Here is a 72,089-nt window from a genome sequence, read left to right as displayed (position 1 = left end):
AAATTGAAGCTTCTAAGTAAGCTAAACTCTGTAAAAATGGCAATTTTGGTCACTGTGAGGGTTTAAAAGGTGGTTATTCTACTTGAGGCACGATCCAATTGACATTTTGAATAATTTTTGGTACTGTCCAAAAAATCAATTTTCTGATGAAAAACGATGACCCCCGACGTGTCGAATATTCCCAAAATTGTCATTATTGATTAAATTTAAAACATTTAATCTTTTGACTGTAAATGACTGTTGTATGTGAATTATTAATTTTTCAACTAAAATAAGTGTGTTGAAAGTCATTTCTGTGCCTGAAATTGGTCTAAATTGAAGCTTCGGAGTAAGCAAAACCCTGTAAAAATTTCAATTTTGGTCACTCTGAGGGTTTAAAAAGTGGGTATTCAACATGAGGCACTAACCAGTTGACATTTTGAATCATTTTTGGTACAGTCCAAAAAATCTATTTTCTGATGAAAAACGATGACCGCGGATGTGTTGAACGTTCCCAAAATGGTCATTATTGATTAAATTAAAAAGATTTAATCTTTTGACTGTAAATGACTGTTTTATGTGAATTATTGATTTTTCAACTAAAATAAGTGTGTTTAAAGTCATTTCTGTACCTGAAATTGGTCAAAATTGAAGCTTCTGAGTAAGCAAAACTCTGTAAAAAAGGCAATTTTGGCCACTGTGAGGGTTTGAAAAGTTGTTTTTCAACATGAGGCAGGATCTAATTGACATTTTGAATCATTTTTGGTACAGTCCAAAAAATCTATTTTCTGATGAAAAACGATGACCCCGGACCTCTCGAACGTTCCCAAAATGGTCAATGTTGATGAAATTTTAACATTTAATCTTTTGACTCTAAATGACTGTTGGAGATGAATTGACACATTTTCAAATAAAATAAGTGTGTTTAAAGTAATTTCTGTGCCTGAAATTGGTCTAAATTGAAGCTTTGGAGTAAGCAAAACTGTAAAATTGGCAATTTTGGTCCCTGTGAGGGTTTAACACCTTGGCTGCTAAGGCTTTTCCCGTCCTGTGCTGACTGATTGATAATCCCATTATACCTGACGAGTTCACCTTGTCATGAGCACAGCTCCAGAGTGCCTCATGACGAGCTGACCTTGTCATTAGCATAGAAGGGGTTAAAAAGTGATCATTCAACATGAGGCACAATCCAATTGACATTTTGAATCATTTTTGGTAGTCCAAAAAATCTATTTTCTGATGAAAAACGATGACCCCGGACCTGTCGAACGTTCCCAAAATGGTCAATGTTGATAACATTTTAACATTTAATCTTTTGCCTCTAAATGACTGTTGGAGATGAATTGTTACATTTTCAAATAAAATAAGTGTGTTTAAAGTAATTTCTGTGCCTGAAATTGGTCTGAATTGAAGCTTTGGAGTAAGCAAAACTCTGTAAAAATGTCAATTTTGGTCACTGTGAGGGTTTAAAAAGTGGTTATTCAACATGAGGCACGATCCAATTGACATTTTGAATAATTATTGGTACAGTCGAAAAAATAAGTTTTCTGATGAAAAACGATGACCCCGGACGTGTCGAATATTCCCAAAATGGTCATTATTGATGAAATTTAAAACATTTAGGGGCAGATTTATGAAGGACTTGCGCCACAGGTGCGTCACTTTTTCCCATGTTAAAAGTGACGCACCGGCGGCGCAAGTCCTTCAGAAATCTGCCCCTTAATCTTTTGACTGTAAATGACTGTTGTATGTGAATTATTAATTTTTCAACTAAAATAAGTGTGTTTAAAGTCATTTCTGTGCCTGAAATTGGTCATAATTGAAGCTTCTAAGTAAGCAAAACTCTGTAAAAATGGCAATTTTGGTCACTGTGAGGGTTTAAAAAGTGGTTATTCTACTTGAGGCACGATCCAATTGACATTTTGAATAATTTTTGGTACTGTCCAAAAAATCAATTTTCTGATGAAAAACGATGACCCCGGACGTGTCGAACGTTCCCAAAATGGTCAGTATTGATAACATTTTAACATTTAATCTTTTGACTCTAAATGACTGTTGGAGATGAATTGTTAATTTTTCAACTAAAATAAGTGTGTTGAAAGTCATTTCTGTGCCTGAAATTGGTCAAAATTGAAGCTTTGGAGTAAGCAAAACTGTAAAATTGGCAATTTTGGTCTCTGTGAGGGTTTAAAATGTGGTTATTCAACATGAGGCACAATCCAATTGACATTTTGAATCATTTTTGGTACAGTCCCAAAAATCAATTTTCTGATGAAAAACGATGACCCGGACCTGTCGAACGTTCCCAAAATGGTCAGTATTGATAACATTTTAACATTTAATCTTTTGACTCTAAATGACTGTTGGAGATGGATTGTTACATTTTCAAATAAAATAAGTGTGTTTAAAGTAATTTCTGTGCCTGAAATTGGTCTAAATTAAAGCTTCGGAGTAAGCAAAACTCTGTAAAAATGTCAATTTTGATCACTGTGAGGGTTTAAAAAGTGGGTATGTAACATGAGGCACAATCCAATTGACATTTCGAATCATTTTTTGTACAGTCCAAAAAATCTATTTTCTGATGAAAAACGATGACCACGGACCTGTCGACCGTTCGCAAAATGGTCAATGTTGATGAAATTTTAACATTTAATCTTTTGACACTGAATGACAGTTGGAGATGAATTATTACTTTTTCAAATAAAATAAGTTTGGTTAAAGTAATTTCTGTGCCTGGAATTGGTCAAAATTGAAGCTTCTAAGTAGGCAAAACTCTGTAAAAATTGCAATTTTGGTCACTGTGAGGGTTTAAAAAGTGGTTATTCTACTTGAGGCACGATCCAATTGACATTTTGAATAATTTTTGGTACTGTCCAAAAAAATCAATTTTCTGATGAAAAACGATGACCCCGGACGTGTCGAATATTCCCAAAATTGTCATTGTTGATGAAATTTAAAACATTTAATCTTTTGACTGTAAATGACTGTTGTATGTGAATTATTAATTTTTCAACTAAAATAAGTGTGTTGAAAGTCATTTCTGTGCCTGAAATTGGTCAAAATTGAAGCTTTGGAGTAAGCAAAACTGTAAAATTGGCAATTTTGGTCTCTGTGAGGGTTTAAAAAGTGGTTATTCAACATGAGGCACAATCCAATTGACATTTTGAATCATTTTTGGTACAGTCTAAAAAATCAATTTTCTGACGAAAAACGATGACCCCGGACCTGTCGAACGTTTCCAAAATGGTCAGTATTGATAACATTTTAACATTTAATCTTTTGACTCTAAATGACTGTTGGAGATGAATTGTTACATTTTCAAATAAAATAAGTGTGTTTAAAGTAATTTCTGTGCCTGAAATTGGTCTAAATTGAAGCTTCGGAGTAAGCAAAACTCTGTAAAAATTTCAATTTTGGTCACTCTGAGGGTTTAAAAAGTGGGTATTCAACATGAGGCACTAACCAATTGACATTTTGAATCATTTTTGGTACAGTCCAAAAAATCTATTTTCTGATGAAAAACGATGACCCCGGATGTGTTGAACGTTCCCAAAATGGTCATTATTGATTAAATTAAAAAGATTTAATCTTTTGACTGTAAATGACTGTTTTATGTGAATTATTAATTTTTCAACTAAAATAAGTGTGTTTAAAGTCATTTCTGTACCTGAAATTGGTCAAAATTGAAGCTTCTGAGTAAGCAAAACTCTGTAAAAAAGGCAATTTTGGTCACTGTGAGGGTTTGAAAAGTTGTTTTTCAACATGAGGCAGGATCTAATTGACATTTTGAATCATTTTTGGTACAGTCCAAAAAATCTATTTTCTGATGAAAAACGATGACCCCGGACCTGTCGAACGTTCCCAAAATGGTCAATGTTGATAACATTTTAACATTTAATCTTTTGCCTCTAAATGACTGTTGGAGATGAATTGTTACATTTTCAAATAAAATAAGTGTGTTTAAAGTAATTTCTGTGCCTGAAATTGGTCTGAATTGAAGCTTTGGAGTAAGCAAAACTCTGTAAAAATGTCAATTTTGGTCACTGTGAGGGTTTAAAAAGTGGTTATTCAACATGAGGCACGATCCAATTGACATTTTGAATAATTATTGGTACAGTCGAAAAAATAAGTTTTCTGATGAAAAACGATGACCCCGGACGTGTCGAATATTCCCAAAATGGTCATTATTGATGAAATTTAAAACATTTAGGGGCAGATTTATGAAGGACTTGCGCCGCAGGTGCGTCACTTTTTCCCATGTTAAAAGTGACGCACCGGCGGCGCAAGTCCTTCAGAAATCTGCCCCTTAATCTTTTGACTGTAAATGACTGTTGTATGTGAATTATTAATTTTTCAACTAAAATAAGTGTGTTTAAAGTCATTTCTGTGCCTGAAATTGGTCAAAATTGAAGCTTCTAAGTAAGCAAAACTCTGTAAAAATGGCAATTTTGGTCACTGTGAGGGTTTAAAAAGTGGTTATTCTACTTGAGGCACGATCCAATTGACATTTTGAATAATTTTTGGTACTGTCCAAAAAATCAATTTTCTGATGAAAAACGATGACCCCGGACGTGTCGAACGTTCCCAAAATGGTCAGTATTGATAACATTTTAACATTTAATCTTTTGACTCTAAATGACTGTTGGAGATGAATTGTTAATTTTTCAACTAAAATAAGTGTGTTGAAAGTCATTTCTGTGCCTGAAATTGGTCAAAATTGAAGCTTTGGAGTAAGCAAAACTGTAAAATTGGCAATTTTGGTCTCTGTGAGGGTTTAAAATGTGGTTATTCAACATGAGGCACAATCCAATTGACATTTTGAATCATTTTTGGTACAGTCCCAAAAATCAATTTTCTGATGAAAAACGATGACCCGGACCTGTCGAACGTTCCCAAAATGGTCAGTATTGATAACATTTTAACATTTAATCTTTTGACTCTAAATGACTGTTGGAGATGGATTGTTACATTTTCAAATAAAATAAGTGTGTTTAAAGTAATTTCTGTGCCTGAAATTGGTCTAAATTAAAGCTTCGGAGTAAGCAAAACTCTGTAAAAATGTCAATTTTGGTCACTGTGAGGGTTTAAAAAGTGGGTATGTAACATGAGGCACAATCCAATTGACATTTCGAATCATTTTTTGTACAGTCCAAAAAATCTATTTTCTGATGAAAAACGATGACCACGGACCTGTCGACCGTTCGCAAAATGGTCAATGTTGATGAAATTTTAACATTTAATCTTTTGACACTGAATGACAGTTGGAGATGAATTATTACTTTTTCAAATAAAATAAGTTTGGTTAAAGTAATTTCTGTGCCTGGAATTGGTCAAAATTGAAGCTTCTAAGTAGGCAAAACTCTGTAAAAATTGCAATTTTGGTCACTGTGAGGGTTTAAAAAGTGGTTATTCTACTTGAGGCACGATCCAATTGACATTTTGAATAATTTTTGGTACTGTCCAAAAAAATCAATTTTCTGATGAAAAACGATGACCCCGGATGTGTTGAACGTTCCCAAAATGGTCATTATTGATTAAATTAAAAAGATTTAATCTTTTGACTGTAAATGACTGTTTTATGTGAATTATTAATTTTTCAACTAAAATAAGTGTGTTTAAAGTCATTTCTGTACCTGAAATTGGTCAAAATTGAAGCTTCTGAGTAGCAAAACTCTGTAAAAAAGGCAATTTTGGTCACTGTGAGGGTTTGAAAAGTTGTTTTTCAACATGAGGCAGGATCTAATTGACATTTTGAATCATTTTTGGTACAGTCCAAAAAATCTATTTTCTGATGAAAAACGATGACCCCGGACCTGTCGAACGTTCCCAAAATGGTCAATGTTGATAACATTTTAACATTTAATCTTTTGCCTCTAAATGACTGTTGGAGATGAATTGTTACATTTTCAAATAAAATAAGTGTGTTTAAAGTAATTTCTGTGCCTGAAATTGGTCTGAATTGAAGCTTTGGAGTAAGCAAAACTCTGTAAAAATGTCAATTTTGGTCACTGTGAGGGTTTAAAAAGTGGTTATTCAACATGAGGCACGATCCAATTGACATTTTGAATAATTATTGGTACAGTCGAAAAAATAAGTTTTCTGATGAAAAACGATGACCCCGGACGTGTCGAATATTCCCAAAATGGTCATTATTGATGAAATTTAAAACATTTAGGGGCAGATTTATGAAGGACTTGCGCCACAGGTGCGTCACTTTTTCCCATGTTAAAAGTGACGCACCGGCGGCGCAAGTCCTTCAGAAATCTGCCCCTTGATCTTTTGACTGTAATGACTGTTGTATGTGAATTATTAATTTTTCAACTAAAATAAGTGTGTTTAAAGTCATTTCTGTGCCTGAAATTGGTCATAATTGAAGCTTCTAAGTAAGCAAAACTCTGTAAAAATGGCAATTTTGGTCACTGTGAGGGTTTAAAAAGTGGTTATTCTACTTGAGGCACGATCCAATTGACATTTTGAATAATTTTTGGTACTGTCCAAAAAATCAATTTTCTGATGAAAAACGATGACCCCGGACGTGTCGAACGTTCCCAAAATGGTCAGTATTGATAACATTTTAACATTTAATCTTTTGACTCTAAATGACTGTTGGAGATGAATTGTTAATTTTTCAACTAAAATAAGTGTGTTGGAAGTCATTTCTGTGCCTGAAATTGGTCAAAATTGAAGCTTTGGAGTAAGCAAAACTGTAAAATTGGCAATTTTGGTCTCTGTGAGGGTTTAAAATGTGGTTATTCAACATGAGGCACAATCCAATTGACATTTTGAATCATTTTTGGTACAGTCCCAAAAATCAATTTTCTGATGAAAAACGATGACCCGGACCTGTCGAACGTTCCCAAAATGGTCAGTATTGATAACATTTTAACATTTAATCTTTTGACTCTAAATGACTGTTGGAGATGGATTGTTACATTTTCAAATAAAATAAGTGTGTTTAAAGTAATTTCTGTGCCTGAAATTGGTCTAAATTAAAGCTTCGGAGTAAGCAAAACTCTGTAAAAATGTCAATTTTGGTCACTGTGAGGGTTTAAAAAGTGGGTATGTAACATGAGGCACAATCCAATTGACATTTCGAATCATTTTTTGTACAGTCCCAAAAATCTATTTTATGATGAAAAACGATGACCACGGACCTGTCGACCGTTCGCAAAATGGTCAATGTTGATGAAATTTTAACATTTAATCTTTTGACACTGAATGACAGTTGGAGATGAATTATTACTTTTTCAAATAAAATAAGTTTGGTTAAAGTAATTTCTGTGCCTGGAATTGGTCAAAATTGAAGCTTCTAAGTAGGCAAAACTCTGTAAAAATTGCAATTTTGGTCACTGTGAGGGTTTAAAAAGTGGTTATTCTACTTGAGGCACGATCCAATTGACATTTTGAATAATTTTTGGTACTGTCCAAAAAAATCAATTTTCTGATGAAAAACGATGACCCCGGACGTGTCGAATATTCCCAAAATTGTCATTATTGATGAAATTTAAAACATTTAATCTTTTGACTGTAAATGACTGTTGTATGTGAATTATTAATTTTTCAACTAAAATAAGTGTGTTGAAAGTCATTTCTGTGCCTGAAATTGGTCTAAATTGAAGCTTCGGAGTAAGCAAAACTCTGTAAAAATTTCAATTTTGGTCACTCTGAGGGTTTAAAAAGTGGGTATTCAACATGAGGCACTAACCAATTGACATTTTGAATCATTTTTGGTACAGTCCAAAAAATCTATTTTCTGATGAAAAACGATGACCCCGGATGTGTTGAACGTTCCCAAAATGGTCATTATTGATTAAATTAAAAAGATTTAATCTTTTGACTGTAAATGACTGTTTTATGTGAATTATTAATTTTTCAACTAAAATAAGTGTGTTTAAAGTCATTTCTGTACCTGAAATTGGTCAAAATTGAAGCTTCTGAGTAAGCAAAACTCTGTAAAAAAGGCAATTTTGGTCACTGTGAGGGTTTGAAAAGTTGTTTTTCAACATGAGGCAGGATCTAATTGACATTTTGAATCATTTTTGGTACAGTCCAAAAAATCTATTTTCTGATGAAAAACGATGACCCCGGACCTGTCGAACGTTCCCAAAATGGTCAATGTTGATAACATTTTAACATTTAATCTTTTGCCTCTAAATGACTGTTGGAGATGAATTGTTACATTTTCAAATAAAATAAGTGTGTTTAAAGTAATTTCTGTGCCTGAAATTGGTCTGAATTGAAGCTTTGGAGTAAGCAAAGCTCTGTAAAAATGTCAATTTTGGTCACTGTGAGGGTTTAAAAAGTGGTTATTCAACATGAGGCACGATCCAATTGACATTTTGAATAATTATTGGTACAGTCGAAAAAATAAGTTTTCTGATGAAAAACGATGACCCCGGACGTGTCGAATATTCCCAAAATGGTCATTATTGATGAAATTTAAAACATTTAGGGGCAGATTTATGAAGGACTTGCGCCGCAGGTGCGTCACTTTTTCCCATGTTAAAAGTGACGCACCGGCTGCGCAAGTCCTTCAGAAATCTGCCCCTTAATCTTTTGACTGTAAATGACTGTTGTATGTGAATTATTAATTTTTCAACTAAAATAAGTGTGTTTAAAGTCATTTCTGTGCCTGAAATTGGTCAAAATTGAAGCTTCTAAGTAAGCAAAACTCTGTAAAAATGGCAATTTTGGTCACTGTGAGGGTTTAAAAAGTGGTTATTCTACTTGAGGCACGATCCAATTGACATTTTGAATAATTTTTGGTACTGTCCAAAAAATCAATTTTCTGATGAAAAACGATGACCCCGGACGTGTCGAACGTTCCCAAAATGGTCAGTATTGATAACATTTTAACATTTAATCTTTTGACTCTAAATGACTGTTGGAGATGAATTGTTAATTTTTCAACTAAAATAAGTGTGTTGAAAGTCATTTCTGTGCCTGAAATTGGTCAAAATTGAAGCTTTGGAGTAAGCAAAACTGTAAAATTGGCAATTTTGGTCTCTGTGAGGGTTTGAAAAGTTGTTTTTCAACATGAGGCACAATCCAATTGACATTTTGAATCATTTTTGGTACAGTCCCAAAAATCAATTTTCTGATGAAAAACGATGACCCCGGACCTGTCGAACGTTCCCAAAATGGTCAATGTTGATAACATTTTAACATTTAATCTTTTGCCTCTAAATGACTGTTGGAGATGAATTGTTACATTTTCAAATAAAATAAGTGTGTTTAAAGTAATTTCTGTGCCTGAAATTGGTCTGAATTGAAGCTTTGGAGTAAGCAAAGCTCTGTAAAAATGTCAATTTTGGTCACTGTGAGGGTTTAAAAAGTGGTTATTCAACATGAGGCACGATCCAATTGACATTTTGAATAATTATTGGTACAGTCGAAAAAATAAGTTTTCTGATGAAAAACGATGACCCCGGACGTGTCGAATATTCCCAAAATGGTCATTATTGATGAAATTTAAAACATTTAGGGGCAGATTTATGAAGGACTTGCGCCGCAGGTGCGTCACTTTTTCCCATGTTAAAAGTGACGCACCGGCTGCGCAAGTCCTTCAGAAATCTGCCCCTTAATCTTTTGACTGTAAATGACTGTTGTATGTGAATTATTAATTTTTCAACTAAAATAAGTGTGTTTAAAGTCATTTCTGTGCCTGAAATTGGTCAAAATTGAAGCTTCTAAGTAAGCAAAACTCTGTAAAAATGGCAATTTTGGTCACTGTGAGGGTTTAAAAAGTGGTTATTCTACTTGAGGCACGATCCAATTGACATTTTGAATAATTTTTGGTACTGTCCAAAAAATCAATTTTCTGATGAAAAACGATGACCCCGGACGTGTCGAACGTTCCCAAAATGGTCAGTATTGATAACATTTTAACATTTAATCTTTTGACTCTAAATGACTGTTGGAGATGAATTGTTAATTTTTCAACTAAAATAAGTGTGTTGAAAGTCATTTCTGTGCCTGAAATTGGTCAAAATTGAAGCTTTGGAGTAAGCAAAACTGTAAAATTGGCAATTTTGGTCTCTGTGAGGGTTTAAAATGTGGTTATTCAACATGAGGCACAATCCAATTGACATTTTGAATCATTTTTGGTACAGTCCCAAAAATCAATTTTCTGATGAAAAACGATGACCCGGACCTGTCGAACGTTCCCAAAATGGTCAGTATTGATAACATTTTAACATTTAATCTTTTGACTCTAAATGACTGTTGGAGATGAATTGTTACATTTTCAAATAAAATAAGTGTGTTTAAAGTAATTTCTGTGCCTGAAATTGGTCTGAATTGAAGCTTTGGAGTAAGCAAAACTCTGTAAAAATGTCAATTTTGGTCACTGTGAGGGTTTAAAAAGTGGTTATTCAACATGAGGCACGATCCAATTGACATTTTGAATAATTATTGGTACAGTCGAAAAAATAAGTTTTCTGATGAAAAACGATGACCCCGGACGTGTCGAATATTCCCAAAATGGTCATTATTGATGAAATTTAAAACATTTAGGGGCAGATTTATGAAGGACTTGCGCCGCAGGTGCGTCACTTTTTCCCATGTTAAAAGTGACGCACCGGCGGCGCAAGTCCTTCAGAAATCTGCCCCTTAATCTTTTGACTGTAAATGACTGTTGTATGTGAATTATTAATTTTTCAACTAAAATAAGTGTGTTTAAAGTCATTTCTGTGCCTGAAATTGGTCAAAATTGAAGCTTCTAAGTAAGCAAAACTCTGTAAAAATGGCAATTTTGGTCACTGTGAGGGTTTAAAAAGTGGTTATTCTACTTGAGGCACGATCCAATTGACATTTTGAATAATTTTTGGTACTGTCCAAAAAATCAATTTTCTGATGAAAAACGATGACCCCGGACGTGTCGAACGTTCCCAAAATGGTCAGTATTGATAACATTTTAACATTTAATCTTTTGACTCTAAATGACTGTTGGAGATGAATTGTTAATTTTTCAACTAAAATAAGTGTGTTGAAAGTCATTTCTGTGCCTGAAATTGGTCAAAATTGAAGCTTTGGAGTAAGCAAAACTGTAAAATTGGCAATTTTGGTCTCTGTGAGGGTTTAAAATGTGGTTATTCAACATGAGGCACAATCCAATTGACATTTTGAATCATTTTTGGTACAGTCCCAAAAATCAATTTTCTGATGAAAAACGATGACCCGGACCTGTCGAACGTTCCCAAAATGGTCAGTATTGATAACATTTTAACATTTAATCTTTTGACTCTAAATGACTGTTGGAGATGGATTGTTACATTTTCAAATAAAATAAGTGTGTTTAAAGTAATTTCTGTGCCTGAAATTGGTCTAAATTAAAGCTTCGGAGTAAGCAAAACTCTGTAAAAATGTCAATTTTGGTCACTGTGAGGGTTTAAAAAGTGGGTATGTAACATGAGGCACAATCCAATTGACATTTCGAATCATTTTTTGTACAGTCCAAAAAAATCTATTTTCTGATGAAAAACGATGACCACGGACCTGTCGACCGTTCGCAAAATGGTCAATGTTGATGAAATTTTAACATTTAATCTTTTGACACTGAATGACAGTTGGAGATGAATTATTACTTTTTCAAATAAAATAAGTTTGGTTAAAGTAATTTCTGTGCCTGGAATTGGTCAAAATTGAAGCTTCTAAGTAGGCAAAACTCTGTAAAAATTGCAATTTTGGTCACTGTGAGGGTTTAAAAAGTGGTTATTCCACTTGAGGCACGATCCAATTGACATTTTGAATAATTTTTGGTACTGTCCAAAAAAATCAATTTTCTGATGAAAAACGATGACCCCGGACGTGTCGAATATTCCCAAAATTGTCATTATTGATGAAATTTAAAACATTTAATCTTTTGACTGTAAATGACTGTTGTATGTGAATTATTAATTTTTCAACTAAAATAAGTGTGTTGAAAGTCATTTCTGTGCCTGAAATTGGTCAAAATTGAAGCTTTGGAGTAAGCAAAACTGTAAAATTGGCAATTTTGGTCTCTGTGAGGGTTTAAAAAGTGGTTATTCAACATGAGGCACAATCCAATTGACATTTTGAAACATTTTTGGTACAGTCCAAAAAATCAATTTTCTGACGAAAAACGATGACCCCGGACCTGTCGAACGTTTCCAAAATGGTCAGTATTGATAACATTTTAACATTTAATCTTTTGACTCTAAATGACTGTTGGAGATGAATTGTTACATTTTCAAATAAAATAAGTGTGTTTAAAGTAATTTCTGTGCCTGAAATTGGTCTAAATTGAAGCTTCGGAGTAAGCAAAACTCTGTAAAAATTTCAATTTTGGTCACTCTGAGGGTTTAAAAAGTGGGTATTCAACATGAGGCACTAACCAATTGACATTTTGAATCATTTTTGGTACAGTCCAAAAAATCTATTTTCTGATGAAAAACGATGACCCCGGATGTGTTGAACGTTCCCAAAATGGTCATTATTGATTAAATTAAAAAGATTTAATCTTTTGACTGTAAATGACTGTTTTATGTGAATTATTAATTTTTCAACTAAAATAAGTGTGTTTAAAATCATTTCTGTACCTGAAATTGGTCAAAATTGAAGCTTCTGAGTAAGCAAAACTCTGTAAAAAAGGCAATTTTGGTCACTGTGAGGGTTTGAAAAGTTGTTTTTCAACATGAGGCAGGATCTAATTGACATTTTGAATCATTTTTGGTACAGTCCAAAAAATCTATTTTCTGATGAAAAACGATGACCCCGGACCTGTCGAACGTTCCCAAAATGGTCAATGTTGATGAAATTTTAACATTTAATCTTTTGACTCTAAATGACTGTTGGAGATGAATTTACACATTTTCAAATAAAATAAGTGTGTTTAAAGTAATTTCTGTGCCTGAAATTGGTCTAAATTGAAGCTTTGGAGTAAGCAAAACTGTAAAATTGGCAATTTTGGTCTCTGTGAGGGTTTAACACCTTGGCTGCTAAGGCTTTTCCCGTCCTGTGCTGACTGATTGATAATCCCATTATACCTGACGAGTTCACCTTGTCATGAGCACAGCTCCAGAGTGCCTCATGACGAGCTGACCTTGTCATTAGCATAGAAGGGGTTAAAAAGTGATCATTCAACATGAGGCACAATCCAATTGACATTTTGAATCATTTTTGGTAGTCCAAAAAATCAATTTTCTGATGAAAAACGATGACCCCGGACCTGTCGAACGTTCCCAAAATGGTCAATGTTGATAACATTTTAACATTTAATCTTTTGCCTCTAAATGACTGTTGGAGATGAATTGTTACATTTTCAAATAAAATAAGTGTGTTTAAAGTAATTTCTGTGCCTGAAATTGGTCTGAATTGAAGCTTTGGAGTAAGCAAAACTCTGTAAAAATGTCAATTTTGGTCACTGTGAGGGTTTAAAAAGTGGTTATTCAACATGAGGCACGATCCAATTGACATTTTGAATAATTATTGGTACAGTCCAAAAAATAAGTTTTCTGATGAAAAACGATGACCCCGGACGTGTCGAATATTCCCAAAATGGTCATTATTGATGAAATTTAAAACATTTAGGGGCAGATTTATGAAGGACTTGCGCCGCAGGTGCGTCACTTTTTCCCATGTTAAAAGTGACGCACCCGCGGCGCAAGTCCTTCAGAAATCTGCCCCTTAATCTTTTGACTGTAAATGACTGTTGTATGTGAATTATTAATTTTTCAACTAAAATAAGTGTTTTTAAAGTCATTTCTGTGCCTGAAATTGGTCAAAATTGAAGCTTCTAAGTAAGCTAAACTCTGTAAAAATCGCAATTTTGGTCACTGTGAGGGTTTAAAAGGTGGTTATTCTACTTGAGGCACGATCCAATTGACATTTTGAATAATTTTTGGTACTGTCCAAAAAATCAATTTTCTGATGAAAAACGATGACCCCCGACGTGTCGAATATTCCCAAAATTGTCATTATTGATGAAATTTAAAACATTTAATCTTTTGACTGTAAATGACTGTTGTATGTGAATTATTAATTTTTCAACTAAAATAAGTGTGTTGAAAGTCATTTCTGTGCCTGAAATTGGTCAAAATTGAAGCTTTGGAGTAAGCAAAACTGTAAAATTGGCAATTTTGGTCTCTGTGAGGGTTTAAAAAGTGGTTATTCAACATGAGGCACAATCCAATTGACATTTTGAATCATTTTTGGTACAGTCCAAAAAATCAATTTTCTGACGAAAAACGATGACCCCGGACCTGTCGAACGTTCCCAAAATGGTCAGTATTGATAACATTTTAACACTTAATCTTTTGACTCTAAATGACTGTTGGAGATGAATTGTTACATTTTCAAATACAATAAGTGTGTTTAAAGTAATTTCTGTGCCTGAAATTGGTCTAAATTGAAGCTTCGGAGTAAGCAAAACCCTGTAAAAATTTCAATTTTGGTCACTCTGAGGGTTTAAAAAGTGGGTATTCAACATGAGGCACTAACCAGTTGACATTTTGAATCATTTTTGGTACAGTCCAAAAAATCTATTTTCTGATGAAAAACGATGACCCCGGATGTGTTGAACGTTCCCAAAATGGTCATTATTGATTAAATTAAAAAGATTTAATCTTTTGACTGTAAATGACTGTTTTATGTGAATTATTGATTTTTCAACTAAAATAAGTGTGTTTAAAGTCATTTCTGTACCTGAAATTGGTCAAAATTGAAGCTTCTGAGTAAGCAAAACTCTGTAAAAAAGGCAATTTTGGTCACTGTGAGGGTTTGAAAAGTTGTTTTTCAACATGAGGCAGGATCTAATTGACATTTTGAATCATTTTTGGTACAGTCCAAAAAATCTATTTTCTGATGAAAAACGATGACCCCGGACCTGTCGAACGTTCCCAAAATGGTCAATGTTGATGAAATTTTAACATTTAATCTTTTGACTCTAAATGACTGTTGGAGATGAATTGACACATTTTCAAATAAAATAAGTGTGTTTAAAGTAATTTCTGTGCCTGAAATTGGTCTAAATGGAAGCTTTGGAGTAAGCAAAACTGTAAAATTGGCAATTTTGGTCTCTGTGAGGGTTTAACACCTTGGCTGCTAAGGCTTTTCCCGTCCTGTGCTGACTGATTGATAATCCCATTATACCTGACGAGTTCACCTTGTCATGAGCACAGCTCCAGAGTGCCTCATGACGAGCTGACCTTGTCATTAGCATAGAAGGGGTTAAAAAGTGATCATTCAACATGAGGCACAATCCAATTGACATTTTGAATCATTTTTGGTAGTCCAAAAAATCAATTTTCTGATGAAAAACGATGACCCCGGACCTGTCGAACGTTCCCAAAATGGTCAATGTTGATAACATTTTAACATTTAATCTTTTGCCTCTAAATGACTGTTGGAGATGAATTGTTACATTTTCAAATAAAATAAGTGTGTTTAAAGTAATTTCTGTGCCTGAAATTGGTCTGAATTGAAGCTTTGGAGTAAGCAAAACTCTGTAAAAATGTCAATTTTGGTCACTGTGAGGGTTTAAAAAGTGGTTATTCAACATGAGGCACGATCCAATTGACATTTTGAATAATTATTGGTACAGTCATGTAAATGTAAATGTAAATGTAGTATACTTGTAAAGCGCACAGCTGCCCCAGCAACGGGGCGTCCCGGCGCTGTATAACTCTGGGGAACCCGTCCTGGCTTTCCCTGTGGGATGGTCCCTTGCTGGGAGTCCCCAAGGTGGAGCCAGGCATCCCCGGAATTGGTGGGGCCGTTGTGGAGATTAGGCAAGCTAATGCCCAGAGTTGCCAAGTGGAACCCCTGATTAGAGTAAGCACCGAAGCGAGAATTATCGAGTCCGCTGACCAAGGTCCACGACCCTGCCGCGTCGGGAATTGAACCCTGGTCCCAGGCTGACTTCTGCTCTCAGGCCTGCCGCCTCTAACCAGTGAGCCACACTACTCCACGAAAAAATAAGTTTTCTGATGAAAAACGATGACCCCGGACGTGTCGAATATTCCCAAAATGGTAATTATTGATGAAATTTAAAACATTTAGGGGCAGATTTATGAAGGACTTGCGCCACAGGTGCGTCACTTTTTCCCATGTTAAAAGTGACGCACCGGCGGCGCAAGTCCTTCAGAAATCTGCCCCTTAATCTTTTGACTGTAAATGACTGTTGTATGTGAATTATTAATTTTTCAACTAAAATAAGTGTGTTTAAAGTCATTTCTGTGCCTGAAATTGGTCATAATTGAAGCTTCTAAGTAAGCAAAACTCTGTAAAAATGGCAATTTTGGTCACTGTGAGGGTTTAAAAAGTGGTTATTCTACTTGAGGCACGATCCAATTGACATTTTGAATAATTTTTGGTACTGTCCAAAAAATCAATTTTCTGATGAAAAACGATGACCCCGGACGTGTCGAACGTTCCCAAAATGGTCAGTATTGATAACATTTTAACATTTAATCTTTTGACTCTAAATGACTGTTGGAGATGAATTGTTAATTTTTCAACTAAAATAAGTGTGTTGAAAGTCATTTCTGTGCCTGAAATTGGTCAAAATTGAAGCTTTGGAGTAAGCAAAACTGTAAAATTGGCAATTTTGGTCTCTGTGAGGGTTTAAAATGTGGTTATTCAACATGAGGCACAATCCAATTGACATTTTGAATCATTTTTGGTACAGTCCCAAAAATCAATTTTCTGATGAAAAACGATGACCCGGACCTGTCGAACGTTCCCAAAATGGTCAGTATTGATAACATTTTAACATTTAATCTTTTGACTCTAAATGACTGTTGGAGATGGATTGTTACATTTTCAAATAAAATAAGTGTGTTTAAAGTAATTTCTGTGCCTGAAATTGGTCTAAATTAAAGCTTCGGAGTAAGCAAAACTCTGTAAAAATGTCAATTTTGGTCACTGTGAGGGTTTAAAAAGTGGGTATGTAACATGAGGCACAATCCAATTGACATTTCGAATCATTTTTTGTACAGTCCAAAAAATCTATTTTCTGATGAAAAACGATGACCACGGACCTGTCGACCGTTCGCAAAATGGTCAATGTTGATGAAATTTTAACATTTAATCTTTTGACACTGAATGACAGTTGGAGATGAATTATTACTTTTTCAAATAAAATAAGTTTGGTTAAAGTAATTTCTGTGCCTGGAATTGGTCAAAATTGAAGCTTCTAAGTAGGCAAAACTCTGTAAAAATTGCAATTTTGGTCACTGTGAGGGTTTAAAAAGTGGTTATTCTACTTGAGGCACGATCCAATTGACATTTTGAATAATTTTTGGTACTGTCCAAAAAAATCAATTTTCTGATGAAAAACGATGACCCCGGACGTGTCGAATATTCCCAAAATTGTCATTATTGATGAAATTTAAAACATTTAATCTTTTGACTGTAAATGACTGTTGTATGTGAATTATTAATTTTTCAACTAAAATAAGTGTGTTGAAAGTCATTTCTGTGCCTGAAATTGGTCAAAATTGAAGCTTTGGAGTAAGCAAAACTGTAAAATTGGCAATTTTGGTCTCTGTGAGGGTTTAAAAAGTGGTTATTCAACATGAGGCACAATCCAATTGACATTTTGAATCATTTTTGGTACAGTCCAAAAAATCAATTTTCTGACGAAAAACGATGACCCCGGACCTGTCGAACGTTTCCAAAATGGTCAGTATTGATAACATTTTAACATTTAATCTTTTGACTCTAAATGACTGTTGGAGATGAATTGTTACATTTTCAAATAAAATAAGTGTGTTTAAAGTAATTTCTGTGCCTGAAATTGGTCAAAATTGAAGCTTTGGAGTAAGCAAAACTGTAAAATTGGCAATTTTGGTCTCTGTGAGGGTTTAAAATGTGGTTATTCAACATGAGGCACAATCCAATTGACATTTTGAATCATTTTTGGTACAGTCCCAAAAATCAATTTTCTGATGAAAAACGATGACCCGGACCTGTCGAACGTTCCCAAAATGGTCAGTATTGATAACATTTTAACATTTAATCTTTTGACTCTAAATGACTGTTGGAGATGGATTGTTACATTTTCAAATAAAATAAGTGTGTTTAAAGTAATTTCTGTGCCTGAAATTGGTCTAAATTAAAGCTTCGGAGTAAGCAAAACTCTGTAAAAATGTCAATTTTGGTCACTGTGAGGGTTTAAAAAGTGGGTATGTAACATGAGGCACAATCCAATTGACATTTCGAATCATTTTTTGTACAGTCCAAAAAATCTATTTTCTGATGAAAAACGATGACCACGGACCTGTCGACCGTTCGCAAAATGGTCAATGTTGATGAAATTTTAACATTTAATCTTTTGACACTGAATGACAGTTGGAGATGAATTATTACTTTTTCAAATAAAATAAGTTTGGTTAAAGTAATTTCTGTGCCTGGAATTGGTCAAAATTGAAGCTTCTAAGTAGGCAAAACTCTGTAAAAATTGCAATTTTGGTCACTGTGAGGGTTTAAAAAGTGGTTATTCTACTTGAGGCACGATCCAATTGACATTTTGAATAATTTTTGGTACTGTCCAAAAAAATCAATTTTCTGATGAAAAACGATGACCCCGGACGTGTCGAATATTCCCAAAATTGTCATTATTGATGAAATTTAAAACATTTAATCTTTTGACTGTAAATGACTGTTGTATGTGAATTATTAATTTTTCAACTAAAATAAGTGTGTTGAAAGTCATTTCTGTGCCTGAAATTGGTCAAAATTGAAGCTTTGGAGTAAGCAAAACTGTAAAATTGGCAATTTTGGTCTCTGTGAGGGTTTAAAAAGTGGTTATTCAACATGAGGCACAATCCAATTGACATTTTGAATCATTTTTGGTACAGTCCAAAAAATCAATTTTCTGACGAAAAACGATGACCCCGGACCTGTCGAACGTTTCCAAAATGGTCAGTATTGATAACATTTTAACATTTAATCTTTTGACTCTAAATGACTGTTGGAGATGAATTGTTACATTTTCAAATAAAATAAGTGTGTTTAAAGTAATTTCTGTGCCTGAAATTGGTCTAAATTGAAGCTTCGGAGTAAGCAAAACTCTGTAAAAATTTCAATTTTGGTCACTCTGAGGGTTTAAAAAGTGGGTATTCAACATGAGGCACTAACCAATTGACATTTTGAATCATTTTTGGTACAGTCCAAAAAATCTATTTTCTGATGAAAAACGATGACCCCGGATGTGTTGAACGTTCCCAAAATGGTCATTATTGATTAAATTAAAAAGATTTAATCTTTTGACTGTAAATGACTGTTTTATGTGAATTATTAATTTTTCAACTAAAATAAGTGTGTTTAAAGTCATTTCTGTACCTGAAATTGGTCAAAATTGAAGCTTCTGAGTAAGCAAAACTCTGTAAAAAAGGCAATTTTGGTCACTGTGAGGGTTTGAAAAGTTGTTTTTCAACATGAGGCAGGATCTAATTGACATTTTGAATCATTTTTGGTACAGTCCAAAAAATCTATTTTCTGATGAAAAACGATGACCCCGGACCTGTCGAACGTTCCCAAAATGGTCAATGTTGATAACATTTTAACATTTAATCTTTTGCCTCTAAATGACTGTTGGAGATGAATTGTTACATTTTCAAATAAAATAAGTGTGTTTAAAGTAATTTCTGTGCCTGAAATTGGTCTGAATTGAAGCTTTGGAGTAAGCAAAACTCTGTAAAAATGTCAATTTTGGTCACTGTGAGGGTTTAAAAAGTGGTTATTCAACATGAGGCACGATCCAATTGACATTTTGAATAATTATTGGTACAGTCGAAAAAATAAGTTTTCTGATGAAAAACGATGACCCCGGACGTGTCGAATATTCCCAAAATGGTCATTATTGATGAAATTTAAAACATTTAGGGGCAGATTTATGAAGGACTTGCGCCGCAGGTGCGTCACTTTTTCCCATGTTAAAAGTGACGCACCGGCGGCGCAAGTCCTTCAGAAATCTGCCCCTTAATCTTTTGACTGTAAATGACTGTTGTATGTGAATTATTAATTTTTCAACTAAAATAAGTGTGTTTAAAGTCATTTCTGTGCCTGAAATTGGTCAAAATTGAAGCTTCTAAGTAAGCAAAACTCTGTAAAAATGGCAATTTTGGTCACTGTGAGGGTTTAAAAAGTGGTTATTCTACTTGAGGCACGATCCAATTGACATTTTGAATAATTTTTGGTACTGTCCAAAAAATCAATTTTCTGATGAAAAACGATGACCCCGGACGTGTCGAACGTTCCCAAAATGGTCAGTATTGATAACATTTTAACATTTAATCTTTTGACTCTAAATGACTGTTGGAGATGAATTGTTAATTTTTCAACTAAAATAAGTGTGTTGAAAGTCATTTCTGTGCCTGAAATTGGTCAAAATTGAAGCTTTGGAGTAAGCAAAACTGTAAAATTGGCAATTTTGGTCTCTGTGAGGGTTTAAAATGTGGTTATTCAACATGAGGCACAATCCAATTGACATTTTGAATCATTTTTGGTACAGTCCCAAAAATCAATTTTCTGATGAAAAACGATGACCCGGACCTGTCGAACGTTCCCAAAAGGGTCAGTATTGATAACATTTTAACATTTAATCTTTTGACTCTAAATGACTGTTGGAGATGGATTGTTACATTTTCAAATAAAATAAGTGTGTTTAAAGTAATTTCTGTGCCTGAAATTGGTCTAAATTAAAGCTTCGGAGTAAGCAAAACTCTGTAAAAATGTCAATTTTGGTCACTGTGAGGGTTTAAAAAGTGGGTATGTAACATGAGGCACAATCCAATTGACATTTTGAATCATTTTTTGTACAGTCCAAAAAATCTATTTTCTGATGAAAAACGATGACCACGGACCTGTCGACCGTTCGCAAAATGGTCAATGTTGATGAAATTTTAACATTTAATCTTTTGACACTGAATGACAGTTGGAGATGAATTATTACTTTTTCAAATAAAATAAGTTTGGTTAAAGTAATTTCTGTGCCTGGAATTGGTCAAAATTGAAGCTTCTAAGTAGGCAAAACTCTGTAAAAATTGCAATTTTGGTCACTGTGAGGGTTTAAAAAGTGGTTATTCTACTTGAGGCACGATCCAATTGACATTTTGAATAATTTTTGGTACTGTCCAAAAAAATCAATTTTCTGATGAAAAACGATGACCCCGGACGTGTCGAATATTCCCAAAATTGTCATTATTGATGAAATTTAAAACATTTAATCTTTTGACTGTAAATGACTGTTGTATGTGAATTATTAATTTTTCAACTAAAATAAGTGTGTTGAAAGTCATTTCTGTGCCTGAAATTGGTCAAAATTGAAGCTTTGGAGTAAGCAAAACTGTAAAATTGGCAATTTTGGTCTCTGTGAGGGTTTAAAAAGTGGTTATTCAACATGAGGCACAATCCAATTGACATTTTGAATCATTTTTGGTACAGTCCAAAAAATCAATTTTCTGACGAAAAACGATGACCCCGGACCTGTCGAACGTTTCCAAAATGGTCAGTATTGATAACATTTTAACATTTAATCTTTTGACTCTAAATGACTGTTGGAGATGAATTGTTACATTTTCAAATAAAATAAGTGTGTTTAAAGTAATTTCTGTGCCTGAAATTGGTCTAAATTGAAGCTTCGGAGTAAGCAAAACTCTGTAAAAATTTCAATTTTGGTCACTCTGAGGGTTTAAAAAGTGGGTATTCAACATGAGGCACTAACCAATTGACATTTTGAATCATTTTTGGTACAGTCCAAAAAATCTATTTTCTGATGAAAAACGATGACCCCGGATGTGTTGAACGTTCCCAAAATGGTCATTATTGATTAAATTAAAAAGATTTAATCTTTTGACTGTAAATGACTGTTTTATGTGAATTATTAATTTTTCAACTAAAATAAGTGTGTTTAAAGTCATTTCTGTACCTGAAATTGGTCAAAATTGAAGCTTCTGAGTAAGCAAAACTCTGTAAAAAAGGCAATTTTGGTCACTGTGAGGGTTTGAAAAGTTGTTTTTCAACATGAGGCAGGATCTAATTGACATTTTGAATCATTTTTGGTACAGTCCAAAAAATCTATTTTCTGATGAAAAACGATGACCCCGGACCTGTCGAACGTTCCCAAAATGGTCAATGTTGATGAAATTTTAACATTTAATCTTTTGACTCTAAATGACTGTTGGAGATGAATTGACACATTTTCAAATAAAATAAGTGTGTTTAAAGTAATTTCTGTGCCTGAAATTGGTCTAAATTGAAGCTTTGGAGTAAGCAAAACTGTAAAATTGGCAATTTTGGTCTCTGTGAGGGTTTAACACCTTGGCTGCTAAGGCTTTTCCCGTCCTGTGCTGACTGATTGATAATCCCATTATACCTGACGAGTTCACCTTGTCATGAGCACAGCTCCAGAGTGCCTCATGACGAGCTGACCTTGTCATTAGCATAGAAGGGGTTAAAAAGTGATCATTCAACATGAGGCACAATCCAATTGACATTTTGAATCATTTTTGGTAGTCCAAAAAATCAATTTTCTGATGAAAAACGATGACCCCGGACCTGTCGAACGTTCCCAAAATGGTCAATGTTGATAACATTTTAACATTTAATCTTTTGCCTCTAAATGACTGTTGGAGATGAATTGTTACATTTTCAAATAAAATAAGTGTGTTTAAAGTAATTTCTGTGCCTGAAATTGGTCTGAATTGAAGCTTTGGAGTAAGCAAAACTCTGTAAAAATGTCAATTTTGGTCACTGTGAGGGTTTAAAAAGTGGTTATTCAACATGAGGCACGATCCAATTGACATTTTGAATAATTATTGGTACAGTCCAAAAAATAAGTTTTCTGATGAAAAACGATGACCCCGGACGTGTCGAATATTCCTAAAATGGTCATTATTGATGAAATTTAAAACATTTAGGGGCAGATTTATGAAGGACTTGCGCCGCAGGTGCGTCACTTTTTCCCATGTTAAAAGTGACGCACCGGCGGCGCAAGTCCTTCAGAAATCTGCCCCTTAATCTTTTGACTGTAAATGACTGTTGTATGTGAATTATTAATTTTTCAACTAAAATAAGTGTGTTTAAAGTCATTTCTGTGCCTGAAATTGGTCAAAATTGAAGCTTCTAAGTAAGCAAAACTCTGTAAAAATGGCAATTTTGGTCACTGTGAGGGTTTAAAAAGTGGTTATTCTACTTGAGGCACGATCCAATTGACATTTTGAATAATTTTTGGTACTGTCCAAAAAATCAATTTTCTGATGAAAAACGATGACCCCGGACGTGTCGAACGTTCCCAAAATGGTCAGTATTGATAACATTTTAACATTTAATCTTTTGACTCTAAATGACTGTTGGAGATGAATTGTTAATTTTTCAACTAAAATAAGTGTGTTGAAAGTCATTTCTGTGCCTGAAATTGGTCAAAATTGAAGCTTTGGAGTAAGCAAAACTGTAAAATTGGCAATTTTGGTCTCTGTGAGGGTTTAAAAAGTGGTTATTCAACATGAGGCACAATCCAATTGACATTTTGAATCATTTTTGGTACAGTCCCAAAAATCAATTTTCTGATGAAAAACGATGACCCGGACCTGTCGAACGTTCCCAAAATGGTCAGTATTGATAACATTTTAACATTTAATCTTTTGACTCTAAATGACTGTTGGAGATGGATTGTTACATTTTCAAATAAAATAAGTGTGTTTAAAGTAATTTCTGTGCCTGAAATTGGTCTAAATTGAAGCTTCGGAGTAAGCAAAACTCTGTAAAAATGTCAATTTTGGTCACTGTGAGGGTTTAAAAAGTGGTTATGTAACATGAGGCACAATCCAATTGACATTTCGAATCATTTTTTGTACAGTCCAAAAAATCTATTTTCTGATGAAAAACGATGACCACGGACCTGTCGACCGTTCCCAAAATGGTCAATGTTGATGAAATTTTAACATTTAATCTTTTGACACTGAATGACAGTTGGAGATGAATTATTACTTTTTCAAATAAAATAAGTTTGGTTAAAGTAATTTCTGTGCCTGGAATTGGTCAAAATTGAAGCTTCTAAGTAGGCAAAACTCTGTAAAAATTGCAATTTTGGTCACTGTGAGGGTTTAAAAAGTGGTTATTCTACTTGAGGCACGATCCAATTGACATTTTGAATAATTTTTGGTACTGTCCAAAAAAATCAATTTTCTGATGAAAAACGATGACCCCGGACGTGTCGAATATTCCCAAAATTGTCATTATTGATGAAATTTAAAACATTTAATCTTTTGACTGTAAATGACTGTTGTATGTGAATTATTAATTTTTCAACTAAAATAAGTGTGTTGAAAGTCATTTCTGTGCCTGAAATTGGTCAAAATTGAAGCTTCGGAGTAAGCAAAACTGTAAAATTGGCAATTTTGGTCTCTGTGAGGGTTTAAAAAGTGGTTATTCAACATGAGGCACAATCCAATTGACATTTTGAATCATTTTTGGTACATTCCAAAAAATCTATTTTCTGATGAAAAACAATGACCACGGACGTGTCGAACGTTCCCAAAATGGTCAATATTGATGAAATTTTGACATTTAATCTTTTGACTGTAAATGACTGTTGAATGTGAATTATTAATTTTTCAACTAAAATAAGTGTGTTTAAAGTCATTTCTGTGCCTGAAATTGATCAAAATTGAATCTTCTAAGTAGGCAAAACTCTGTAAAAATTGCAATTTTGGTCACTCTGAGGGTTTAAAAAGTGGGTATTCAACATGAGGCTCTAACCAATTGACATTTTGAATCATTTTTGGTACAGTCCAAAAAATCTATTTTCTGATGAAAAACGATGACCCCGGATGTGTCGAACGTTCCCAAAATGGTCATTATTGATTAAATTTAAAAGATTTAATCTTTTGACTGTAAATGGCTGTTTTATGTGAATTATTAATTTTTCAACTAAAATAAGTGTGTTTAAAGTCATTTCTGTACCTGAAATTGGTCAAAATTGAAGCTTCTGAGTCAGCAAAACTCGGTAAAAAAGGCAATTTTGGTCACTGCGAGGGTTTGAAAAGTTGTTTTTCAACATGAGGCAGGATCTAATTGACATTTTGAATCATTTTTGGTACAGTCCAAAAAATCTATTTTCTGATGAAAAACGATGACCCCGGACCTGTCGAACGTTCCCAAAATGGTCAATGTTGATGAAATTTTAACATTTAATCTTTTGACTCTAAATGACTGTTGGAGATGAATTGACACATTTTCAAATAAAATAAGTGTGTTTAAAGTAATTTCTGTGCCTGAAATTGGTCTAAATTGAAGCTTTGGAGTAAGCAAAACTGTAAAATTGGCAATTTTGGTCTCTGTGAGGGTTTAACACCTTGGCTGCTAAGGCTTTTCCCGTCCTGTGCTGACTGATTAATAATCCCATTATACATGACGAGTTCACCTTGTCATGAGCACAGCTCCAGAGTGCCTCATGACGAGCTGACCTTGTCATTAGCATAGAAGGGGTTAAAAAGTGGTTATTCAACATGAGGCACAATCCAATTGACATTTTGAATCATTTTTGGTAGTCCAAAAAATCAATTTTCTGATGAAAAACGATGACCCCGGACCTGTCGAACGTCCCCAAAATGGTCAGTATTGATAACATTTTAACAATTAATCTTTTGACTCTAAATGACTGTTGGAGGTGAATTATTAGTTTTTCAAATACAATAAGTGTATTTAAAGTCATTTCTGTGCCAGAAATTGGTCTGAATTGAAGCTTTGGAGTAAGCAAAACTCTGTAAAAATGTCAATTTTGGTCACTGTGAGGGTTTAAAAAGTGGTTATTCAACATGAGGCAGGATCCAATTGACATTTTGAATAATTTTTGGTACAGTCCAAAAAATCTATTTTCTGATGAAAAACGATGACCCCGGACCTGTCGTGCGTTCCCAAAATGGTCAATGTTGATGAAATTTTAACATTTAATCTTTTGACTCTAAATGACTGTTGGAGATGAATTGTTACATTTTCAAATAAAATAAGTGTGTTTAAAGTAATTTCTGTGCCTGAAATTGGTCTGAATTGAAGCTTTGGAGTAAGCAAAACTCTGTAAAAATTTCGATTTTGGTCACTGTGAGGGTTTAAAAAGTGGTTATTCAACATGAGGCACGATCCAATTGACATTTTGAATCATTTTTGGTACTGTCCATAAAATCAATTTTCTGATGAAAAATGATGACCCCGGACCTGTCGAACGTTCCCAAAATGGTCAGTATTGATAACATTTTAACATTTAATCTTTTGACTCTAAATGACTGTTGGAGATGGATTGTTACATTTTCAAATAAAATAAGTGTGTTTAAAGTAATTTCTGTGCCTGAAATTGGTCTAAATTGAAGCTTCGGAGTAAGCAAAATTCTGTAAAAATGTCAATTTTGGTCACTGTGAGGGTTTAAAAAGTGGTTATGTAACATGAGGCACAATCCAATTGACATTTCGAATCATTTTTTGTACAGTCCAAAAAATCTATTTTCTGATGAAAAACGATGACCACGGACCTGTCGACCGTTCCCAAAATGGTCAATGTTGATGAAATTTTAACATTTAATCTTTTGACACTGAATGACAGTTGGAGATGAATTATTACTTTTTCAAATAAAATAAGTTTGGTTAAAGTAATTTCTGTGCCTGGAATTGGTCAAAATTGAAGCTTCTAAGTAGGCAAAACTCTGTAAAAATTGCAATTTTGGTCACTGTGAGGGTTTAAAAAGTGGTTATTCTACTTGAGGCACGATCCAATTGACATTTTGAATAATTTTTGGTACTGTCCAAAAAAATCAATTTTCTGATGAAAAACGATGACCCCGGACGTGTCGAATATTCCCAAAATTGTCATTATTGATGAAATTTAAAACATTTAATCTTTTGACTGTAAATGACTGTTGTATGTGAATTATTAATTTTTCAACTAAAATAAGTGTGTTGAAAGTCATTTCTGTGCCTGAAATTGGTCAAAATTGAAGCTTCGGAGTAAGCAAAACTGTAAAATTGGCAATTTTGGTCTCTGTGAGGGTTTAAAAAGTGGTTATTCAACATGAGGCACAATCCAATTGACATTTTGAATCATTTTTGGTACATTCCAAAAAATCTATTTTCTGATGAAAAACAATGACCACGGACGTGTCGAACGTTCCCAAAATGGTCAATATTGATGAAATTTTGACATTTAATCTTTTGACTGTAAATGACTGTTGAATGTGAATTATTAATTTTTCAACTAAAATAAGTGTGTTTAAAGTCATTTCTGTGCCTGAAATTGATCAAAATTGAATCTTCTAAGTAGGCAAAACTCTGTAAAAATTGCAATTTTGGTCACTCTGAGGGTTTAAAAAGTGGGTATTCAACATGAGGCTCTAACCAATTGACATTTTGAATCATTTTTGGTACAGTCCAAAAAATCTATTTTCTGATGAAAAACGATGACCCCGGATGTGTCGAACGTTCCCAAAATGGTCATTATTGATTAAATTTAAAAGATTTAATCTTTTGACTGTAAATGGCTGTTTTATGTGAATTATTAATTTTTCAACTAAAATAAGTGTGTTTAAAGTCATTTCTGTACCTGAAATTGGTCAAAATTGAAGCTTCTGAGTCAGCAAAACTCGGTAAAAAAGGCAATTTTGGTCACTGCGAGGGTTTGAAAAGTTGTTTTTCAACATGAGGCAGGATCTAATTGACATTTTGAATCATTTTTGGTACAGTCCAAAAAATCTATTTTCTGATGAAAAACGATGACCCCGGACCTGTCGAACGTTCCCAAAATGGTCAATGTTGATGAAATTTTAACATTTAATCTTTTGACTCTAAATGACTGTTGGAGATGAATTGACACATTTTCAAATAAAATAAGTGTGTTTAAAGTAATTTCTGTGCCTGAAATTGGTCTAAATTGAAGCTTTGGAGTAAGCAAAACTGTAAAATTGGCAATTTTGGTCTCTGTGAGGGTTTAACACCTTGGCTGCTAAGGCTTTTCCCGTCCTGTGCTGACTGATTAATAATCCCATTATACATGACGAGTTCACCTTGTCATGAGCACAGCTCCAGAGTGCCTCATGACGAGCTGACCTTGTCATTAGCATAGAAGGGGTTAAAAAGTGGTTATTCAACATGAGGCACAATCCAATTGACATTTTGAATCATTTTTGGTAGTCCAAAAAATCAATTTTCTGATGAAAAACGATGACCCCGGACCTGTCGAACGTCCCCAAAATGGTCAGTATTGATAACATTTTAACAATTAATCTTTTGACTCTAAATGACTGTTGGAGGTGAATTATTAGTTTTTCAAATACAATAAGTGTATTTAAAGTCATTTCTGTGCCAGAAATTGGTCTGAATTGAAGCTTTGGAGTAAGCAAAACTCTGTAAAAATGTCAATTTTGGTCACTGTGAGGGTTTAAAAAGTGGTTATTCAACATGAGGCAGGATCCAATTGACATTTTGAATAATTTTTGGTACAGTCCAAAAAATCTATTTTCTGATGAAAAACGATGACCCCGGACCTGTCGTGCGTTCCCAAAATGGTCAATGTTGATGAAATTTTAACATTTAATCTTTTGACTCTAAATGACTGTTGGAGATGAATTGTTACATTTTCAAATAAAATAAGTGTGTTTAAAGTAATTTCTGTGCCTGAAATTGGTCTGAATTGAAGCTTTGGAGTAAGCAAAACTCTGTAAAAATTTCGATTTTGGTCACTGTGAGGGTTTAAAAAGTGGTTATTCAACATGAGGCACGATCCAATTGACATTTTGAATGATTATTGGTACAGTCCAAAAAATAAGTTTTCTGATGAAAAACGATGACCCCGGACGTGTCGAATATTCCCAAAATGGTCATTATTGATGAAATTGAAAACATTTAGGGGCAGATTTATGAAGGACTTGGCCGCCGGTGCGTCACTTTTTCCCATGTTAAAAGTGACGCACCGGCGGCGCAAGTCCTTCAGAAATCTGCCCCTTAATCTTTTGACAGTAAATGACTGTTGTATGTGAAATATTAATTTTTCAACTAAAATAAGTGTGTTTAAAGTCATTTCTGTGCCTGAAATTGGTCAAAATTGAAGCTTCTAAGTAAGCAAAACTCTGTAAAAATGGCAATTTTGGTCACTGTGAGGGTTTAAAAAGTGGTTATTCTACTTGAGGCACGATCCAATTGACATTTTGAATAATTTTTGGTACTGTCCAAAAAATCAATTTTCTGATGAAAAACGATGACCCCGGACGTGTCGAATATTCCCAAAATTGTCATTATTGATGAAATTTAAAACATTTAATCTTTTGACTGTAAATGACTGTTGTATGTGAATTATAAATTTTTCAACTAAAATAAGTGTGTTGAAAGTCATTTCTGTGCCTTAAATTGGTCAAAGTTGAAGCTTTGGAGTAAGCAAAACTGTAAAATTGGCAATTTTGGTCTCTGTGAGGGTTTAAAAAGTGGTTATTCAATATGAGGCACAATCCAATTGACATTTTGAATCATTTTTGGTACAGTCCAAAAAATCAATTTTCTGATGAAAAACGATGACCCCGGACCTGTCGAACGTTCCCAAAATGGTCAGTATTGATAACATTTTAACATTTAATCTTTTGACTCTAAATGACTGTTGGAGATGAATTGTTACATTTTCAAATAAAATAAGTGTGTTTAAAGTAATTTCTGTGCCTGAAATTGGTCTAAATTGAAGCTTCGGAGTAAGCAAAACTCTGTAAAAATTTCAATTTTGGTCACTCTGAGGGTTTAAAAAGTGGGTATTCAACATGAGGCAGGATCCAATTGACATTTTGAATCATTTTTGGTACAGTCCAAAAAATCTATTTTCTGATGAAAAACGATGACCCCGGACCCGTCGAACGTTCCCAAAATGGTCATTAGTGATGAAATGTTAACATTTAATCTTTTGAGTGTAATTGACTGTTGGAGGTGAATTGTTACATTTTCAAATAAAACAAGTGTGTTTAATGTAATTTCTGTGCCTGAAATTGGTCAAAATTGAAGCTTCTGAGTAAGCAAAACTCTGTAAAAATGGCAATTTTTAAGACTGTGAGGGTTTAAAAAGTGGTTATTCAACATGAGGCACGATCCAATTGACATTTGGAATCATTCTTGGCACAGTCCCAAAAATCTATTTTCTGATGAAAAACGATGACCCCGGACCTGTCGAAAGTTCCCAAAATGTTCAATATTGATGACATTTTAACATTATGGGGCCGATTATGACGGAGGCCACCGCCGGCCCGGAGGATGCGGAAAATCTTCTGCGGACCCACCAAAGACCCACCGCCACATTAGGATGGCTGGTGGGTCCTGGTTTCCGTCCGCAGCTTTTCCGCCGCGGTTGGCTTACAACCGCGGCGGAAAAGCACTAATATGGTGACGGTGTCTCTCAGACACCGTCAGCCATATTAGGATGCCAGAAAAGAAATGCTTTTCCACGGCGGGTTTTCCGCCGTGGAAAAGCTTACGTAGCTTCACTGCCGGGGCCCGTTGCGGGCCCCCTGGGTAAAGGGGGGGTGGGGGGTGCACACGGGGGGTACCTATGGTACCCCCCTGCATTTGTATGCAGTAATCGGCAGGCACCGTGCGGTGCCTGCCGCTTGCTGCATACAAATGCAATGTATGCATTTTTAACATTGCGGCGGGTGCAGCTTGAAGCTGCACCCGCCGCAATGTTAAAGATTGAGGATGTGACCGCCACCCTGGCGGTCACATCCTAATCTGCACGGAGGGACCGCCGCAGCCCCTGCGGACGGTCCTTCCTACTCTATGGTGGCAGACGGACTCAGGTCCGTCCGCCATCATAATCGGCCCCTTAATCTTTTGACTCTGAATGACTGTTGGATGTGAATTATTACTTTTTCAAATAAAATAAGTGTCTTTAAATTCATTTCTGTGCTTGAAATTGGTCAAAATTGAAGCTCCAGAGTTAGAAAAACTCTGCAAAAATGGCAAATTTCGTCACCGTGAGGGTTTAAAAAGTGGTTATTCAACATTAGGCACGATCCAATTGACATTTTGAATCATTTTTTGTACAGTCAAAAAAATCTATTTTCTGATGAAAAACGATGATCACGGACGTGTAGAACTTTCCCAAAATGGTAATTATTTATGAAATTTTAACATTTCATCTTTTGAGTGTAATTGACTGTTGAAGGTGAATTGTTACATTTTCAAATAAAATAAGTGTGTTTAAAGTCATTTCTATGAATACAGTTGGTCAAAATTGAAGCTACTTAGTAAGCAAAACTCTGTAAAAATGGCAATTTTGGTCACTGTGAGGGCTTAAAAAGTGGTTATTCAACATGAGGCACAATCCAATTGACATTTTGAATCATTTTTGGTACTGTCCATAAAATCAATTTTCTGATGAACAATGATGACCCCGGACCTGTCGAACGTTCCCAAATTGGTCAATATTGATGACATTTTAACATTTAATCATTTGACTGTAAATGACTGTTGGAGGTGAATTATTACTTTTTCAAATAAAATAAGTTTGTTTAAAGTAATTTATGTGCCTGAAATTGGTTAACATTAAATCTTCTAAGTAGGCAAAACTCAGTAAAAATGGCAATTTTGGTCACTGTGAGGGTTTAAAAAGTGGTTATTCAACGTGAGGCATTATCCAAGTGACATTTTGAATCATTTTTGCTACAGTCCAAAAAATCAATTTTCTGATGAAAAACAATGACCACGGACGTGTCGAACGTTCCGAAAATGTTCATTATTGATGACATTTTAACATTTAATCTTTTGACTGTAAATGACAGTTGGAGGTGAATTATTACTTTGTCAAATAAAATAAGTGTGTTTAAAGTCATTTCTGTGCCTGAAATTGGTCAAAATTGAAGCTTCTGAGTAGCAAAACTCTTTAAAAATTGCAATTTTGGTCACTGTGAGGGTTTAAAAAGTGGTTATCCAACATGAGGCACGATCCAATTGACACTTTGAATCATTTTTGGTACAGTCCAAAAAATAAATTTTCTGATGTAAAACGATGACCCCGGACCTGTCAAACATTCCCAAAATGGTCAATATTGATGACATTTTAACATTTAATCTTTTGACTCTATATGACTGTTGGAGATGAATTATTACTTTTTCAAATAAAAAAAGTGTTTTTAAAGTCGAAATATAATCTATGGAAAAGGCTCTTGCTAAGAATAATAGCCGAAAGGCAGTAGTAAAAATGAAAAGGATATGGGCTAATTTTGTATAAATCCTATAGGATACAAGATGAACTGTTAGGGACTTTGATCTTTGAAGATTGAATGCTTTTTGTCTACTTTGATTTCTTATATTTAGTCTTTTTGTCAGGCTGATGCGGTATTAAGTGTAAGAATATTGTGTTACTTTGTATATTTGATCTTTCCCTGAAATCACTCTAAAATTTGTTTTTGATATAATGTTTTTTGTCTGACATGCTTGCCAAAATAACAGATTAAAAAAAAAAAATGTAAGTAATTTCTGTGCCTGAAATTGGTCAAAATTGAAGCTTCTGAGTAAGCAAAACTCTGTAAAAATGGTAATTTTGGTCACTGTGAGGGTATAGAAAGTGGTTATTCAACATGAGGCACGATCCAATTGACATTTTGAATCATTCTTGGTAAAGTCCCAAAAATTAATTTTCTGATGAAAAACGGTGACCCCGGACCTGTCGAACGTTCCCAAAATGGTCAGTGTTGATGAAGTTTTAACATTTAATCTTTTGACTCTAAATGACTGTTGGAGGTAAATTATTACTTTTTTCAAATAAAATAAGTGTGCTTAAAGTAATTTCTGCGCCTGAAATTGGTCAAAATTGAATCTTCTGAGTAAGCAAAACTCCGTAAAAATGGCAATTTTGATCACTGTGAGGGTATAAAAAGTGGTTATTCAACATGAGGCACGATCCAATTGACATTTTGAATCATTTTTGGTACAGTACAAAAAACTCTATTTTCTGATGAAAAACGATGGCCCCGGACCTGTCAAACGTTCCCAAAATGGTCAATGTTGATGAAATTTTAACATTTAATCTTTTGACTCTAAATGACTGTTGGAGGTGAATGATTACTTTTTCAAATAAAATAAGTGTGTTTAAAGTCATTTCTGTACCTGAAATTGGTCAAAATTGAAGCTTCTGAGTAAGCACAACTCTGTAAAAATGGCAATTTTTAAGACTGTGAGGGTTTAAAAAGTGGTTATTCAACATGAGGCACGATCCAATTGACATTTGGAATCATTCTTGGCACAGTCCAAAAAATCTATTTTCTGATGAAAAACGATGACCCCGGACCTGTCGAAAGTTCCAGAATGTTCAATATTGATGACATTTTAACATTATGGGGCCGATTATGATGGAGGATTTTCCGCATCCTCCGGGCCGGCGGAGGCCACCGCCAGCCCGGAGGATGCGGAAAATCGTCTGCGGACCCACCAAAGACCCACCGCCACATTAGGATGGCTGGTGGGTCCTGGTTTCCGTCCGCAGCTTTTCCGCCGCGGTTGGCTTACAACCGCGGCGGAAAAGCACTAATATGGTGACGGTGTCTCTCAGACACCGTCAGCCATATTAGGATGCCGGAAAAGAAATGCTTTTCCATGGCGGGTTTTCCACCGTGGAAAAGCTTACGGAGCTTCACTGCGGGGGCCCGTTGCAGGCCCCCTGGGTGAAGGGGGGTGGGGGGTGCACACGGGGGGTACCTATGGTACCCCCCTGCATTTGTATGCAGTAATCGGCAGGCACCGCACGGTGCCTGCCGCTTGCTGCATACAAATGCAATGTATGCATTTTTAACATTGCGGCGGGTGCAGCTTGAAGCTGCACCCGCCGCAATGTTAAAGATTGAGGATGTGACCGCCACCCTGGCGGTCACATCCTAATCTGCACGGAGGGACCGCCGCAGCCCCTGCGGACGGTCCTTCCTACTCTATGGTGGCAGACGGACTCAGGTCCGTCCGCCATCATAATCGGCCCCTTAATCTTTTGACTCTGAATGACTGTTGGATGTGACTTATTACTTTTTCAAATAAAATAAGTGTCTTTAAATTCATTTCTGTGCTTGAAATTGGTCAAAATTGAAGCTCCAGAGTAAGAAAAACTCTGCAAAAATGGCAAATTTCGTCACCGTGAGGGTTTAAAAAGTGGTTATTCAACATTAGGCACGATCCAATTGACATTTTGAATCATTTTTTGTACAGTCAAAAAAATCTATTTTCTGATGAAAAACGATGATCACGGACGTGTAGAACTTTCCCAAAATGGTAAATATTTATGAAATTTTAACATTTCATCTTTTGAGTGTAATTGACTGTTGAAGGTGAATTGTTACATTTTCAAATAAAATATGTGTGTTTAAAGTCATTTCTATGAATACAGTTGGTCAAAATTGAAGCAAAACTCTGTAAAAATGGCAATTTTGGTCACTGTGAGGGCTTAAAAAGTGGTTATTCAACATGAGGCACAATCCAATTGACATTTTGAATCATTTTTGGTACTGTCCATAAAATCAATTTTCTGATGAAAAATGATGACCCCGGACCTGTCGAACGTTCCCAAATTGGTCAATATTGATGACATTTTAACATTTAATCTTTTGACTGTAAATGACTGTTGGAGGTGAATTATTACTTTTTCAAATAAAATAAGTTTGTTTAAAGTAATTTATGTGCCTGAAATTGGTTAACATTAAATCTTCTAAGTAGGCAAAACTCAGTAAAAATGGCAATTTTGGTCACTGTGAGGGTTTAAAAAGTGGTTATTCAACATGAGGCTCGATCCAATTGACATTTTGAATAATTTTTGGTACAGTGCAATAAAAAAGTTTTCTGATGAAAAACGATGACCCCGGACGTGTCAAACGTTCCCAAAATGGTCAATATTGATGAAATTTAAAACAATTAATCTTTTGACTGTAAATGACTGTTGTATGTGAATTATTAATTTTTCAACTAAAATGAGTGTGTTTAAAGTCATTTCTGTGCCTGAAATTGGTCAAAATTGAAGCTTCTGAGTAAGCAAAACTCTGTAAAAATGGCAATTTTGGTCACTGTGAGGGTTTAAAAAGTGGTTATTCAACATGAGGCACGATCCAATTGACATGTTGAATCATTTTTGGTACAGTCCAAAGAATCAATTTTCTGATGAAAAACGATGACCCCGGACCTGTCGAACGTTCCCAAAATGTTTAATATTGATGAAATTTAAAACATTTAATCTTTTGACTGTAAATGACTGTTGTATGTGAATTATCAATTTTTCAACTAAAATAAGTGTGTTTAACCACATCGATGCTCGATGAGTTCCGCCCCTGTGCTGGAATATGCAAAAACCCATTATACATGACGAGCTGGGCTCGTCATGAGCGTGTGAGCAGGCTACTGCATGACGAGCCCAGCTCGTCATGAGCGTCGAAGGGGTTAAAGTCATTTCTGTGCCTAAAATTGGTCAAAATTGAAGCCTCTGAGTAAGTAAAACTCTGTAAAAATGGCAATTTTGGTCACTGTGAGGGTTTAAAAAGTGGTTATCCAATTGACAATTTGAATCATTTTTGGTACAGTCCAAAAAATCTATTTTCTGATGAAAAACGATGACCCCGGACCTGTAGAACGTTCCCAAAATGGTCTATGTTGATGACATTTTAACATTTAATCTTTTAACTCTAAATGGCTATTGGAGATGAAGTATTACTTTTTCAAATAAAATAAGTGTGTTTAAAGTAATTTCTGTGCCTGAAATTGGTCAAAATTGAATCTTCTGATTAAGCAAAACTCTGTAAAAATGGCAATTTTAGTCACTGTGAGGGTATAAAAAGTGGTTATTCAACGTGAGGCATTATCCAAGTGACATTTTGAATCATTTTTGCTACAGTCCAAAAAATCAATTTTCTGATGAAAAACAATGACCACGGAGGTGTCGAACGTTCCGAAAATTTTCATTATTGATGACATTTTAACATTTAATCTTTTGACTGTAAATGACAGTTGGAGTTGAATTATTACTTTGTCAAATAAAATAAGTGTGTTTAAAGTCATTTCTGTGCCTGAAATTGGTCAAAATTGAAGCTTCTGAGTAGCAAAACTCTTTAAAAATTGCAATTTTGGTCACTGTGAGGGTTTAAAAAGTGGTTATCCAACATGAGGCACGATCCAATTGACACTTTGAATCATTTTTGGTACAGTCCAAAAAATCAATTTTCTGATGAAAAACGATGACCCCCGACCTGTCAAACATTCCCAAAATGGTCAATATTGATGACATTTTAACATTTAATCTTTTGACTCTATATGACTGTTGGAGATGAATTATTACTTTTTCAAATAAAAAAAGTGTTTTTAAAGTCGAAATATACTCTATGGAAAAGGCTCTTGCTAAGAATAATAGCCGAAAGGCAGCAGTAAAAATGAAAAGGATATGGGCTAATTTTGTATAAATCCTATAGGATACAAGATGAACTGTTAGGGACTTTGATCTTTGAAGATTGAATGCTTTTTGTCTACTTTGATTTCTTATATTTAGTCTTTTTGTCAGGCTGATGCGGTATTATGTGTAAGAATATTGTGTTACTTTGTATATTTGATCTTTCCCTGAAATCACTCTAAAATTTGTTTTTGATATAATGTTTTTTGTCTGACATGCTTGCCAAAATAACAGATTTAAAAAAAAAAAAATTAAGTAATTTCTGTGCCTGAAATTGGTCAAAATTGAAGCTTCTGAGTAAGCAAAACTCTGTAAAAATGGTAATTTTGGTCACTGTGAGGGTATAGAAAGTGGTTATTCAACATGAGGCATGATCCAATTGACATTTTGAATCATTCTTGGTAAAGTCCCAAAAATTAATTTTCTGATGAAAAACGGTGACCCCGGACCTGTCGAACGTTCCCAAAATGGTCAGTGTTGATGAAGTTTTAACATTTAATCTTTTGACTCTAAATGACTGTTGGAGATAAATTATTACTTTTTTCAAATAAAATAAGTGTGCTTAAAGTAATTTCTGCGCCTGAAATTGGTCAAAATTGAATCTTCTGAGTAAGCAAAACTCCGTAAAAATGGCAATTTTGGTCACTGTGAGGGTATAAAAAGTGGTTATTCAACATGAGGCACGATCCAATTGACATTTTGAATCATTTTTGGTACAGTCCAAAAAATAAGTTTTCTGATGAAAAACGATGACCCCGGACGTGTCAAACGTTCCCAAAATGGTCATTATTGATGAAATTTAAAACATTTAGGGGCAGATTTATGAGGCCCTTGCGCCACGTTTACGCCGCTGTTGCGTCACGCAAGGCGGCGTAAACGTGGCGCATCCCTACGAACGATTTACAACGTGACGCATCTAGGCAGATGCATCACGTTGTAAAGCCCTGCGCCGCTTGTGGGCGTTCCGGCGCAGGGGGGGGCGTTCCGGGGCAGGTGCGCCTCGCAAAAGTGGCTGAGTGAAATCTATGAGATTTCACTCAGTCACTTTCAGGCCAATGCTGCGTCAAAAGCATGCGCCTGCTTGAAGCAGGCGTAAGGCTTGACGCAGCATTGTTAAGATGGGCACCCCCGAGCCTTGCTGGAGCTGCGTCGCGCTTGCGACGCAACTCCAGCATTGCGCCACCTTTACGGCACAGATGCGTCACGCATCTGTGCCGTTTTTGCCCCATGGTGCGCCGCATCATAAATGCGGCGCACCATGGGTGGCGGAGCAGTGGCGCACTGTGGCGCATGTTAACTGGCGCATCACTGGGGATGCGCCAGTTAACATAAATCTGCCCCTTAATCTTTTGACTGTAAATGACTGTTGTATGTGAATTATTAATTTTTCAACTAAAATGAGTGTGTTTAAAGTCATTTCTGTGCCTGAAATTGGTCAAAATTGAAGCTTCTAAGTAAGCAAAACTCTGTAAAAATGGCAATTTTGGTCACTGTGAGGGTTTAAAAAGTGGTTATTCAACATGAGGCACGATCCAATTGACATTTTGAATCATTTTTGGTACAGTCCAATAAATCAAATTTCTGATGAAAAACGATGACCCCGGACCTGTCGAACGTTCCCAAAATGTTCAATATTGATGACATTTTAACATTTAATCTTTTGACTCTGAATGACTGTTGGATGTGAATTATTACTTTTTCAAATAAAATAAGTGTGTTTAAAGTCATTTCTGTGCCTGAAATTTGTCAAAATTTAAGCTTCTGAGTAGCAAAACTCTTTAAAAACAGCAATTTTGGTCACTGTGAGGGTTTAAAAACTGGTTATTCAACATGAGGCACGATCCAATTGACATTTTGAATCATTTTTTGTAAAGTCCCAAAAAATCTAGTTTCTGATGAAAAACGGTGACCACGGATGTGTCGAACGTTCCCAAAATGGTCATTATTGATGAAATTTTAACATTTAGGGGTCGATTACGATGGCGGACGGAAGGACGACCGCCGGCCAAGAGTAGGCGGAAAATGCCTTTTTACAGTCCGCCAGCTGCGGTCAGTCCATCCGCCATATTAGGATGGGAAACACTGTCAAATGTCCGTACGCCACGGAAGTGCACGCACCGCCGCGGAACTACACCCGACCCCGCGGCGGACGTAACCAATCCAGAGACACCGCCGTAGGGAATGACGTCTCCGACCGGCCTCTAAATCACAATGGCGGAAAACACACATCAAATCGCTGCGGAAAAAAAACCTGCCTGAACACGGCGAATTCACCACAGCGGAGATACAACACATTGCAGAGATACCCACCACAAGCAGATCGCTGTCATGGACCCAGAGCTACATGCATTTGCGATACTCTTCGTGCTCCACCACCTGCAAGTAAATGTATTGCGACTTATATAGCGCACGTATCACCCGAAGGCATCAAGGCGCTTGCTTAGGGAACCCGTCCTGGTATTCCCCTGTGAGATACCCCGGCAGGGTATCCACAAGGTGAAAGCCAGGCATCCCACCGCGAGGGGCCGTAGTGGAGATTAAGCAAGCTATTGCCCAGAGTCGCAGAGTGTGACCCCGTGAGTCGAGTAGGCACCGGAGCGAGAATTGTCGAGTCCGTGGAATTTTTTTTTGAGCACGAGACCCGCCGAGGCGGGGAATCGAACCCTGGTCCACGGCCGATCTCAGCTTCCAGGTCTGCCGCCTCTAACCACTGAGCCACGCTTCTCACGGACCATCGGCGATGACGACGCAGGTACGCCAACACACCACTTGCTGTCGGAAGGGGAGTACCTTCCGGGCCCGTGACGTTGGGAGGGGGAGGGTCATGTTGGGGAAACAGCATTTACGATAGCACCAATATCAACAATGCAAGGAGACAACCAGGAATGACAACGACAAACCACTACACATGATTGACTTGCTTTATTAAACATAATACGGGGTATAATCCTAGAGTAGCCAAGAGCATGTTCACTGGGTAGAAGAGAGCAGGTACATCTGAAGCAGCACATGAGAGGGCAGAGCTCTGGAGTGGTTCAGGTCCTACCTGAGTGACAGATCTTTCCAGGTGTACGAGGGCAATGTCACCTCCTCTAGTAAGCCTCTGAGATGCGGAGTCCCGCAGGGATCATCATTGAGCCCGACGTTATTTAACGTCTACATGAGGCCACTGGCTGAGATCGTCCGTCCGTATGGTGTTAAGATCGTCACCTACGCGGACGATACTCAGCTTATGGTATCTCTGGCACAGGCAGGGGGATCTTCGGCGAGTGTAGATCTTGCTGGTTGCCTGGAGATGGTCAAGAGCTGGATGACCAAGTCTTGTCTAAAACTTAATGGAGACAAGACCGAGCTTATGCTCATGGGTCACACTGTACCATCTTCTATAGACACTCTTTGGCCATCCAGCTTAGGTCCTGCCCCTGTTCCAAAAGACGCTATTAAGAGCCTTGGCGTCTGGCTTGACAGGTCGCTGTCATTCGATCAACAGGCAACAAAACTCTCTGCCATCTGTTTCGGCATCCCGAGAGTCATCAGGAAGATCTTACATCTACTCCCTTTTGAAGCAAGAAAAACCGTGGTTCTGGGTTTGATCCAATCACGGCTGGACTATGGAAATGCATTATACCTCGGAGCTCCTGACTTTACTTTACGCAAATTGCAACTGATACAGAACTGCGCAGCACGAACTCTTTTACAAATACCCCGCAGATCCTCAGTAGAGTCTGGACTAAGGAAACTGCACTGGCTTCCCGTAAGGGAGAGAGTAAACTTCAAATCACTTTGCATTGCACACCAGACCTTCTGGTCCTTGGGTCCGGCAATTAACCTCCCCCTTATTACACCCTATCTTCCCACCAGACAGCTGCGTTCTACCTCTGCAAACCTAGCCACTGTGCCGCAAATAAAAAAATCAAGATCGGGAGGCCGCTCCTTTTCTCATAACATAGCTAAGCTATGGAATACCCTTCCCCAGCATCTAAGATCTAATCCCGATATCCTCTCCTTCCGTAAACAGCTGAAAACGCTCCTGTTTACCATGTAGATAGGGGAGCCTGACACTTCCTTTTCGTGTTTTAACTCTCAGTTGGTATTCTTAGCGCTTGGACGCCTCAGGGCAGCTATTGTGCGCTTTAGAAATCGAAATTCATTCTTTCATTCATTCACAATGCAGTATCAGAGCAGCAACGGGGAAGTGTCCATAACAGAGCAGGTACATCAGAGGCAGCACATGAGAGGGCACAATGCAGTATCAGAACAGCAACAGGGCAGTGTCCATAACAGAGCAGGTACATCAGAGGCAGCACGTGAGAGGGGCTAAGTGCATCAACAGTCCATAGCAAGGCATATGCACATCAGAGGCAGCACATGAGAGGGGATAAGTGCATCAACAGTCCATGGCACAGAGCAGGTACATCTGAGGCAGCACATGAGAGGGGCTAAGTGCATCAACAGTCCATGGCACAGAGCAGGTACATCTGAGGCAGCACATGAGAGGAGCTAAGTGCATCAACAGTCCATGGCAAGGCACAGGTACATCTGAGGCAGCACATGAGAGGGGCTAAGTGCATCAACAGTCCATGGCACAGAGCAGGTACATCTGAGGCAGCACATGAGAGGGGCTAAGTGCATCAACAGTCCATAGCAAGACACAGGTACATCAGAGGCAGCACGTGAGAGGGGCTAAGTGCATCAACAGTCCATAGCAAGGCACAGGTACATCAGAGGCAGCACATGAGAGGGCACAATGCAGTATCAGAACAGCAACAGGGCAGTGTCCATAACAGAGCAGGTACATCAGAGGCAGCACGTGAGAGGGGCTAAGTGCATCAACAGTCCATAGCAAGGCACAGGTACATCAGAGGCAGCACATGAGAGGGCACAATGCAGTATCAGAACAGCAACAGGGCAGTGTCCATAACAGAGCAGGTACATCAGAGGCAGCACGTGAGAGGGGCTAAGTGCATCAACAGTCCATAGCAAGGCACAGGTACATCAGAGGCAGCACGTGAGAGGGGTTAAGTGCATCAACAGTCCATAGCAAGACACATGTACATCAGAGGCAGCACATGAGAGGGGCTAAGTGCATCAACAGTCCATGGCACAGAGCAGGTACATCTGAGGCAGCACATGAGAGGGGCTAAGTGCATCAACAGTCCATGGCACAGAGCAGGTACATCTGAGGCAGCACATGAGATGGGCTAAGTGCATCAACAGTCCATGGCAAGGCGCAGTTATATCTGAGGCAGCACATGAGAGGGGCTAAGTGCATCAACAGTCCATGACACAGAGCAGGTACATCAGAGGCAACACATGAGAGGGGCTAAGTGCATCAACAGTCCATAGCAAGGCACAGGTACATCAGAGGCAGCACGTGAGAGGGGCTAAGTGCATCAACAGTCCATAGCAAGGCACAGGTACATCAGAGGCAGCACATGAGAGAGAGTGTTGTGTTGTGTGCCCATGCATGTCATGTGAGGATGCACAGCATTTTAGGTGGGGTCATGGGTGCATGAAGACAAGGAGGGTGTGTTCCGTGTTGTGTGTGCACGTCCATGTGTGTCTGTGGGGACGCTTGTCCACACTTCTGCACTCAGTCATGTGATGTTGCTGTTCTCTCAACATGTGTGCATGTTACATTGGACATGTTTGCACACAGGATGTTGTTTGTGGGTGAACATTGTGTGTGGAGTGCCTCATATTTCGGTCACGTCACACATACAATCAGTGTCTGCAACATGTATTATTTGTATTTTGTTGGTCACGATGTGATAGTGTGGCACAGCTATGCGTTGTTGGTCAATTGACATCTGCTCCCATCTACTCCCACACAGGAGGGCTCCAAATGTGCATCGACCCTACACTGTGCTGGAGGACATGGTTAACGAGGAGGTGATCCGCAAATTCCGGCTTGACCGACGTAGATTGCAGGAGCTTGTAGCCCAATTGGTACTTCATCTGCAGCCACGCAGAACATATCCAAGAGCTATTACACCCACAGCAAAGGTGATGGCGGCACTTCACTTCCAATCGGAAGCACTACCATTCGATCAACGTGCAAGTGGTGTGCCTGGCTGACAACATCATCTCCCATGTGTGTGCCAGATTTCACGGGTCCGCATATGACTCCCTCATCCTGCAGAGCAGCATTGTACCCCAACTGATGGCCAATCTGCATCAAGAACGTGCGTGGATTGTAGGTGAGTGTGCTGTGAATACTATTGTGTTGTATGTGTGCCATTCTGTTCACAACAATCCTGGTAATGATGTATGTGTCTGTCATCCCTCCACCTAGGCGACTCTGTGTACCCAAACCAGCCGTGGCTGCTGAGCCCCCTACAGAATCCAACTACCCCAGGTGAAATGCGCTATAATGAGGCCCATGGGAAGACACGTCGGGTTGTGAAATGTATATTTGGACTGCTGAAGTCTAGGTTGCGCTGCCTGGATAAAACTGGTGGGGCCCTGCCATACTCACCCGGCAAAGTATGCAGAATAGTGATTGCCTGCTGCATTCTCCACAACCGGGCCTTACGCTACAATATTGAACTGATCATTGACCCTGCAGACCAACAGGTTGCTCCGCTTCCCATCGCACCCATGTCCAGTGATGAGGATAGTGGGGAGGAAGAAGGTGTGGACCAGAGGCATGAGCTCATTGCTCGCTACTTTCCTTGAATGTGAGTAACTACCTCTTGTGCTACTGTTCAATGCGCGAAGTATGTCTGCTGTAGATGGTTGGATGTGGTGTGTGAATGCTGCCTGTTATGTTATGTTTGCACATGTGTGTGGGTCACGGTGTACAAGCAATAGTTCCAGATGTGTGTCCTGTGATCCGCTGACTTTGTGATGATTGTGGTTTGTGGTATGTTGCAGTACGTTCTTTTGTGATGGTTGTGATTCAGTTTCCTGACCTGTGCTTGTTGTTCTCTGTTTGTCCCTAGGTCACACACACCGAGCCAGGATTCAAAACAACATTGATCCCGTCACCAGCTGATGACAACAACTGAGACATACCTGTATATAAACATGGAGATCACACAGCATTGACCGTTACAGTAATTTTTATTTACAGGGTGTGGAAAAGTGTTTGTGCATATTTACAAAAAGGAGGTGGTGGGGAAGAGTGAGTTGAAAGTCATGTCAGATGAAGACACCGATGGGGACACCACATTGTGTGATGTACACCTAGTCCAACAGACGTGTGACAATGCTTGGCAATGTGGGACAAGATAGTTTGCTGTGTCAATGCCAGGCTCAAGGAAGGGTGAAGTCATTTCCGGACCCTCATTGGGCGGGTGGATGGGGCATTGCCACTGCTCTGTGCTGGGTCCAGCCTCGGACGGCCCCTCCGTCTTGGAGCCGGAGCAGACCCAGCTGTGGGGGCAGGTTGTTCTGGGTCCACCTCCCTGTCAGTGGCCTCAGGTGATGGTGGCGGTGGTGTTGGTGACCTGTCCCACTGGGCACTTGGGGGAGGGGGAGGTGGTGTGGTGCGGGATAACCACTCCCTCCAAAGTGCCGTTTGCTGCCCCATGAGGTCCACAATTTGGCCCATACGTGTGTCCATGGACCTCAACAGCTGGCAGGTCTGTTGCGAATCTTGATGGGCCCGATCGGCCTGTGCCTGCGACCACTGGTAGGAGGCATTCACTCTGGCAATGGCTTCCATGGTCTCGTTCCCATGATTGTCTGGGTCTTGCCTCCAACCTCCCCTTACACATCCACTCCTGTTGGTGAGCTGTGGCCTCACCTGTGTCCTCCCACGTCCACTCTCCCTGCTTGCCTGAGACGTTGATGGCCCATCATCGTCCGATGGGTCAGGCAGGGTAGCACTGGCAGGGGTGGTGGTGGTGGTTTTGTTGGCGGTGCTGGTGGTGGTAGGTGCACAGCTCACAGTGGCAGTTGTTTGTGTAGTACCACTGGCCAAGGTGGTGGAGGCAGGCCTGGGATGTCCTGGGAGCCTGATTGCCCTGGAAGTGTGCTTGGCCCAGCATCGTCCTCTGCACCCGAGGTGTCCTGGCAATCCTCTCTGGAGAGACCTGGCTGTGAGGGGGGCGACTGCTGCTGTCGGTTGGTGTTTTGGCGTGTCAAGTCATGATCACCTGAGAGACAAGAATGTAAGAATCAATGCTGTGGACATGACCGGTTTCTTGTAGTTACATTTCAAATCTCTATGGAATCAGGACATGGTTGTTCGTGTCATCATATTGATGTTGCACACATGAGTGGACATTTTGGTGGTGTGGAGGTGGGGAGACAATACTTGGCTATGTGTGGTCCAGTCCTGCTATTGGATGGTGCCCCTGTGCAGATGGCTACCTACCTGTAAGTTTGAAGGGGAGATGCACTGATCACCAAATGGTGGGCGGACCACATCTTGCTCGGGGATGGGACATGTGGGCCTGTTGGGAGTTGTAGTGCAGGACATCCCCCACACACCCCCACCCTCCCAGGAGACATGGGGGCCTGTTGGGAGTTGTAGTGCAGGACCCCCCCACATACCTCCACCCTTCCAGGAAACATGTGGGCCTCTTGGGAGTTGTAGTGCAGGACCCCCCCCCCACCCTCCCAGGAGCATGTGGGCCTGTTGGGAGTTGTAGTGCTGGACCCCCCACACATCCCCACCCTCCCAGGAGACATGTGGGCCTGTTGGGAGTTGTAGTGCTGGACCCCCCCACACACCCCCACCCTCCCAGGAGACATGTGGGCCTGTTGGTAGTTGTAGTGTTCACTGCTTGCACACATGCGAGCATGGGAAGGTAGGAGTCAACATTTGTGGTTGATCATGGTGGGTGCATTTGAGCCCTGACATTCACATTTGGGTGACTGTGTGATTCACATGCATGGTTTGGAGCCTGTGAGATGTTTCTTAGCAATTGTGCAAGGCAGAACATGACAGTGTGATAGTGTTATTTGGTATGTACTTACCAACTTCAAGTTCCTCTTCTATTCCTTCCAGGCTCTCAGGGAGCAGTATGCCAAGCACCTTCTCCTCCCATTCGGTAAATGGTATGGGATCCGGGGGAGTGCCGCCGCCAGTGTGGTGTGCCCAGAGGTGGTTCTTGGCCCGGATGCCCTTCATCCTTGTCTTGAGGTCCTGCCACCGCCTCTGGATGTCGTGTTTGGTGCGTGGCACGGTCCCTGAGGCATTGACTCTGGTCACTATCCTGTCGCACATGGTGGTTTTAGTTGCCAAGGTGGTCTGCTGGACTAGGGTACCAAACAAATGTGGTTCCACACGGATGATTTCATCGGCCATGACCTTCAACTCACTCTCTGTGAACTTGGGGTTTTTCTTGGGTGCCATGGTGTGTGATGTGCAAGGTGTTGGTGGTGTGGGGTGTGCAGGTGTGTGGTATGTAGGGATGGTGCTGTGAGGGTTGGTGGGGTGGGTGTGTTGGTGTGCAGATTGTATGTGTGTTTGTGTGTCTCTGTTGTTTATGATGTTGTGCCTCTTTGTTCCAGCTGTGCTGTGATGCAAAGGATTGTGATAATGGGAGGTATTCCTTTTATACTCTGTGTGGTGGTTGTGTCCCAATGGTTTATGGCGGTCAGGTGTTCTGTGGGTGTGTTGACTTGGGTGCTCTTGTTTGTGCTGGGTGGTGTCATTGGAGCGTGTAGTTGTTGGAGGTGGGTGTTCCAGGTGGGTGTGTCTTCTGTTATTTTTTGTTTGCTATTTACTACCGTCCGCCATTTTTGCATCGATTTGACTGCAGGGGTGATGTTCGTTAGGTCCTTCCGCAGCCAAGCTCCGTTTGTCGATGCTTTTTTTCCATGGCGGTCGTGGAAGTTGGTGAGTTCCGTTGGGATGGCGGGGTTATCCTAATCGTGCGTCCGGAACCTCCGAAGGTGTGGCGGCGGTTGAGCCTGTTTCCGCTGCCTTTGCGGCCGCGGCGGATGGTGTCTCGGTGTTTCTTGCGGCGGTGTTTGGTGTGTTCCGTCCGCCGCAGTCGGTGAGTGTTGCCAAAAATATCCTAATCGCACCGGCGGTTTATCCGCGGAGCGGTCGGGAGTATTTTTGCCGCGACCATGGGAACGGAACCGGTTTCCATCCGCCATCCTAATAGGCCTCTTAATCTTTTGACTGTAAATGACTGTTGTATGTGAATTATTAATTTTTCAACTAAAATAAGTGTGTTTAAAGTCATTTCTGTGCCTGAAATTGGTCAAAATTGAATCTTCGAAGTAGGCAAAACTCAGTAAAAATGGCAATTTTGGTCACTGTGAGGGTTTAAAAAGTGGTTATTCAACATGAGGCATGATCCATGATCCAATTGACATTTTGAATCATTTTTGGTACAGTTTAAAAAATAAGTTTTCTGAAGAAAAACGATGACCCCATACGTGTCGAACGTTCCCAAAATGGTCATTCTTGATGAAATTTAAAACATTTAATCTTTTGACTGTAAATGACTGTTGTATGTGAATTATTTTATTTTCAACTAAAATAAGTGTGTTTAAAGTCATTTCTGTGCCTGAAATTGGTCAAAATTAAAGCTTCTGAGTAAGCAAAACTCTGTAAAAATGGCAATTTTGGTCACTGTGAGGGTTTAAAAAGTGGTTATTCAACACGAGGCACGATCCAATTGACATTTTGAATAATTTTTGCTACAGTCCAAAAAATAAATTTTCTGATGAAAAACAATGACCACGGACGTGTCGAACGTTCCCAAAATGGTCATTATTGATGAAATTTTAACATTTAATCTTTCGACTGTAAATGACTGTTGGAGGTGAATTATTACTTTTTCAAATAAAATAAGTTTGTTGAAAGTAATTTCTGTGCCTATAATTGGTCGAATTTGAATCTTCTAAGTAGGCAAAACTCTGTAAAAATGGTAATTTTGGTCACTGTGAGGGTTTAAAAAGGGGTTATTCAACATGAGGCACGATCCAATTGACATTTTGAATAATTTTTGGTACAGTCCAAAAAATAAGTTTTCTGATGAAAAACGATGACCCCGGACGTGTCGAATGTTCCCCAAATTGTCATTATTGATGAAATTTAAAACATTTAATCTTTTGACTGTAAATGACTGTTGTATGTGAATTATTAATTTTTCAACTAAAATAAATGTGCTTAAAGTCATTTCTGTGCCTGGAATTGGTCAAAATTGAAGCTTCTGAGTAAGCAAAACTCTGTAAAAATGGCAATTTTGGTCACTGCGAGGGTTTAAAAAGTGGTTATTCAACATGAGGCACGATGCAATTGACATTTTGAATCATTTTTGGTACAGTTCAAAAAATCCATTTTCTGATGAAAAACGATGACCACGGACGTGTCGAACGTTCCCAAAATGGTTATTATTAATGACATTTTAACATTGAATCTTTTGACTGTAAATGACTGTTGGAGGTGAATTGTTACATTTTCAAATAAAACAAGTGTGTTTAAAGTCATTTTTGTGCCTGAAATTGGTCAAAATTGAAGCTACTGAGTAAGCTAAACTCTGTAAAAATGGCAATTTTACTTACAGTGAGGGTTTAAAAAGTTGTTTTTCAACATGAGGCTCGATCCAATTTACATTTTGAATCACTTTTGGTACAGTCCAGAAAATACATTTTCTGATGAAAAACGATGACCCCGGACCTGTCGAACGTTCCCAACATGGCAAATATTGATGACATTTTAACATTTAATCTTGTGACTCTAAATGACTGTTGGAGGTGAATTATTGCTTTTTCAAATAAAATAAGTGTGTTTAAAGTCATTTCTGTACCTGAAATTGGTCAAAATTGAAGCTTCTGAGTAAGAAAACTCTGTAAAAATGGCAATTTTGGACACTGTGAGGGTTTAAAAAGTGGTTATTCAACATGAGGCACGATCCAATTGACATTTTGAATCATTCTTGGTACAGTCCAAAAAAACTATTTTCTGAAGAAAAACTGTGACCTGTCAATCATTCCCAAAATGGTCAATATTGATGACATTTTTGGGGGGCGTGGCCAGCACCATGACTGGCTAGGACGTGACTCTCTGGAGCTCCGGCTGGCTGCCTAACTATCCGTCACTAATACCATTCCAAACCACACCAATCTGATACCGGAGGTGCCCCTGACCGGCCTGACCTGGGGGGGCACACTGTTTTGTGGAACTGGCCACAGATGACAGCGCGGCGCCGACTGGAAGGCGAACCCCCCGGGAGCCCCGCGGTCCTCAAGATGGCGGCGGCATAAGCGAAGGTCCGCGATCGGCGCTGCCCGGGACCCCCCGACCCGAGGGACTCACACTGGCGTGTGGTGCCGTTTCTTGGCTCGTCTGCAGGTGACCATACGGCGATCCGAACCCATTGGGAGCCGTGGTGGGGGTGTCGGGAGGCCCCGCCGGGTCCGGTACCCTTTACCAGCATGGCGGCGGTCCCGGCGTTGAGGAGCGGAGGCCGTCCTGGAGATCGCCGCGCGCGCAAGTCCTGTGGAGCACCAGTCGCAGAGGTAGGAACGGCTTGGTGAACCCCGGGGGCAGTAGAGACTGTTGCGGTGAGCCTCCTGACAGCCTCTGACCACCAGCGCCTTAACCAACATGGCGGCCGTTATCGCAGGGTAGTGTGTGGCGCTCCGAGGTTTGCTGGCCGGCTGCCGCCTGCCCTTCTGCAGCGGGGAAATCAACACCACCTGAGGCTGGAACTGCTTAGGGGGGAACCCTCTAGGAACGGGGAGCCCTGCGGGGGGGGGTCGAGGACGCCGGTGAGAGTCGCTCCTGGGGGTACGGAAAGGGAGTGCCCAGTACTATCTGACGGACTTATGAGGGCCTGTTGATGCTCCGAAGCAGTCCCCCCCCTCTGGCGAGGTGGCTTCCTGTCATGCGCCCGCCTGCCCTTGCTATTACCTGGCCCGGGAGCGGAGCCCACCGCCGCGATCCAAGGGACTGCTAGAGGCGGCCAACAGACAACAGCGGAGACAGACGGTCCTTCCTGCCGCCACCCGCCGGAGATCCAGCTAGCTGGACAAACGAGAAGGAGACCCCGCGTCCCGTGTGAACGGCGAGCTGAGGCTCCTTTGCCCGATACCCTTGGAAAGACGCGGAGCCGGCGGAACATCCTCCGGGTTGTGAGTGGCACCCGGGACATGGGGTCCTCGCGGTCCGCCCAAGATACTCGACGACCTGACCCAGCGAGCCATGGGGAAGAGAGATATCCCACCGAAAGTGCCTAAACAGGGGACCATGGACAATTTCACTGCCCCGCGCACGGCACCGGTGGGCCCCCACGACACGTCAGGTACGCGCTCGGACACCGCGCTGCTGATGGAAGCCATCCAGGCCTCGCGAACAGATATTCAGGAGTCTAGAGCTGCCCTGGAAGTAAAAATAGGAGAAGTATGTTCGGAGGTGACACTTCTGCGACAGGACTTCCGGAACCTATCCGACAGGGTTAACTCTGCAGAGACGCGGATGGGTGAGGCGGAAGACTCGATCACTACCCTACGCAAGGACATGGCGGAGCTGCAGGCATCTCATCGCCAACTTCTATGGAAGGTCGACGACGCTGAAAACAGAGTGCGACGGAACAACCTCCGCTTTGTTGGCTTTAGAGAGGGAATTGAGAAAACTGATATGGTATCCTTCCTACGCACGTGGCTCACGGAGACCTTCCCGATGGTGCAATTCTCCCCCTGCTTCATTATTGAGAGGGCACATAGGGCCCTCCTGGCGAAACCTCCGGAGGGAGCAAGACCGCGACCAGTCATAGCACGCTTTCTTAATTTCGCCGACAGGGACCTTATCCTGAGAGAGGCAAGGAAACTGGGCGAGATACGTCTGGAAAATGCTCATATCATGGTCTTTCCAGACTACAGTCAGGAGGTACAGAAACGACGCCACGCCTTCGACTCCGTGAAGGCGAAACTCAGAGACTTAAAGATCACGTATATGCTCCTCTTCCCAGCAAAACTGAAGGTGATATACAAGGAACCGTCACTTTTCTTCACCCACCCGGAGGACGCCTGGCAATGGCTGGAGGAACGCCCGATCCTAAACAGCATGGAAAGAGTCAGCCGAGACACGTCAGAAAGATCCCTACGTAGTGCAACCAACTGGGAACTACCGAAAGCACATAGGCTGAGACTGTCGAGGAGGTCGAGGAGGCAATTCCAGACGACACCCTACCATGGCCGTGATATGGGACCTTCGCGGAAAGGGCGTTCGACCTCGCCGACAGGTACTGCCGGGACGGGCTCACGATTTGCTGGACTACGATCGACTGCTCGATCGGAGGACGGAGATGAAGATGATCTGGTAGGCCGTACTTCTGGAGAGGAGGAAGTAGATGAAAGTAGTCAATCCGCACACCCTCTGGTGGAAGAGATTCGAGTGATGGAACAGGACTTCTCTGGACACCTAAGTGCGCCTGAATCATGAACTGCTGGGATGTGGACCACTGAGTGTACGTGGTGGGGCGCAGATGTCCCCACGGTGACACGCTCTTTGAACGGCGGTGTGCTTGGGCCATGGGAATGGCAGCCAGACAGAGGAGAGCACGCAAGTTGACACGCTTCCTTGTTTTACAAGTTTTCTTGTTGTTTGATTCTTTGTTACCTGGTTGCTTGATAGGGAGGGTGTTTGTGGGTGGGCGACAGGCCTACTCTTCCGGAAAGTTATGTCCTGTACAGGGATAAGACTGGAAGGGGATGGAGGTGGGGAGTGGGGTGGGAGAGGGGGCTCTCAAGTTTGTTTGGATGATGGTCTGGGGGGGGGGAAGTTGGGGGGGTATAATTTCACTGAAATCATGCAGCAACGCACACTGAGCTCACGCATCACCTACACATGCCAGGGCCAGGCCACATGCAGCTACCACGTAATCCAATGGCAAGTACCGTAGTCACTCCACAAGGGGGAGATAGTAGATTGAGCATCCTGACATGGAATGTCAATGGTCTGGGCTCTAAAATCAAAAGAGGCCTGGTGAACACTTACATTAAGAGGGTGCACCCAGACTTTACCTTCCTGCAAGAAACACACCTCAAGGGTACCCTGTGCGCCTTTATCGCTCGGGGGAGACACAGGGTTTTAGCACATGCGGGATATACCTCTGACTCTAGAGGGGTGGCAGTCATCGTTAAAAAAGCCTCCCCATTCTGCATTACCCGCACCTGGCTTGACCCACAAGGAACATACGCCGGAGTCCAGGGCACCTGGAACAGACGCACCTACACGCTTGTCTCGGTCTATGGACCACCCAAACTGCAGCCCTGTACACTCACCGTGCTTACCCATATACTCTTAGAGACCTCTGATACGATACAAGTGGTGGGAGGAGACTTTAACAATGTTATGAACACCGGATGCGACAGATCTGGAGACATGACTAGAGGCGATCACCAGACCACACTCTGCAGCCAGATGTCCGCCATAGGACTTACAGACATCTGGAGGTGGCTTCACCCGACACAACAGGCATACTCATACTACTCGGGGGCGCACAAGGTGTTCTCGCGACTCGACTACATTTTTATGTCCCGCCAATACCTGAGGCCAGACAATATTGCAGAATACAGGGCCAGGGGCATATCGGATCACTTGCCATTGTATGGAGAGTAGGACTGGACCAGGGTAGACACGCGGGATCTTGGCGTCTGGCGGCTTGGTATCTGCAAAACGCGACCATACTTAGAGGCATCCGGGCTGACATTAAGGTATATCTGGCAGAAAATGAGGGTACGGTAGATTCAAGTGTTACTCTGTGGGAAGCCCTGAAACCAGTACTTAGGGACAGGATAAATTCTAGGTTGGGTGAAGAAAGACGGAGATTCCAGGCTGAGGTGGCCGCCCTGGAATAGGCTATCCTAGAGAGGGAAAGGGACTATTTGGCCCAAAAAAACGCCGAGACCCTTAGAAGGCTTCTAGATGCTCAGAAACAATACAGGGAACTGGTAACCGACGAAGCGAAGACCCAGTCCCTTGCCACCCTTCACAGGCTATATGACGTAGGGGACAAGTCGGGGAAGCTCCTGGCGTGGCTCAGCAGGAAAGAACGGGCGGCAAGGAGGATTGACAGTGTAAAAGCCAGGGATGGCGATACTGTCAACACTGATGCGGAGATAGCCGAAACTTTCGCCACGCATTTTGAAGCATTCTATGCAGCCTGTGATCTTGCTACTCAAGAGGAGGCACTACAGTATTTGGATGCTGCACTCCTGCCGACCCTGCCCCCCGAGTCCATGGCAGCCCTAGAGGCGGACATAACGGTAGATGACATCACCGAGGCCATTGCCAGATTGAGACCAGGCAAAACCCCGGGCCCTAATGGCTTCCCGGCAGAGCTCTTTAAGCGAGCAGCGGACCTACTGTCACACCACCTTGGGGGCCTCTTTGCCGGTGCTTTTGAGGAGGGAGCGCTACCCCCTGACCTAGCTAGGGCTACGATTGTCCCAATCTATAAAGAGGGCAAACCACGAGAGAGTTGAGCCTCATACCGACCCATCTCCCTACTGAATACGGAAGTGAAACTGTTAGCCACCATCTTGGCAGCCCGCTTGAGAACAGTTATTACAGGTCTGGTTCATCTAGACCAATCAGGCTTCTTACCAGATAGAGCCGCTTAATTGAACCTTAGAAGAACCCATAACTGGCTACAAGAAGTACGGGACTGCAGCGACCCCCACTGGTTCCTCTCCCTGGATGCCGAAAAGGCATTCGATGCGGTGCACTGGCCCTTCCTCTTTGCAGTTTTACGTAAGTTCGGTTTCGGGCCGAATTTCATTCAGTGGGTACGGCTCCTCTACACTGCCCCGAAAGCCAGGGTACGGGTGAACGGGACACTATCGCGCGAGTTTCAGATTCAGAGAGGCACTCGACAGGGGTGCCCCCTGTCCCCCCTCCTGTTCACGCTCACAATAGAGGTGCTCGCCGCCAGGATCCGGCAAAACAATGACATTCGTGGTTTTATGAGCAGCGACGCTGACTCGATGCCAGAAAAAATCTCGCTATACACAGACGATGTCCTGCTCTATGTAACCGAACCAGAAACCTCGATCCCAGAGCTCTTCCGAGAAATAGAGCGCTACGGCGGGATGGTCGGACACAAAATAAACTGGCACAAATCAGTACTTTATGACCCCGGGGGTCGCAACCGATGGGGGAGCTTACCAGAAAACCTACTGACGACCACCGAGGGTTTCCAATACCTCGGGATCTATATTACCGTGAGTGAGACCCTCTCCTTCTGTAGAAACTTAGAACGGATCATACTTAACGCGGTGGCAGATATGAACCGGTGGAGACATCTCCCGCTGACACTCCTAGGCAGGGCGGCCATGTATGAAATGGTCACATTGCCGAAATTCCTATATGCTTTGCAAAATGAATACTATCCGATACTGGCATCGGTCTTTCACAGGATCCATGCGGACCTGCGATCCTTCCTCTGGCTAGGTAAGCATGCCAGGGTGGCTTTGTCCATGCTCCAGAGGCATCAATACAGTGGTGGAATCTCACTTCCTAACCTAGAGGCCTATTACTGGGCGGAACATCTAACGCCAATAATCGACTGGCTCCATGCCCTGGCGGACCACCCGACATACGCTCTGGAAAGAGCGAAAATGTCGTCCAAAAACTTACTATGCTTTCTTTATGGAACCTTTAGAAGAACTTCCCTCCTCCCGGCTACGGCCGTAACACTATCCGCATGGACGAAAGCCAATCGTCGCATGGGGTGGGATAAGAAGCCCACACGACAAACGCCATTGTTGGATTGCCAGTGGTTGGCGGAACTTCACAAACTGCAAGGTTTCCAAAGATGGGACGACATTGGCATCTCTACTATAGGGGATGTAATTGCTCTGGGGGAGTTCAAATCTTTCCAGGTACTTAAGTCAGACTTCGGGCTCCATGACACACAACAGTTTAAATATATACAACTACGGCACGCCTGGAAGGCCCAAAATCTCGCACTCATAGATATACCTGAATATGCACTTCTGGAGGGGAGGCTCCTTCAAGAGCAGATAACGGAAAAGGCGGTCTCCCTGACATATAAAACGTAACTAACCATATGCTGGGGGATCTGGCAAAGCTCAGGGCCACCTGGGAGGCGGAGGTAGGCGAGATGGAGGACTTGGACTGGGACACAGTACTGAAGCATCCCCGGGAGATGGCAATCAAGTCCCGACTGCGACTGATTCAGCTGAATGTACTCCATAGAACCTACTATGACAGACAGCGGCTATGCAGAATGGGGAAAGTAGAGGACCCGAGTTGCCTTAGATGTCATCAAGGAGTAGGGGATTTCTACCACACGATATGGTCTTGCAATGTCATACAAACATATTGGACCCAGGTGTTCAAAGAATTAGAGGATGTCCTAGAGGCCTCGATCCCACAAGATCCCAAGCTAGCACTGTTGGGCATGACCAACGAGGTGGATCTGACACGTCCCCTTCTTATATTTCTGGTCCTAGCACTGGTAGTGGCGAAACGGGACATTGCAAAGCACTGGGGAGCGCCGGACCCCCCAGATCTGGAGGAATGGAGAAGAGGGCTTGATCTCTACATGGCAGCCGAAAGGGTAACCTATAAGGCCAGGGGATGTCCCAAAAAATACCGCAGAGTTTGGCCTAAGTGGAGACACTACCATGGGCTGGATGGGGGGCTGTGAGGGAGGGTGTCCCTGGATGGGTGTGGGACGGGTTACCAGGACGAATGGGACACTGGCACTGAGATGGTGTCAAACACTACTGCACTTGTGGACTATCATAAGATGCCTGCGATTTGTGATTCAGAACTGTGAAGGGCATCACTGGCACGGGAGGGGAGGGGAGTGGGTGGGGAAGTGTGGCTGCTGCAGAGTTTTGTATGTAATCTGATGGAAGTAAATAACCTGTGTTTTATTGTTCATTGGGGGTGGGTTCAGCAAAAGAGAAAAATGCAGATACGCGGAATGCCCCTTGAATGCTCAGAAATGTATATTGGTTTACACAAACAGCGCTCTACCAAAACTTGCCGCCCTACCTCCGGGGTGTGGGCTAAATGGCTGTGTATCCATCTGCTGATAGTGAGATGCGCTGTTTGTGGCTATTGTTTGGAGTACCTGAATGTTTGTTACTGGATCACTGTGAATCTGCAATAAAAATGTCCACAAAAAAAAAATATTGATGACATTTTAACATTTAATCTTTTGACTCTAAATGACAGTTAGAGGTGAATTATTGCTTTTTCAAATAAAATACATGTGTTTAATTTCATTTCTGTGCCTGAAATTGGTCAAAATTGAAGCTCCAGAGTAAGAAAAACTCTGTAAAAATGTCAAATTTCGTCACCGTGAGGGTTTAAAAAGTGGTTATTCAACATGAGGCACGATCCAATTGACATTTTGAATCATTTTTGGTACAGTCCAAAAAATCTATTTGCTGTTTAAAAACGATGACCCCGGACCTGTCAAACGTTCCCAAAATGGTCAATGTTGTTGAAATTTTAACATTTAGGGGCAGATTTATGTTGGTCATGCGCCACGTTTGCGTCACGCAACTGCGGCGTAAACGTGGCGCATCCCTACGACCCATTTACAATGTGACGCATCTAGGCAGATGCGTCACGTTGTAAAGCCCTGCGCCATATGTGGGTGTTTTACTGAGAGAAATTCGAATCACACAGAACAGAGCAGCAGCTCCAGCCACAGAATGCTGATATCAACAATTCCATTTATGCGCAAATGAGAGATTAAATCAAGAACCCAAACTGATGGTCACGCCGCTTTTAATGGACCTTGCCAGCACTCGGCACTACTGAAAGTAAAAGGCTTCTCTGTATGGCCACGTTATTTCATTTAAACGGACCCCCAAAAGACCCGATCTGAAATTCAACACTGAGCAGCCTTGATACAAGATACATACAGCCCTGATGACAGACCAGTGACTCCAGTCTGGTCTAGAAACGCGTCGGCAGTATTGGTTGGGAGATATAAAGTATTACTGTTGCACTAAAGCTAGGACCGGCTGGTCCAGCACTAAAATATACAAGATATTTAATCATTTATCTTCCCAACCCCTAGTTTCTCTCGTTCAGTGTTTGTTTGCTTTTTGTTGTTCGTAAATTGATATGTTTGTATTATTATTTTTTAAATAATGTCTGATGTGAGAATATTTTCTATTGTGTGTTCTAACAATTTCTAAGGGGCAGATTTATGAGGCCCTTGCGCCACGTTTACGCCACTGTTGCGTCACGCAAGGCGGCGTAAACGTGGTGCATCCCTACGACCGATTTACAACGTGACGCATCTAGGCAGATGCGTCACGTTGTAAAGCCCTATGCCGCTTGTGGGCGTTCCGGCGCAGGGTGGGCGTTCCTGGGCAGGTGCGCCTCGCAAAAGTGGCTGAGTGAAATCTATAACATTTCACTTAGTCACTTTCAGGCCAATGCTGCGTCAAAACCCTGCGCCTGCTTGAAGCAGGCGTAGGTCTTGACGCAGCATTGCAAAGATGGGGCACCCCCGAGCCTTGCTGGAGATGCGTCGCGCTTGCGACGCAACTCCAGCAATGCGCCACCTTTACGGCACAGATGCGTCACGCATCTGTGCTGTTTTTGCCCCATGGTGCGCCGCATTATAAATGCGGCGCACCATGGGTGGCGGAGCTGTGGCGCACTGTGGCGCACATTAACTAACGCATCCCTGGGGATGCGCCAGTTAACATAAATCTGCCCCTAAATGTCTAAATAGTCTTTGCCCTTAATGTTTGCTAACATTAGTCCAGCCTTGTAAATATTTGTAAATATTTGCAATCAATGTCTTTTTTCTGTCAGCAATTTTTTCAAATTATAGAAAATACAAAATGATTGACACAAAATAATGGTGTCCAGGGAAGCGATAATAAAGTGTTTCTTACCCTATATCAAAAAATTGTATTGAGTAACTGTGGTTTGGGCATTTTGTGTTGTTTACATATGTGGGTGTTCCGGCGCAGGGTGGGCGTTCCGGGGCAGGTGCGCCTTGCAAAAGTGGCTGAGTGAAATCTATAAGATTTCACTCAGTCACTTTCAGGCCAAAACTGCGTCAAAACCCTGCGCCTGCTTGAAGCAGGCATAAGGCTTGACGCAGCATTGGACAGATAGGGCACCCCCGAGCATTGCTGGAGCTGCGTCGCGCTTGCGACGCAACTCCAGCAATGCGCCACCTTTACGGCACAGATGCCTCACGCATCTGTGCCGTTTTTGCCCCATGGTGCGCCGCATTGTAAATGCGGCGCACCATGGGTGGCGGAGCTGCGACACAAAATAACTGGCGCATTCCTGGGGATGCGCCAGTTATCATTAATCTGCCCCTTAATCTTTTGACTCTAAATGACTGTTGGAAGTGAATTATTACTTTTTCAAAGTCATTTCTGTGCCTGAAATTGGTCAAAATTGAAGCTTCTGAGTAAGCAAAACTCTGTAAAAACGTCAATTTTGGTCACTGTGAGGGTTTAAAAAGTGGTTATTCAACATGAGCCACGATCCAATTGACATTTTGAATCATTCTTGGTACAGTCCCAAAAATTAATTTTCTGATGAAAAACGGTGACCCCGGACCCGTCGAACGTTCTCAAAATGGTCAATGTTGATGAAGTTTTAACATTTAATCTTTTGACTCTAAATGACTGTTAGAGATAAATTATCACTTTTTCAAATAAAATAAGTGTGGTTAAAGTAATTTCTGTGCCTGAAATTCGTCAAAATTGAATCTTCTGAGTAAGCAAAACTCCGTAAAAATGGCAATTTTGGTCACTGTGAGGGTATAAAAAGTGGTTATTTAACATGAGGCACGATCCAATTGACATTTTGAATCATTTTTGGTGCAGTCCAAAAAATCAATTTTCTGATGAAAAACAATGACCACGGACGTGTCGAACGTTCCCAAAATGGTCATTATTGATGAAATGCTAACATTTAGGAGTCGATTACGATGGCGGACGGAAGGACGACCGCCGGCCAAGAGTAGGCGGAAAATGCCTTTTTACAGTCTGCCAGCCGCGGTCAGTCCGTCCCCCATATTAGGATGGGAAACACTGTCAAATGTCCGTACGCGGCGGAAGTGCACGCACCGCCGCGGAACTACACCCGACCCCGGACGTAACCAATCCAGAGACACCGCCGTACGGAATGACGTCTCCGACCGGCCTCTAAATCACGATGGCGGAAAACACATATCAAATCGCTGCGGAAAAAAAACCTGCCTGAACACGGCGGATTCACCACAGCGGAGATACAACACATTGCAGAGATACCCACCACAAGCAGATCGCCGTCATGGACCCAGAGCTACACGCATTTCCGATACTCTTCGTGCTCCACCACCAGCAAGTCACGGACCGTCGCCGACGACGACGCAGGTACGCCAACACACCACTTGCTGTCGGAAGGGGAGTACCTTCCGGGCCCGTGACGGTGGGAGGGGGACGGTCATGTTGGGGAAACAGCATTTACGATAACACCAATATATCAACAATGCAAGGAGACAACCAGGAATGACAACGACAAACCACTACACATGATTGACTTGCTTTATTAAACAAAATAGGGGTATAATCCTAGAGTAGCCAAGAGCATGGGCACTGGGTAGAACAGAGCAGGTACATCTGAAGCAGCACATGAGAGGGCACAATGCAGTATCAGAACAGCAACAGGGCAGTGTCCATAACAGAGCAGGTACATCAGAGGCAGCACATGAGAGGGCACAATGAAGTATCAGAACAGCAACAGGGCAGTGTCCATAACAGAGCAGGTACATCACAGGCAGCACGTGAGAGGGGCTAAGTGCATCAACAGTCCATAGCAAGGCACATGTACATCAGAGGCAGCACATGAGAGGGGCTAAGTGCATCAACAGTCCATGGCACAGAGCAGGTACATCTGAGGCAGCAAATGAGAGGGGCTAAGTGCATCAACAGTCCATGGCACAGAGCAGGTAGATCTGAGGCAGCACATGAGAGGGGCTAAGTGCATCAACAGTCCATGGCAAGGCACAGGTACATCTGAGACAGCGCATGAGAGGGGCTAAGTGCATCAACAGTCCATGGCACAGAGCAGGTACATCAGAGGCAACACATGAGAGGGGCTAAGTGCATCAACAGTCCATAGCAAGGCACAGGTACATCAGAGGCAGCACGTGAGAGGGGCTAAGTGCATCAACAGTCCATAGCAAGGCACAGGTACATCAGAGGCAGCACATGAGAGGTGCTCAGTGCATCAACAGTCCATGGCACAGAGCAGGTACATCTGAGGCAGCACATGAGAGGGGCTAAGTGCATCAACAGTCCATGGCAAGGCACAGGTACATCTGAGGCAGCACATGAGAGGGCATAATGCAGTATCAGAACAGCAACAGGGCAGTGTCCATAACAGAGCAGGTACATCAGAGGCAGCACGTGAGAGGGGCTAAGTGCATCAACAGTCCATGGCACAGAGCAGGTACATTTGAGGCAGCACATGAGAGGGGCTAAGTGCATCAACAGTATATGGCAAGGCACAGGTACATCTGAGGCAGCACATGAGAGGGGTTAAGTGCATCAACAGTCCATGGAACAGAGCAGGTACATCTGAGGCAGCACATGAGAGGGCACAATGCAGTATCAGAACAGCAACAGGGCAGTGTCCATAACAGAGCAGGTACATCAGAGGCAGTGAGAGGGGCTAAGTGCATCAACAGTCCATGGCACAGAGCAGGTACATCAGAGGCAACACATGAGAGGGCACAATGCAGTATCAGAACAGCAACAGGGCAGTGTCCATAACAGAGTAGATACATCAGAGGCAGCACATGAGAGGGCACAATGCAGTATAAGAACAGCAACAGGGCAGTGTCCATAACAGAGCAGGTACATCAGAGGCCACACAAGTACGTGGGTCAAGCGCCCGTCCCAAGGACAGTAATAATGCAAGGGTGGTTACAATGGACAATCTAGACACCAAGTCAAATGACAAGTGAGTGATGGGAGCTACACCTCACAACACAGAATCTGGTGGACTGCTTGACCTAGTCGCCTCGGACACACTGCCAGCACCAGAAACAGGAGTGTGAGACACAGCCACAGCTCTAGTGACAGACACATGAGCCATAGACCCAGACACACTGCCAGCACCAGAAACAGGAGTGTGAGACAGCCACAGCTCTAGTGACTGACATATGAGCCATAGACCCAGACACACTGCCAGCACCAGAAACAGGAGTGTGAGACACAGCCACAGCTCTAGTGACTGACACATGAGCCATAGACCCAGACACACTGCCAGCACCAGAAACAGGAGTGTGAGACACAGCCACAGCTCTAGTGACTGACACATGAGCCATAGACTCAGACACACTGCCAGCACCAGAAACAGGAGTGTGAGACACAGCCACAGATGTAGTGACTGACACATGAGCCATAGACCCAGACACACTGCCAGCACCAGAAACAGGAGTGTGAGACACAGCCACAGCTCTAGTGACCGACACATGAGCCATAGACCCAGACACACTGCCAGCACCAGAAACAGGAGTGTGAGACACAGCCACAGCTCTAGTGACCGACAGATGAGCCATTGACCCAGACACACTACCAGCACCAGAAACAGGAGTGTGAGACACAGTCACAGCTCTAGTGACTGACACATGAGCCATAGACCCAGACACACTGCCAGGACATGTCCCTGTACAGTGACCAACAAATACCATGCCAGCATATGACACATGAGAGTGGCGGCCACACACAGTGCCAGTTCCTGAAACAGGAGAGGGCACAACTGACACAGTGCTACTACATTAGGCATGACAGCGAACAACAGACACAGTGCCACTATCTGACACATGAGAGTGAACTGCAGCTGACCCACTAGGACCACTGAAATGATGAGCCACAGAGCTGTATGGGCCAGGAGGCAGGGTGGCTCTGGGAGCTGGGGACAGCTGTACTGGAGCGGAGCGACATTGGGGTGGGCAGGTGTCACTGGTGTGTGTCTCCGTTTCTTTGTGATATGTAGGGGCACACTGGAAATGACTGGACTGGTAAGTGGTTTGGCCTCATCAGAAACATCAACCCTCAAAGGTGGATCATGTGCTGGTGGGGGTCTGCTCTCTGGGGACGTGCTGGACCCTGCTTGACGTTTGCTGTGGCCCTGCCTTCTGCCCTCTGCATCATGTGTAATTGGGAATGCAACAACAGTGTACTCCTTCCTCTGCTTCGGCGGGGTGTGGATGGGAGTAGAGGTATGGGGGGACTCCACCCCTGACACCTGTGTTTTATGTTCCTTCAACAACATCAGCCTCAGGGCAGCCAGGGGTGATGTATGCCTGTCCTTGATGGAGCTCGTGTCCATGGGAGAACCCTTGGCCCTGGGATGTGCCTTGGCCGTAGGAGGTGTCCTGTCTCTGGAATGTCCCTGATCCCTGTGCAGTGCCCTGTCCCTGGGAGCAGGCTTGTCTTTTGTAGTGTCCCTGTCCATTGTAGTGTACCTGTACTTTGAAGCGTCCTTGTCCTTGGCAGTGTCCCTGGCCTTGGGAGCTGCCGTTTTCTTTGTAGTGTCCTTGTCCTTGGGAGTGTCCCTGGCCTTGGGAGGTGCCCTTTCCTTTGTAGTGTCCTTGTCCTTGGGAGTGTCCCTGGCCTTGGGAGGTGCCCTTTCATTTGTAGTGTCCTTGTCCTTGGGAGTGTCCCTGGCCTTGGGAGGTGCCCTTTCCTTTGTAGTGTCCTTGTCCTTGGGAGTGTCCCTGGCCTTGGGAGGTGCCCTTTCCTTTGTAGTGTCCTTGTCTTGGGAGTGTCCCTGGCCTTGGGAGGTTCCCTTTCCTCTGTAGTGTCCTTGTCCTTGGGAGTGTCCCTGGCCTTGGGAGGTGCCCTTTCCTTTGTAGTGTCCTTGTCCTTGGGAGTGTGGGAGGTGCCCTTTCCTTTGTAGTGTCCTTGTCCTTGGGAGTGTCCCTGGCCTTGGAAGGTGCCCTTTCCTTTGTAGTGTCCTTGTCCTTGGGAGTGTCCCTGGCCTTGGGAGTACCTTTTGAGGGGGATGCTTGTGTTACATGTGGATCCCTGTCCCCAAATACCCCTTGAGGAGCCTGTGGGTCAACTCCAGGGTAGCTGATGTCGTGTTCGGTTAAACATTTCCTTGTCCTAGGGGATGGTGTCTGTGCCCTCCGTGCCCTGCCTGCTCTCTGTGGCTGCTTCTAGTGCAATAACCCGAAAATGAGCCCTGCTCTGAAATGTCACTCTCTCCTGAGACATCAAGTGGTGTGGATGGGGGAAATGAAGTAGAACCTTGTCCATGCGACTGTAGAATGGCTGCAGACACTGTGTTTGCTAATGACTGAACTGTTCTGTGGAGACCAGCAACATCGCCATGCAACCCCTCCATGAATGCTACCACCTGCCCCAACTTCCTATCGTGGTCTTGGAATGCATTGATCATGTTGGTCTGCCCTACACACAGCTGTCACAGCAGATCAACCGCCTCAGCACAAAGTGCACTTTGTGTCACAGGGGCAGGGGCAGCGGTGCCTGCACCGAAGACAACTCTGCTCCCCCTACTCTGTCAAGCAAGAGCAGTACTTGTTGCAGTTGGTGGCAGTGTGGGCCATTTGTGCTGTGTAAGGACTGAAGGTGTTGATTGCCCACTCCATGTGTCTACCAACAGTGCTGACTCACCAACACTGTCTGAAGATGAGGACAATGGTGTATACACATGTGACTCCTCAGGGACAGTTCTGTCCCCTTCTCCGGGGCTGCTCTCTTCAGTCTCAGTCTGCGTGTGTGTGATCTCGGATCCGGATGCATTGGCACCACTCATCTTAGTCGTCTGTGGTTCAGTGCCCTCTGCCAAATCTGAAAGAGAGAGAAAAGAGGTTTAACTAAGTGCCACACTCACGTACTGAAGGTTAGAAAAACAATACTTTCCTCACAGTCGACTAACATGTAACACCCATCCTGCACAGGAACCACCCATAACAGACATCCTCATGTCAAAGAACCGGGGGTGCCTGTGAAACATGTACATAAAACAAACAGTGCAAGTGCATGCAGATCACCACACATGTGATGCCATGGGACCACAGACCTCAACGGAATGTTCTGGGACCCTGCACTACAATGCAACTGGTATGTCCACCTGGCGGACATGGATGCTAACGCTCACTCCGGTAATGGCACCAACATGCATTTGCAGCACAACATATACACCACAGATGTCACTACTGTGTCTGAGCAGCAATACATGCATGCACTCACAAGTCACAAACCCATTCAGTGTGCTTACCGCTAGTTTGTTGTTGATCCCCTCTCAGCCGTGCGGACAGGTCAGGATGCGTCACAGCTATGATACGGTGCATTAGAGGGGTCATGGTACGTCGTGCAAGCCAGGTTGATCTTGGAATCAGCCCCAGTGTCATCTCCGCCACTTTTTTGCTGAGCCTGGAGATGTCGTCCCAGCGCTTATGGCAGTGTGTGTGTCGTCTATTGCACACCCCCACTGCCCGTACATCACGTGCTATGGTCCTCCACACAGCCTTGCGAAGGTGCAGCTTGACCTACCATGATGGGAGACAAGAGGGTAACGTCAGTGGACAGTTGGACATTCACAAACATAATAGCAACACGTATCTTTCAGCAGCCATGCACAGTACAACACATGTGAAGGTTCCACAGCACACCGCCAAGCTTGCAGAAGCCAGGAGTCAGTGACCACCTCATGCACACCAACATGTCCCCCACTGCACTTACCACCTGTCCGGGGGCACCGTAGAGCCGTTCATAGTGGCGGAGCACACCGTCCACAAGGACTTCCAGCTCCGCTGCGGTGAAGGGACGAGACCGGATCTCTCGCAATCTCGACATGGCAAGGTCCTGGACTGTGGCACTACAGCAACAGTTGTTGGATAGCTCAGCAGCAACAGGTCGAGGTGATGGGTGCAGGCAGCAGTTGTTGGATAGCTCAGCAGCAGCAGGTCGAGGTGATGGTCGCAGGCAGCAGTTGTGAATGTGTGCTGCTGAAATTCACACATTTATAGGGCCCTGAGCTCTCATCAGTGGCACACGTCTGCAGCAATTGGTTTTCCCGGGATGCCTCATTCAAAATGAACCAATGGCTGGCCCTGGTGTGGCGGTGCACGGCTTCCGCTATTTTTGAAGGAGCTTACACGGCCCACGTTACCTATTCCCATTGGCTACATGTGCACGGACCGTCACGGTCACACACCGCCAACCGCATGTGCGTGCTACCGTGATGGTGCATCATTTGAAATTAATCACTCACAGGCGTTGCTATGGTGGAGCACGCATTCCGCGGGGGCAGGGCAGGCTAACACATACATTTGAATATGCAATTGGAAATGGCAGTTGGTACCCCCTCTTACAGTCACATTGCAGCACCCACCGCAGACCGCCGGTCCTGGCCGTTCACCCACCGCCGGTCCTGGCCGGTCACCCACCACCGGGCCTGGCCGGTCACCCACCGCCGGGTGCTTGCGGTGGATGAGCGCCCTGTGCATTGAGGTTACCCTGGCATGGATGGCCATGGCAGGTCACCCACCGCCGGGCCTGGCCGGTCACCCACCGCCAGGCCTGGCCAGTCACCGCTGGCCCAGGGCAGTCACCCACTGCCGGACCTGGCCGGTCACCCACCGCAGGCCCTGGCTGGTCACCCACCACCAGCACCCGCCGGTGGGTGACCTCAATGCACAGGGTACTCACCCACCGCCAGCACCCGCTGGTGGGTGACCGGCCAGGCCTGCCGGTGGGTGACCGGCCAGGCCTGCCAGTGGGTGACCGGCCAGGGCCGGCGGTCTCCGGTGGGTGCTGCAATGTGAATGTAAGGGGGGGTACCAACTGCCATTTCCACTTGCATATTCAAATTTATGGGTTAGCCTGCCCTTCCTCCGCGGAATGCGTTCTCCGCCATTGCGATGCCAGTGAGTGATGATTTTCAAAAGATGCACCGTCGCGGTAGTGCGCACATGCGTTTGGCGGGGTGTGACTGTGATGGTCCTTGACCATGCAGCATATGCTATGCACAATTGCAGTATCAAGGTTCATCCTCTGTGTTGGGGGACTGCGTATCCAGATGGCGTGTATACACACACTGCATGTCTCTGCACACATGTAATGTTCATATGTGTGTCGCCTGTTGTGTTGTGTTGTGTGCCCATGCATGTCATGTGAGGATGCACAGCATTTTAGGTGGGGTCATGGGTGCATGAAGACAAGGAGGGTGTGTTCCATGTTCGTGTTGTGTGTGCACTTCCATGTGTGTCTGTGGGGACGCTTGTCCACACTTCTGCACTCAGTCATGTGATGTTGGCTGTTCTCTCAACATGTGTGCATGTTACATTGGACATGTTTGCACACAGGATGTTGTTTGTGGGTGAACATTGTGTGTGGAGTTAGCTGAAGTGCCTCATATTTTGGTCACGTCACACATACAATCAGTGTCTGCAACATGTATTATTTGTATTTTGTTGGTAAAGATGTGATAGTGTGGCACAGCTATGCGTTGTTGGTCAATTGACATCTGCTCCCATCTACTCCCACACAGGAGGGCTCCAAATGTGCATCGACCCTACACTGTGCTGGAGGACATGGTTAACGAGGAGGTGATCCGCAAATTCCGGCTTGACCGACGTAGATTGCAGGAGGTTGTAGCCCAATTGGCACCTCATCTGCAGCCACGCAGAACATATCCAGGAGCTATTACACCCACAGCAAAGGTGATGGCGGCACTTCACTTCCAATCGGAAGCACTACCATTCGATCAACGTGCAAGTGGCGTGCCTGGCTGACAACATCATCTCCCATGTGTGTGCCAGATTTCCCGGGTCCGCACATGACTCCCACATCCTGCAGAGCAGCATTGTCCCCCAACTGATGGCCAATCTGCATCAAGAACGTGCGTGGCTTGTAGGTGAGTGTGCTGTGATGACTATTGTGTTGTATGTGTGCCATGCTGTTCACAACAATCCTGGTAATGATGTATGTGTCTGTCATCCCTCCACCTAGGCGACTCTTCGTACCCAAACCAGCGATGGCTGCTGAGCCCCCTACAGAATCCAACTACCCCAGGTGTAATACGCTAGAATGAGGCCCATGGGAAGACACGTCGGGTTGTGGAATGTATATTTGGACTGCTGAAGTCTAGGTTTCGCTGCCTGGATAAAACCGGTGGGGCCCTGCCATACTCACCCGGCAAAGTATGCAGAATAGTGATTGCCTGCTGCATGCTCCACAACCGGGCCTTACGCAACAATATTGAACTGATCATTGACCCTGCAGACCAACAGATTGCTCCGTCTCCCATCGCACCCATGTCCAGTGATGAGGATAGTGGGGAGGAAGAAGGTGTGGACCAGAGGCGTGAGCTCATTGCTCGCTACTTTCCTTGAATGTGAGTAACTACCTCTTGTGCTGCTGTTCAATGCGTGACGTATGTCTGCTGTAGATGGTTGGATGTGGTGAATGCTGCCTGTTATGTTTGCACATGGGTGTGGGTCACGGTGTACAAGCAATAGTCCCTGATGTGTGTCCTGTGATCCGCTGACTTTGTGATGATTGTGGTTTGTGGGATGTTGCAGTACGTTCTTTTGTGATGGTTGTGATTCAGTTTCCTGACCTGTGCTTGTAGTTCTCTGTTTGTCCCTAGGTCACTCACACCGAGCCAGGATTCAAAACAACATTGATCCCTGCACCAGCTGATGACAACAACTGAGACATACCTGTATATAAACATGGAGATCACACAGCATTGACAGTTACAGTAATTTTTATTTACAGGATGTGGAAAAGTGTTTGTGCATATTTACAAAAAGAAGGTGGTGGGGAAGAGTGAGTTGAAAGTCATGTCAGATGAAGACACCGATGGGGACACCACATTGTGTGATGTACACCTAGTCCAACAGACGTGTGACAATGCTTGGCAATGTGGAACAAGATAGTTCGCTGGGTCAATGCCAGGCTCAAGGAAGGGTGAAGTCATTTCTGGCCCCTCTTTGGGCGGGTGAATGGGGCATTGCCACTGCTCTGTGCTGGGTCCAGCCTCGGACCGCCCCTCCGTCTTGGAGCCGGAGCACACCCAGCTGTTGGGGCAGGTTGTTCTGGGTCCACCTCCCTGTCAGTGGCCTCAGCTGATGGTGGCGGTGGTGTTGGTGACCTGTCCCGCTGGGCACTTGGGGGAGGGGGAGGTGGTGTGGCGCGGGATAACCACTCCCTCCAAAGTGCAGTTTGCTGCCCCATGAGGTCCACAATTTGGCCCTTACGTGTGTCCATGGACCTCAACAGCTGGCAGGTCTGTTGCGAATCTTGATGGGCCCGATCGGCCTGTGCCTGCGACCACTGGTAGGAGGCATTCACTCTGGCAATGGCTTCCAGGGTCTTGTTCCCATGATCGTCTGGGTCTTGCCTCCAACCTCCCCTTACACATCCACTCCTGTTGGTGAGCTCTGGCCTCACCTGTGTCCTCCCACGTCCTTTCTCCCTGCTTGCCTGAGACGTTGATGGCCCATCATCGTCCGATGGGTCAGGCAGGGTGGCACTGGCAGGGGTGGTGGTGGTGGTGGTGGTGTTGGTGGTGGTGCTGGTGGTGGTAGGTGCACAGCTCACAGTGGCAGTTGTTTGTGTAGTACCACTGGCCAAGGTGGTGGAGGCTGGGATGTCCTGGGAGCCTGATGGCCCTGGAAGTGTGCTTGGCCCAGCATCGTCCTCTGCACCCGAGGTGTCCTGGGAATCCTCTCCGGAGATACCTGGCTGTGAGGGGGGCGACTGCTGCTGTCGGTTGGTGTTTTGGCGTGTCAAGTCATGATCACCTGAGAGACAAGAATGTAAGAATCAATGCTGTGGACATGACCGGTTTCTTGTAGTTACATTTCAAATCTCTATGGCATCAGGACATGGTTGTTGGTGTCATCATATTGGTGTTGCACACATGAGTGGACATTTTGGTGGTGTGGAGGTAGGGAGACAATACTTGGCTATGTGTGGTCCTGTCCTGCTATTGGATGGTGCTCCTGTGCAGATGGCTACCTACCTGTAAGTTTGAAGGGGAGATGCACTGATCACCAAATGGTGGGAGGACCACATCTTGCTCGGGGATGGGACATGTGGGCCTGTTGGGAGTTGTAGTGCATGACCCCCCCACACCCCCACTCTCCCAGGAGACATGTGGGCATGTTGGGAGTTGTAGTACAGGACCCCCCACACACCTCCACCCTTCCAGGAGACATGTGGGCCTCTTGGGAGTTGTAGTGCAGGACCCCCACCCACACACCCCCACCCTCCCAGGAGCATGTGGGCCTGTTGGGAGTTGTAGTGCTGGACCCCCCACATACCCCCACACTCCCTGGAGACATGTGGGCCTGTTGGGAGTTGTAGTGCTGGACCCCCCACACACCCCCACCCTCCCAGGAAACATGTGGGCCTGTTGGGTGTTGTAGTGTTCACTGCTTGCACACATGTGAGCATGTGAAGGTAGGAGGCAACATTTGTGGTTGATCATGGTGGGTGCATTTGAGCCCTGGCATTCACATTTGGGTGACTGTGTGATTCACATGCATGGTTTGGAGCCTGGGAGATGTGTCTTAGCAATTGTGCAAGGCAGAACATGATAGTGTGATAGTGTTAATTGGTATGTACTTACCAGCCTCAAGTCCCTCTTCTATTCCTTCCAGGCTTTCAGGGTGCAGAATGCCAAGCACCTTCTCCTCCCATTCGGTAAATGGTATGGGATCCGGGGAAGTGCCGCCGCCAGTGTGGTGTGCCCACAGGTGGTTCTTGGCACGGATGCCCTTCACCCTTGTCTTGAGGTTGTGCCACTGCCTCTGGATGTTGTGTTTGGTGCGTGGCACGGTCCCTGAGGCATTGACTCTGGTCACTATCCTGTCCCACATGGTGCTTTTAGTTGCCAAGGTGGTCTGCTGGACTAGGGTACCAAACAAATGTGGTTCCACACGGATGATTTCATCGACCATGACCTTCAACTCACTCTCTGTGAACTTGGGGTTTTTCTTGGGTGCCATGGTGTGTGATGTGCAAGGTGTTGGTGGTGTGGGGTGTGCAGGTGTGTGGTATGTAGGGATGGTGCTGTGAGGGTTGGTGTGGTGGCTGTGTTGGTGTGCAGATAGTATGTGTGTTTGTGTGTCTCTGTTGTTTATGATGTTGTGCCTCTTTGATCCAGCTGTGCTGTGACGCAGAGGATTGTGGTAATGGGAGGTATTCCTTTTATACTCTGTGTGGTGGTTGTGTCCCAATGGTTTATGGCGGTCAGGTGTTTTGTGGGTGTGTTGACTTGGGTGCTCTTGTTTGTGCTGGGGGGTGTCATTGGAGCATGTAGTTGTTGGAGGTGGGTGTTCCAGGTGGGTGTGTCTTCTGTTATTTTTTGTTTGCTATTTACTACCGTCCACCATTTTTGCTTCGGTTTGACTGCAGGGGTGAAGTTCGTTAGGTCCTTCCGCAGCCAAGCTCCGTTTGTCGATGCTTTTTTTCCGCGGCGGTCGTGGAAGTTGGTGAGTTCCGTTGGGATGGCGGGGTTATCCTAATCGTGCGTCCGGAACCTCCGATGGTGTGGCGGCGGTTGAGCCTCTTTCCGCTGCCTTTGCGTCCACGGCGGACGGTGTTTCAGTGGTTCTTGCGGCGGTCTTTGGTGTGTTCCGTCCGCCGCGGTCGGTAAGTGTTGCCAAAAATATCCTAATCGCACCGGCGGTTTATCCGCGGAGCGGTCGGGAGTATTTTTGCCGCAACCATGGGAACGGAACCCGTTTCCTTCCGCCATCCTAATAGGCCTCTTAATCTTTTGACTGTAAATGACTGTTGTATGTGAATTATTAATTTTTCAACTAAAATAAGTATGTTTAAAGTCATTTCTGTGCCTAAAATTGGTCAAAATTGAATCTTCGAAGAGGGCAAAACTCAGTAAAAATGGCAATTTTGGTCACTGTGAGGGTTTAAAAAGTGGTTATTCAACATGAGGCACGATCCAATTGACATTTTGAATCATTTTTGGTACAGTTTAAAAAAAAAGTTTTCTGATGAAAAGCGATGACCCCGGACGTGTCGAACGTTCCCAAAATGGTCAATATTGATGAAATGTTAACATTTATTCTTTTGACTCTAAATGACTGTTGGAGGTGAATTATTAATTTTTCAACTAAAATAAGTGTGTTTAAAGTCATTTCTGTGCCTAAAAATGGTCAAAATTGAAGCTTCTGAGTAAGCAAAACTCTGTAAAAACTGGCAATTTTGGTCATTGTGAGGGTTTAAAAAGTGGTTATTCAACATGAGGCACGATCCAATTGACATTTTGAATCATTTTTGCTACAGTCCAAATAAATAAATTTTCTGATGAAAAACAATGACCACGGACATGTCGAGCGTTCCCAAATTGGTCAATATTGATGACATTTTAACATTTATTCTTTTGACTGTAAATGACTGTTGGAGGTGAATTATTACTTTTTCAAATAAAATAAGTTTGTTTAAAGTAATTTCTGAGCCTGAAATTGGTCAAAATTGAAGCTTCTAAGTAGGTAAAACTCTGTAAAAATGGCAATTTTGGTCACTGTGAGGGTTTAAAAAGTGGTTATTCAACATGAGGCACAATCCAATTGACATTTTGAATACTTTTTGGTACAGTCCAAAAAATCAATTTTCTGATGAAAAAGGATGACCACGGACGTGTCGAACGTTCCCAAAATGGTCATTATTGATGAAATGGTAACATTTAATCTTTTGAGTGTAAATGACTGTTGGAGGTGAATTATTGCTTTTTCAAATTTAATAAGTGTGTTTAAAGTCATTTCTGTACCTTAAATTGGTAAAAATTGAAGCTCCGAGTAAGCAAAAGTCAGTAAAAATGGCAATTTTGGAGACTGTGACGGTTTAAAAAGTGGTTATTCAACATGAGGCACGATCCAATTGACATTTGTAATCATTCTTGGTACAGTCCAAAAAATCTATTTTCTGATGAAAAACGATAACCCCGGACCTGTCGAAAGTTCCAAAAATGTTCAATATTGATGACATTTTAACATTTAATCTTTTGACTCTGAATGACTGTTGGATGTGAAATATTACTTTTTCAAATAAAATAAGTGTGTTTAAATTCATTTCTGTGCCTGAAATTGGTCAAAATTGAAGATCCAGAGTAAGAAAAACTCTGTAAAAATGGCAAATTTCGTCACCGTGAGGGTTTAAAAAGTGGTTATTCAACATTAGGCACGATCCAATTGACACTTTGAATAATTTTTTGTACAGTCCAAAAAATCTATTGTCTGATGAAAAACGGTGACCCCTGACCTGTTGAACATTCCCAAAATGGTCAATGTTGATGAAATTTTAACATTTAATCTCTTGACTGTAAATGTCTTTTGGAGATGAATTATTACTTTTTCAAATACAATAAGTGTGTTTAAAGAAATTTCTGTGCCTGAAATTGGTCAAAATTGAAGCTTCTGAGTAAGCAAAACTCTGTAAAAATGGCAATTTTGGTCACTGTGAGGGTTTAAAAAGTGGTTATTCAACATGAGGCACGATCTAATTGACATTTTGAATAATTTTTTGTACAGTCCAAAAAATCAATTTTCTGATGAAAAAGGATGACCCCCGACCTGTCGAACGTTCCCAAAATATTCAATATTGATAACATTTTAACATTTAATCTTTTGACTCTGAATTACTGTTGGATGTGAAATATTAGTTTTTCAAATAAAATAAGTGTGTTTAAATTCATTTCTGTGCCTGACATTGGTCAAAATTGAAGCTCCAGAGTAAGAAAAACTCTGTAAAAATGGCAAATTTCGTCGCCGTGAGGGTTTAAAAA

This window comes from Lissotriton helveticus, chromosome 6 (genome assembly GCF_964261635.1).
Source record: "Lissotriton helveticus chromosome 6, aLisHel1.1, whole genome shotgun sequence".
Lineage (NCBI taxonomy): Eukaryota > Metazoa > Chordata > Amphibia > Caudata > Salamandridae > Lissotriton > Lissotriton helveticus.
This window is presented reverse-complemented; position numbering follows the sequence as displayed.